Source organism: Canis lupus, chromosome 2, assembly GCF_048164855.1.
Source record: "Canis lupus baileyi chromosome 2, mCanLup2.hap1, whole genome shotgun sequence".
NCBI classification, from domain to species: domain Eukaryota; kingdom Metazoa; phylum Chordata; class Mammalia; order Carnivora; family Canidae; genus Canis; species Canis lupus.
The window spans coordinates 8189507-8261595 of NC_132839.1; positions in this window are offsets into that span (position 1 = coordinate 8189507).

Below are 72089 nucleotides of genomic sequence, written 5' to 3' on the forward strand. Positions count from 1 at the left end.
CCCTTGGTGATGTGGTTGGGTTCAAGTGTTAATAATAGCTCTACCAGTCAGCTATTTCTGTAATAATGTTGTATAATAAACAGCTCTAAATACTCAGTGGCTTTATGATCACGTGTGGTTACTGTTCTTGCTTTTGTGTTGTCTGGGGAAACCCAGCTTCACAGTCCAGCATCCAAGTCTTCTTATCATGCCTCTCATTCTGAGATGGGTGACTGTTTCTCAAGGTAGATGGTCAAAAGCGTTAGCTCTTGGGGAAGCAGTAATTAAAATATTCTCAGCAAGTGAAAATGTATTTCACAAAGGAGCAGTATTGATAACATTTACTCTGAATCATAAAGGTTAAATAAAATAACATTCTAGAAAGAGAGAAACAATATATTTAAAACTATGAGTTTATGAATGATTTCATATTATTTGGGTTTTAAACAGACATCCAATTTAAATTTTAAATCATTCATTAACTTATTAATTCAATCAAGGATGACTGATTGACAACTATGTGCCAAGCAATGTGCTAATGATATGAATAAAATGAAAAAAAAATAGAAATGAGCCTTATTCCCTCTAACAAGTGAGGGAGATATTCAAATAATAAAATCAATGAATACCATTACAGAGCCAGATGAAGGTTCTAAAAGAAATTATCATAGCTCTGTGCAAATATGGGATAGACAGAGAGATGTAGACTGGATACAGTAGGCACAACTTCTCCAAAGAGGTGATGCTTCAGGCAAGGATATCAATGAGTTAAATGAAGGGGAGGAAGAGTCTAAAGCAGATAGAAAATGTGTGCAAAGACCATGAGTCTGAGAAATGACTGAAAATGGCAATGATTATGCAAAAGTAAAGAAATCGTTTTATGCTATATCTTCTCCCAATTTTTCCCTCTTCTAAGTGGTATATACTTAGTCTCCCAAATGTGTCCATACAAAATGAAGAAATTAGACAAATTGTCTTTTGAACAAAGCATTTGTTACCTTCATTTTATGGTTTCCTAGAGTAATTTCATTAACTACTGATTCCGGAGGCGAGCAGAATATAAAATCCTGATTTATTCAGGGTTTTGACATTTGCAAATACTTATTATAGTTGTGTTTTACCTTCTACAAAAGCATCATTATGTGGATATGATTAATGTCTTAAAAGAACACTGGGCAGCCCCTGTGGCTCAGCGGTTTAGCGCCGCCTTCAGCCCAGGGTTTGACCCTGGAGACCTGGGATCAAGTCCCACATTGGGCTTCCTGCATGGAGCCTGCCTCTTCCTCTGCCTGTGTCTCTGCCTCTCTCTCTTTCTGTGTTTCTCATGAATAAATAAGTAAAATCTTTAAAAAAATTAAAAGGAGAACACTTAATTTTGGGGGTAAACAGATGATAGTACTTTTTGTTTCCTGCACATGTTCTTTATTACATTTCATGTAATAAAAAAATAAAAAGTACATATAATTTAATAAGTGAATAAAGACATACTACAGTAGACAACATTTAAACCAAAAAAAAATGACAAATGAAGAACTATCATATCATATCATATTACTTTTATAAATAATCTCTTTTACAATAAAATGAACTTTCTCAAAAATATCCACTTTATTTACTTAATATTCAGAATAGAAGATAACAAATTTCCCTGAGTGATATTATGAGTCTGTCTATGCTTCTCAGACATGTGTCTCTCTTAATATATGACAGCTGACATCCACAATAGTGAAAATTATATAGCTATAATAAAGACGATATCAGTGTTTTTTGTAGCAAATATTTTTCATGGGTAAGCAGTAATATGCAAACATACTGTTGATTCCAAATAGTGTTTTATGCCAATTGTTAAAAGCTATGATAAGATTGTACCATATTCCTCTAAATTCCCCTTTCAAGTGATTTTTCTAATGTCTAATTTTGACACATAGGCTCTAGATAGGCTTATCCAAAGTTAAGCAAACTCTCAGTGCAAGAGTTAAGAAAATAACTCTGAGTAACACAAGGTCAACATCCCCGATAGTCAAAGAATTATTGAAAATTTTATCAGAACTAATTGTGTGGGTTTTTAAAAAAGATTTGTTTATTGATTTTGGAGAAAGGCTGTGGGGAAAGGCAGAGGGAGAAAGAAAGAGAGAGAGAGAATCTCAGTTAGAGTCCCTGCTGAGCACAGAGCCTGACCCACGGCTCCATCTCAAGACCCTGAGATCACGACTTGAGCTGAAACCCAGAGTTGGACAACCAACTTACTGAGCCACCCAGATGCCCCTATCAGAACTAATTTGGACTATACCTCAAATCTCCTTAATAAATCTAAACCTAGAACAATATATACAGTCTCTTAAAACTCGATCCTCTCTGCTCTACTGGGCTCTGAGAATAAGAATAAACAAATGCAAAGCCACTGGAAAAGCAGGGTGCCGTAACAGCTTTGGAATCAGAAAAACCTGTATTCAAATTCCAGCCTCCTAATTATCAGCCTTGACCCTGTGCAAATGTCTTAACCTGTCTCAGGGTCAATTTCACAATTTTGGAATTGAGTATTGTATTGCCTGCACAGGAAGCTTTCATAAGGAATACAAAATCTGTTGTACCGAAATCATTGAATACAGCTTCTGACATCTGATGCATGTTCAGCAACAGTAGCTACATTATAGGAATCCTATAAAGGATATTCAGTGGTGCTTCAGCGTAGGACTAATTAATCCTCAAACTGAATTCTGAGAACTTTGATTTCTCATGGGTTCTTCTGGGTCTTGATGACCCAGGGGTTATGTAGAGTTTACTTGATGATACAGAGATGTTTTAAATGCAGATATTCTTGCCAAGTTTCATAAGGTATCTTTGCAGTCATGGCTTAACATCAATTGCTTGATGCTGGCAGCTGCAACTGTCAGCCTGGCAACTGGCATCCTTGCCTACAGCCTTGTGGGAGTCTTCTGGAGCTCCCACACTTCACAGTGCTTGCCTAGGCAAGGACACACTGTTGCCAGTGGAAATCCTGGGCATTCTGGCAAGGCAGATGCTCAACTACCACTCCAACAGAGCCCAAGGCTGTGGCTCCCAAAGCCCATAAAGTGGGAAAGTCTTTTGCCAAGAGCCCCAATGTTATGGCAGACAAGCGAGTCCTGATTATCAAGGGACATCTTTAAGGGGCTGTGTGCTGAAGCCTGGCAGGCAGCCACTTCAAGAGGTTTTTGAGACCCAATTGTTGTATTATTCCGGAATTAAAGAAATACCCACACACTCACAGTTTGAAACCAATTTTATTAGTCATGTTCCCTTTCAAAATATGCCTTGTCACACTGGTTTAATGACACCAATACCTGAAGCCTAAAAATAGTTTGGTTTTTATAAGAGAGAGGAAGAGAGGGAGAGAAGTAGCAGAGTTCTGAAATTCCGCTTTCTTTGAGAAAGAAAGAGGACTAAGAATAGAAGCAAAAATATAATCCCTATCTACAAAAATAGCAGAGAAATACTGACACATTATTGTGGACTGAATCAGGGTTATACACCAGATATTTGGCTTCATGTGCCTTTTAAAATAGCATTCCTGTCCATTCTTATTAAGTTTGGATTGCTCCCAAGAGTTCCTTTGTGGCTAATTTAACATCTGTGAAGTCATGGTGATACTAAGTATAAATTCATTGCCTACTGCATGGATAATTTTATTTTACTCTGAAGTTATTGCAATAATTAGTGAAATTTCATAAAAGTTCATATTGGCTTAAATCATCATTCATTTTTTCCATCAATTAATTAGAGAATAATTTTATGACTTTAAAAAAAAACCTCTTTGATTCTATATATTAAAAAGCTGGTTTGGAAACAGAACTATTTAACCATATAAAAAGTACCTAACATAATGTCTTGAAAACAACTGAGTTCAAAATAAAACATAATAAGTCAAGTTAAAATCAAATGCTTTCTTTTTAATCTTGCTTTTCACCTTTCATCTTACCAAATGTATTTTTACCTAATCAGATGTAACTATGTAAAACACTTTTGGAATGGATGCTGCAAAAATTACCCTATCAGTTGGACACATGACTGTACAGCAACATACACTGAGTTACAGAGACCAGTTTTTGCTTTTTGGTTTTGTTCTTGTGCATTATATATTGGACTCAGAGTAGAAATAAGCAAGAAAGTACCTGTTTATAGCCTATTAGATCAAAATAAAGCTGGGAAAAGCTAAACATAATAGATGTTGAAATGTAAAAGTTATTCTAGTTTATGGAATTTTAAGTACATTCAAAGGATTTAAAAATCTGTTATTAGAAGCAGACTGGAGTTAATAATACATCTTTACTGCATATTTAATATGTTACAGTCTTTCATTGGGGGGTTATATTCATATAATTTAGAAATGGTAGGCTAAAAATAAAATATGTCAAGCATCTAAGCATTGCGCATTATGGCTCAAGATATGTTTTTTAATTAAGGATGCATCTGGAATTCAAGTAGGATTATATTGTACTAGAGTTGTCCTTACTTTTAAGAAAAGCAAATAAAATCAAATGGATCTATTTGTAATTAATATTTATTTTGTACCTACTTTATGTCAGATTTTTTTTTCAGTTAGGCCAGATAAAGTATCATCTGAACTAAAAGTATTAGATTATATCAATAATGACATTGAGTGAAACAGGACTGATAAAAAACAGTAGGAACAAGTCAGGTCTTGTGAATGAGAGTATGGATCCATCTGAAAGAGTTCAACCTTACAAAGAAAATGATAGATACTTTGTGGATTAAGACCAACATATTTCAAGGCCAACATTGGTTTAAAAGACAGGAAAGAACTTCTCTTTAGCATTCCAGAAGGAAATTACACAGTTATTAATTCCTCATTAGGAAATTAAAATATAATCATTCATCAAAAAGCATTTGCAAGATGGAGTGAAATTTAAAGTAAAATGAGGCAAATAGGTTCAATCATTCTACATATTTATTCAAAATACCTTTGAATGATTTTGGCGGGCTAGCCATCATGCTGGACATAGAAAAGATGGATTTGGTCCTTAATATTTCAAAACTAATACTCAACACACATAGATGCAAAAAGCCACTGGTTAAGGAGGGAATAGCATAGCATGGTTAAGGAGGGAAGTGATTCCAAATGACTCTCCAATGTATCCATGGATCCACCATATACATGCACCAGTGGCTTCTACCCGGGGAAGTAATCCAGGACAGGTTTGCAAATATGTTTAGGATATTTAGTTATTGCAATGGAGGGATGTTTCTGGCATTTAGCAAGTTGGGGTCAGGGAAGCTAGTATGACGTGCTGCTAAATTACACACAATGGTGAATTTCCCCCAAAAAAATACCAGCAGTATCCTGTATGAGGGCACTGTTCCCGACCTTGTCTCTAATAGGATCATCATATCCAAACTCTTTATTACAATTATCCCATTCCTTGACTACAGCTTCTTATTTTTAAATCATTTCAGGCCCTGGTTGTATCCAATCTCTAGCCACATCAGCGTGTAATGATCCCATATTTTTTTTTCTTTTTTCCAGCACCTCCTTCAAGTTCTCGTTTGTTTCTAACCTAGATCACCTTCCATTTCCATCCTTCTTTTACATATACACTTCACTCTTTTACTTCTCTATTCCTTATTTATACTGTACTTGCAAAGATAATTCTGGTTTAGCCAGATTTTTCGGCATACACCGTATAGGAGAACATGAAAATAAAATGAGTTTTCACTTTATTTTAATCTCTCCAATCTCATATTAGCCCTCAGTGCTAGCTGGCAATACTAATAGAATTACCTAGGAAATGTTCTGTTTAACCAAAACATTTTTAGTATATTTTCGTCTGTCATTATGCTTTCAAAATCCCAGTCTAGTTGTATGTCTCAATAATGAGAACTTTGTTTCCTAATTATCTTACCAAACGAAGGTGATAAGATCATATCTTATTTTTCCTAACAACAGTGTCCATCTATGTCTCTCCTTATTTTTTTTTTATTTTTTCTCTAGTTAAAATAGTCCTGTTTCTCTCTAAATTTAAACTTATTACTTGTGTCCTGGGTCTCACTTCAATTAGTCTGAACAGAAGGTTCTTTGTTCTCCTAATGTTCACCTTCTTTAATCTATCAATATCCCCACTCTGGTGGATTATTTTTACTAACACATATAGATAATGCAAGTGTTCTCCCCAGCTGCTACCTCACTTTTTGGCAGCTCTTGCTAAAGGGATATACAATATTTCATACTTTCCTCCAGTCTTACTTCACATTTTCTCTTGATCATCTTCCAGATAGGTTTGTGTGTTTTGTTCTGTTTTTCCAAGAGTCTTTTAAAAGCATTCTGCAAGGTCACCAATACCCATTTTGTCAAATGCATAATTTCTTGTCCTCATTTTAAATTTCTGGCAACTTGTCATACTTTTATCTCCTTCCTTCTTAAAACATGTCTCTTATTTATCTTCTAGCACACCGCAATCTTGGCGTTTCTCCTATCTCTCCACGCAATACTTGCAAGACTACTTTTCCATCTTTTTCTCTCTTCCACATTCTAAATATTTGAGTGACCCAGGACTGTCTTGTTATCTTCTCTTCTTATATAACACTCTGCCTGTTTACCGTTATCAAGTCTCATTTCATTTTTTTAAGTCTCATTTCTTTAAATAGTTTCTATATGATGATAACTCTTAAATTAATAACTTCAGAGCAGAAGTCTTCCCTGAGCTCCAGACACAGATATCTAACTTCCTACTCAAGGTCTCCTCTTGTATGACAGTTTAGTATCTCAAACTTAATGTCATATAACTTGTGGTTCCTCCCTTCAATCTCACCTCCCAAACTTGTTCCACTTTAAGTCTACTAATTTCAAATAATAACTGTACCATTCACCTAACTGCTCAATCCCAAACCCAAGAATTAGCCTCAAGTTCTCTCTTGCATTCCATATTCAACTCATCAGAGAGCTTTGCTACTTCTCCTTTTATTACCTGTTTACTAAGCTTTGATTTTCATCTCTCACATTCCTCATTCAGATCATTTTAAGGGTCGTATACACATATTATTGAAATATTTGCTCAGATTTAAAATGTCTATTCAGGGGCACAAGGGTGGCTCAGTCTGTAAGCTCAGGTCATGACCTCAGGGTCCTGGGATCTAGCCCTGCATCAGGCTCCCTGCTCATTGGAGAGCCTGCTTCTCCTTCTCCCTCTCCCTCTGTCTCTTCCTCCACTTGTGCTTTTTCTCTCTCACTCACTCTATCTCAAATAAATAAATATCTTTAAAGTAAAATAAAATATAATATGATTCACTGTCCTCTCTATCTGATGTATCCCTTGCCACAAGCACTCCCTATTTAATTGTCTTCTAATATTCAACATTATTTAAAATTATCTTAATCACTGGGGTTTTTTACTTGTTTACCCTTACCTCCTCTAGCTTAAAGATCCATTAAAAATAGCAAAAGTCTAATCTTCTGTGTCAATAATACATTCAAAATGTTAATAACAGCACTAGCAATGAATGAGAAAAGGGCTGTAAATTAAAATAATGGATTGGTTTGTAAGATCATTCTTATATGAATCAGAGATAATTCAGAATGAGTCTAGGTTTTGATTACTATAAGCAATGTTTAAACAAGAACACCTTGTGATGAAAATTTCATGGATATAAATTCTCCTCTCTATAAATATTTGGCCATTTGCCTGGGGATCTAGTAATCATGTCAACAAGAAGATTAGATTGGTCTGTCTGCCTTCTTTCAGTCAGCAATGTACCTTGGATGATCACAGGAGAAGTGGATCACACTCCAGATGCTTTACCTTCCTCCTCAGTAGGCATAATTCCGTCATAGTGGATGAAGGTTTGATTAGAGGGTCAAGAGGGGTAAATAATTACCAGGTCATGAAGCTCCTTGTGTAGCAGTCTAAGGAGCTTAAATTTTATCCACTGGAAGTTTTGAACAAGGAAATGATTTCATCAGATTAAGATTTGGGGGAAGATCACCTGTAGAGCCATCTAATTTGTTTTTCAATCTCATCCCTCTCTTTAATGTCACCAAGGTCTCAATTGCATGTTCAATAGGACTGGAGTCTCTGGACATTCTGGTCTCAATCTCAATGGCAGGGGAAAGATTATACAGTAGTATGTTTGCTGCAAATTCAATGTAGTTACTCTATCACACTTAGAACACTGTCTTTTAATTCTGAATTTCTAGGAGCTTGTTTTATCATAAATGGGTATTAAATATTATGAATTTTCTGTATCTAATAGGATGATCACATAAATTTTCACCTTAATTTTATAAATGTGAAGATGTAAATTGATTTTTCAAGTGGTAAATTAATATGGTGTTTTAGTAATAAATCCAGTATCATTTGAGGTGTTCTCATTTTCAAGACTTTTTGCATTTATTTGTTTACAAAAATTGACCTATAAGTTTATGTTCTTATATATTATTTTCATGATGTGGAATCAAGATTATGTTGGTCTTATAAAATACATTATAAAGCATTTATTTTTAATTACTAAATTAGCATTATTTCTTCCTTGTATGAATCTACTGCAAAAGTCATCCAAGTTTAGGCTTATATATTAGAAAAACTCCACTGAAATGTCACCTTTATTTGTGTGAATGCATTACATTATGTATTGCACAGTTTTAATATTAATACGTAACTATATTTCTATTCCTGATTGTGTCCATTTTTGGAAGTTGTGTCTAGGTTTTCCATATCATCTAAATTCTAGTTAATTAGTATGATTTTTTTCATAATATCTATTCTTCTATGGGCTCTAGAGTGACTTCCCCTTTATCATTCTAGTGGTTTATCAGTTTTATTAATCTAGAACATAGTTTTAGACTTTGTTGACTTTCTACATTGTTCATTTGTTTTCTGTTTCATTCACACTTATTTTTAATGTTTCCTTCTATTTGTGGAGAATGGGGCAAGGTGATTTATCATCTTTTTAAAAAAATTATTAAGGAATAAATTTAGATAATTTATTTTCAGTATTTTGTCTCTAATAAATCCACTTAGCAATACAAATCCCTGTAGAGTAAGGTGTTAATTTATTTCACTAATTTTGCTGTGCTATAATAATATGAACATTAGGTTAAACATATACATATGTATGAACATTATTATTTACATATATAATACATTTATATATACACTTGTGTTTAAGTTCATGGTAATTTCTATTTTAACTCAGGTTACTTGGAAATGTATGGCTTAATAGCTAAATATTTGTGGATTTTTTACACATCTATATTTTCTTAAGCCCTAGTATTCAGTGAATTTTTAAATTTAAGTAGTATACTATTTTTAGAGGGTTAGTATTATTTTTCTTTTTATTAACACATTTATTACACTTATATTTGCTGTAATTTATCAGTATTTTTGCTATCAGTATATGATTTGCTTTTTGTTTTTGCCAGTTTTCTTTTTTCTGTTCTCCTCTATCTTGACTTCCTTTGGATTCCTTCCTAATCTTTCTTTTTCACCTTTCTCATCTATAAGATCTGATGCTTTATTATTCTTTCAGTGCCTAACCAAGAGATTACAACCTACCTCCTTGGCATACTAGCATCTATTCTAAACTAGAACTTTTCCATTTCTAAAGTAATGTGAAAACCTTAGACCCTTTTTTTTTTTTTTTTTTAAGATTCATTTATTTGAGACAGAGCATACGTGTGCACATGGGGGTGGGGAAGGGCAGAAGGAGAGAGAATCCTAAGCCGGCTCCATGTCCAGAATAGAGCCTGGAGGAGGCAGGGGCAGGGCTTGATCTCACAACCATGAGATCATGACCCCAGCTGAAATCAAGAGTCAGTAGCTTAACCAACTAAGCCACCCTGGTGCCCTTCCATTTAAATCAGACTTGATTTAAGTTGTCAAATCACTATGTTGCACTCCTGAAACTAATATAACATTGTGTTTTCAATCAAAAAAGAAAAAGAAGTACTTATTATTTTTCAAAGAGGTTTTTTTTTTTTTGAGCCCTCTACCTGGAAAAGGTCTTCTCATGAATAACACTTTTTCATCATAGCACTTACTACTGTAATTTAATAAATATTTCCATAATGATTTGTCTCTTCTGTGAGACCCCCAAGCATCTTTTTGGCATGCATGATTCATTCCCTCCTTAAAGGAGAATTCTACATCTTAAATTAATTTTATATGGAAAAATCCATTTGCATGTAGGATATTTAATTACACTAGCATGTAGAACATAGATATCCAACTACCGGTCTGCATGTTAACACCAATTAAGTCTTTTCCAAGGAATGGATATTACTTTGAAGAGAGAAAAGATGGACAGACATTGGCAGTAAAAATTATTCTGAATAGAAATTTCTCTAGTGAGCATAAGGCCAAGGATATAAAAGAGTATTTAAATGCATGTTGTCTTCACAAAGCTGAAATGTGGGCAGACAGCTTATTGCTGTTTTAATGGCACCTTGCAGAGATGAAATTAACATTTGATTTACATGAGTGTCCTTGGGCAGAGGCAATTGTGACTACTTATATCCACTGATAGGAGTTGAATTAGTTTTAACCTCTCAAAGAAATAATCTAGAAGTCATAATGAAAAGCTAAATGCAGATGTCCACTTAATACACAGTGGTACTTCAAGCAGTAAGAAAGAGATTGCAACATAATAGTATTTTATACCTATTAAATAGCTGTCCTTTAAGAAGTCAAATAAATTTATAACATTTTTGAATATTATAAACTAGTTACAGTATGTAACTTTATAAATTTGAAAATAATCTATAACTTAGTAATCGTGAGACTACACGGTTAGAAACTCTGGGGTCACAATTCAGATGCCTTGAGAGGTCACTAAGGTTCTAAATATGAAGGTTCTAAATATGAAGCAGCCAGCATGACTTTTAAAAAAGGATAATGACTGTGATTAACCGGAGAGTACAAATCTTACATAAAGAAAATCAAATTCATTGTTTTACATTATTCTTCTGGCCAAATAAAATGTGTACAATGATTAACTGACCCATAGGCTACTGCTTTTGCATCTATGATTCTAGTTCTACCTCTTTACTTTAGGTATGAACCATACAATTTTTAGGGAGGAAGTTGATTCCCCCAAGATTACTTAACAGATTACTAGCACATATGACAATTGTTCTTATTCTAATGACATTATTAAGTTATTAAACTTTCTTAGTCCAACATGTTATAAATTCCTGTTTTGCATGGTCTCATCAAGAAGTAGAATGTATATGGAAATTATTATCTTCCATATATATAAATAGAAACTGTAATGCTCTAATAAAATTCAGTTAATTATACTAGTATATCCCAGGATAAAGAATAATATATGTAACTAACTGGGCCCCAAGTTCCATGTGTATTATACCATCAATAGTTACAAAACTCTCACACAGAAAACTTGAGTATTATGAGTGTTCCCCACAAATCTATGTCCAGTCAGAAACTAAGAATGTAAATCTTATTTTAAAAATAAGAAATACTACTACAACAGCCCTTTCAGAAGAAAAATCCTCAACAAAGTAGGCTTAGAGGGAACATATCTCAACAGAATAAAGGTCATATATGAAAAACCCACAGCGAACATCATTCTTTTTTTTAAAATATTTTATTTATTTATTCATGAAAGACACAGAGAGAGAGAGAATGACAGAGGCAGAAACACAGGCAGAGGGAGAAGCAGTCTCCATGCAGGGAGCCTGAGTTGGGACTATATATATAATGGAAGCCCTAGCCTCTGCAATCAAACAACAAGAAAAAAAAAAAAAAAAAGAATCCAAATCAGCAAAGAAGTAAAACTTTCACTATTTGCAGAGGGCATGATACTGTATATAGAAAACCCTGAAGACTCCACTAAAAACAAACAAACAAACAAAAAAAAAAAAAAAAAAAACAAAAAACAAAAAACAAAAGGCAAAAACAAAACAAAACAAAAACTAATACACAAATTCAGTAAAGTCACAGAACACAAAATCAACATGCAGGAATCTCTTCCATTTCTAAACCAATACTGAAGCAGCAGAAAGAGAAATCAAGGAATCAATCCCATTTACAACTGCACCAAAAACCATTAAGATACCTAAGAATAAAGCTACCCAACGAGGTAAAAGATCCGTACTCTGAAAACTATAGAACACTGATGAAAGAAATTAAAGACAACACAAAGAAATGGAAACACATTCCATGCTCATGAGTTGGAAGAACAAATACTACTAAAATGTCTATACTACCCAAAGTAATCTATATATTTAACACAATTCCTGTCAAAATGCCACCAGCATTTTTCACAGAGCCAAAACAAGCAATCCTAAAAATGTGTATCGAACCATAGAAGACCCCCAAACAGCCAAAATAACCTTGAAAAATAAAGAAAAGCTGGAGGCATCACAGTTCTGGGCTTCAAAGGTATATTGCAAAGCTGTAGTGATCAAAACAGGATGGTACTAGCACAAAAATAGAAACAAAGATCAATGGATCAGAAGAGAAAAACACCGAAATGAACCCACAACTATATGCTCAATTTTCAGCAAAGCAGTAAAGAGTACCCAAAGGGAAAAATAATGTCTTCTTAACAAATGCTGTTGGGAAAACTGGTCAGGTCAGTAACATGCAAAAGAATGAAACTGGGTTATTGGTGCTAAGACTTGAAATATTGAAATCAGCATTTACTCTCCTCCCTTATAAAATGCTTCTGCACAGTGAAGGAAATGATCAACAAGACTAAAATGTGACCTACAGAATGCGAGAAGGTATTTGGGAATGACATATCTGATAAAGGGTTGGTATCCAAAATATAAGAACCGATAAAACTCAACACTCAAAAAAACAAATAATCCATTTAAGAAATGCACAGCAGAAGACATGAATAGACATTTTTCCAAAGAAGCCACATAGATGGCCAATAGACACATGAAAACTTGCCCAACATCATCAGGGAAATTCAAATCAAAACTAAAATGACAAATCACCTCACACCTATCAGAATGACTAGAATCCATAACTCAAGAAATAAGTGCTGGCAAAGAGGTGGAGAAAATGGAACTCGCTGCACCATCGGTTGCAATGCACACTGGTGCAGCCACTCTGGAAAACAGTATGGAGCTTCCTCAAAAAGTTAAAAAGAGGATTACCCTACAACCCAGTAATTACACTACTAGATATTTAGCCAAAGAATACAAAAATACTAACTACTTGCATTGTTTATAGCAGCATTGTGTATAAGAGCCAAACAATGGAAACACAAGAGTCCATTGACTGATGAATGGCTAAGAAGATATATTCCATATATAAAATTATATAATATACAGTGTTCCTTATGTATAATGGAATATTACTCAGTCACAAAAAGAATGGAATTTTGCCATTTGCAATGATATGGATGGAGCTAGAGAGTATAACACTAAGTGAAATAAGTAATTCAGAGAAAGACAAATACCATACGATTCCACTCACATGTGGCATTGAAGAAACAAATGAGTAAAGGGGAAAAATAAGAGAAAGAAAGAGAGGGACAAACCAAGAAACAGACTCTTAAGTACAGAAAAGAAATAGTTACCAGAAGGGAGGTGGGTGAGAGGATAGAATTTTTGATTCAGTGTAAAAAGTTCAGCTACTTGATTAGTAGAAATATTATAAAAATAGTCAATGAGCTATCTTAGCTGAAAGCACTATTTCCCCCCAAAAAATATCAATGACTAATTTATATATATATAATTATTTATATATACATACATATATAAAATAATCATAAAAGGTACTAGCCAAGTCTTAGAAGCTGTAAAATGTGATATTCTAGAAGAGAGTACATCTCATTAGTAAAATCCACATCTATTTAACTTCACTTCTATTTTAAATTTGAGATTGCCAGCTTTTAAAAAAATGCAACCTACTTCTAGGAAGTAGTTACCCAGTTACCCAGTTACAGTATACCCAGGCTGTGGTGGAGACCACCTGATGTCACAGCTCTTGCCAATGACTACTATAATAATCGCCCCACTAGAGACCTCCCTTAAAACTTCTTGCTTTATTTTTTCTTTCTTTTCATTCTGCTATGACTTTATTCCACAATCATGTATTATCAGATGCCTGTGGAGGAGGAAGATGAATGCAAAAGATATTTAGAATAAAGAGATAGTTGACTTAATAGCAGTTTGTTCAGGATAATAGATGAGCAAAGGGTAACTCATAAGGATGTGTCCTTGCACAAGTTCCATTATCTAAGATCATTTCACCCATTTTTAAGTGGGAAGTACAGATTCATTTATATTTTATCATTCATTTATAGATTAATTTGAGAGATAACCGGATGATCCATGTAAAGTACATCAGCGCTATACCTATGATGTATTGCTAGGTACTGTATTACTCCATGAACGTTTCTATAAGGGAGGAGAGTAAATGCTGATTTCAAAATTTTAAGTCTTTGCACCAGTAACCCAGATGTGGAAGCATAAGAAGATGCCTTTACCATTGTTTGTTCTAGTGAATGTTAACAGCGGAGCATCTGAGTAGAATCTACGGGGATACAATTGAGGATTGAAAAATTCAAGCCTAGCTGAAAATACAGTATCAGAGATGTGGTGACATATTAAACATTTGTAGAATGGAAGAACAAGCACAAGACTAGAAATGAGACATACTTCTGGTTTGTTGGACATTTCTCATTCGTGAACCACTTTTTTTTAACTGTAAGACAAAATTTATAGACTATACATCATCGAGACATTTTCCATCTTTACAACTCGATGACAATGTAGATCTCTATGGCTATGTATCAATGATATTCTATGTTTTATAGGAATCTTTAAGCTCTTTAACTTAAATTATTCTGCTTGGACTAATCATATAAAATTAACTTTAATATAATAATAGCATAGGTGTGGTTCATTGCAATTATATCTGTGAAATTATTGCTTGAGGGAGCAAATATTTAAAAATTAATCTCTTTGCCAAGAGGGTTCCAGAAGTCAGTTCAAATTATTGTTGAGCCAAAGTCTGTAGAGGTATCATCAAAATTAACTTAATTAAGGAAAAGAAAGGAGATGGCTGGAACAAGTTTTGGGAAATAAATTACATTTGAATATCACTATTTTAAATGGAGAGTTGATATATTAAATTTTGGGAAAAACTTCCCTCACATTACTCTACTTCAAGTAGTTATGAGAACAAGATAAAAGTAACCCAAATTTTACATGTTTAAAATTAAAAATCCATATATTTGTACCTCAACTAATTAATTAAGAAGATTTTTTTCTTTTTTCTATTATCACTTTTTCTAATTAAAAATAAAATTATATTCCTGATAGCTATGAAAGCTCAAAAATGGAAATGGAGAGCAAATCACTTGAGTCTATGATAACATTTAATATGCTATAAGAATATAAAGAAAAAGAATTACATGATCCAAACAGAATGCAGATTTAGAGACATTTCATTTGACAGTAGATTTTAAAATTCACTTGGTCATTTATTTTCAAAATTATTAATTCAATTAATATTAGTGTACACAAACTTTACACAGTATTTATACTGAGGCTTGATACAAGGGTGGGAAATCACTGTAAATAATTAAGTGCAAATATTTAATAAAATTAAACATTTAAAGGTTGTTAAAATACTAGATAATACTTAAGCAAGAGGGTCAGAAATAATTTTCATTGCATCCTATTACTGCTTCATAATTGTATAAGTCCTCTCATCCCTATACATTTATTCACTGACATTTTTGTGGATATAATTTCAAATTCCAGCAAGAAAATTTATAATTGAAGTATAAGCCTTACTGTATAAAAGGCCAATACATTTCAAATATATTACTGGAAGCTTTTCCTAAATAATTAGAATACACATCAAATTGTTTGACCTTTTTAATGCTCCCGTGCTTTGTTTTTTTTTAATTTTTGTTTTGCCAGTTCACCACACATAAAACTGTTAGGAACAAGCGGTCACAGCATCGTTACCAAGAAAAAAAAAAAAAAAAACCTCAAAAATCTTCCATTCCATTTATAATACAAAATAAATATGGCTTTTACTGTTGATAGTTTCAAACTACTTTCATATGTTCCTAAACAAAATACACATCAATAAATCACCCAAAAAAAGTCAGAGCCTAATTTCTTGAAAGAATCAATTTTAGTGAGAAGAGAGGGACTCATATACTCAAATTTACACACATATATCTTTGTTTAAATATACATTAACATATTTATTTATTCAATTCATTCTGTAAGTATTGAATGAGTGCCCAGGCACTGGGATTGGGATTGGGTATACGCAATGTTGAATTAGAGATGAAAACTGAGGGGATCCCTGGGTGGCGCAGCGGTTTGGAGCCTGCCTTTGGCCCAGGGCACGATCCTGGAGACCCGGGATCGAATCCCACGTCGGGCTCCCGGTGCATGGAGCCTGCTTCTCCCTCTGCCTGTGTCTCTGCCTCTCTCTCTCTCTCTGTAACTATCATAAATAAATAAAAATTAAAAAAAAAAATTAAAAAAAAAAAGAGATGAAAACTGGCCAGTGTATGCTCATACTCCAGCAAGGAAGATAGACAAATGAATTAGAGATTATTGACCATTGTTATAAATTATATGATAAAATCAGACATTTAATTAATTCAAAGAAGACTTCTGAGATAATATTTTAAACTGCCACAATTTATTCTGCATTTTCAATTTGGTTTAAAAATCTTTACAATTACTCTCTAAGGGTCATATATAAAAGCTATAATTAAACTCTTGTTCATTTCCTTACTGTAAGTTTTATTTTTATTTTTTTGAGAAAACTACTTCTAGGGAATTTCTTAAAAGATTGTTATTAGAATATACTCGACATTGTTAAGTCCCCAAATGCTCATGCTGCTATAATTCTCATGCTTCTGTAGGCCACCTATTTCATCTCAAGAAAGTCACAAAAATCCTTTTAGTAACAACTCAATCCCTTATCTGAGGATTATAAAGAAATAGTGGTGGAGGCTATGAAATCTACACAGAAAAATACAAGAATAACAACGTGTACATCGATTTTATGTGATCTTATCCATTGTCATTTTGGACAGTGATGTGACAACGTGATCTCAAGAACTTATTGCATATTCTTGCTGAAGCTAAGTAGATTTGTATTATTTTTCCTGTATGACAAATATCCTTATTTTATATATATTTTATATATTTTTAAAAGAAGATGAATTATGTGTGGCATTAATGCTGATTTAACATATTACCTTAAACAAAGAGCATGACCATCTTATTACTACATCAGATAAGAAGACTTCCCCATTATACTTAACTGCATTGATTTAGAATTTATGGCAATTTAGGTAAAATCTGACTTACAGTTTTATTCTTTAACAACACTTAAAGAAATGGTAAGTTTGTATTATCTTAGTACATGTTAAACAGTTATTTTAAGCAAAACTTTTGTTTTGAGTCTTTTTGCTTTCAAAACTTTGGTCAATATAAATTAAGAACCTTGAAAGGAAGTCCACTTTACAAATAATTTCATAATATCTGATATGATGTAACAAATCCATTTAGAAGTGCTGTAGAAAGTCTTTACTGAACAATTTGCTAACATAATTTGAACCATGTGAAAGCATTGTTTATAGGTTAAAATTGATAAAAAATATTAACACTTTCCCTAATATATTGACAAAACTATGTATTTTCTGTAACTGGATGCAAATAAATATATATCCCTTTCTATCTATCTAATGAAGATATAAGCTGTTTTGATTTTTTGGTATATTCTTTATATAATTAAAAAATTAATATCTGAATATTCTATTGACATCTAATAAAAAAGAGGGAGTTCAATATTTAGAGTTTGTGGTTATTAAAAATAATTCCTGGATGCTTATTTATGAACTACTAAATGTGTGAAATAATATCTCTCTGGACATCTTGGAACCAGGTCTACCAAAACGAGTTTTGATTACATTATGAATTACCACATCAAAGCTAGGCATCTATTGCTAACAGTTCAAAAACCTGTAAAATCTACAATTATCCACTTAGCTTCTCACTAATCTCCCACAGCAAAGACAGCATGTTATATTTTATATAATAAAACTTATTCAGAGGTCAGACCACTGCGAACCATAGGAACCTGAAGCTGTGCAATATTTGTAGTCTTGTCAAAAGGACAATCATTGCTAACTGCTAACCTGGAGTGATTGTGCCTGATGCACAGGCACTGTTTAATTCCTGTTTAAAGGAGGGGGTACATTATTTCCATTGATAGTGGTGACTTACAGACCTGTTAACACCAAAGGAAGAGAGTTTTTTATTATTTTATTTTATTTTATTTTATTTTATTTATTTATTATTATTTTTTCTTGAAGAGAGTTATTTAGAGGAAGCAGAAGCCATACCAACTGATTCTCTGTACTGGGAAAGAAAGGGTTCTTAGGCCTTTAAAGGTTTTAGGGACTCACTAGCAGGATCACGATTAAGGTACCGAGAAGCAGCTCCCAGGTCTAAGGACAAAGTATTCTAGTAGCATCCTTCTGTATAACAGAGATATGGTAAGCTTGATGGGTGCTCCATCATCAAGACACATGCATCTGCCATCAAGCTACAATGAAAAGTACTTGTTCTTTAGGCATATCTCTGGTTTGTGGCTGTTTGATGCTATCAAATTTTGATGGGAAGAAAAATAGCATTTACATAGGATACCTAACGTATTGTACATTCAATGTTTTGTGTCAATCTCCAACAGAGAAGAGGCACTCAGGATAGGAAGAAAATCTTAGAATTTCTATTTTTTACATTTCATCCTGCTTAATTTTTATACATGGTTTATAATATAAAAATATTTAATGGCTATACATACATACAAAGTTCTCAAGTTTAATGTACTTAATATTTGAGTTGAGAGCCCAACTCTAGGTTATCATCACATTCTTACTGAAAGAGAGATTATATCAAAAGGCTTGAAATCATCTGATTGAGTACTCTGAAATCATGGTTTAAATTAAACCATTGGGGTACCTGAGCATTTGGCCACCAATTACACTTTTCATAGACTTTGCTTTTGGATAATACTGCTTACTACATGGTGAAGGACACTATGCATAAGCAATAGGATCCCATCCCCTAGTGTGCTACTTGTGCCTACATTTTCTCTCAGAGAGTTTACACTATCATGATAAAACAAGAATTGGTGGGTGGGGCTGTCCTTCAAGTTTTCGTGACTTTTCCTGGTTAAAGTGTGGACACATGACCAATATTAATCAGATTACCTCTCCCTTATGTATATAAATCTTTTTCAATTTTTTTAATTTTAATTTTTTAAAAATTTTATTTATTTGACAGAGTATGCACAAGCAGGAGGAGTAGAAGAGGGAGAGGGAGAAGCAGGGTCCCCACTGAGCAGCCCCCCACCCCCAATGCGGACCTCAATTCTAAGACCCTGGGACCATGACCTGAGCTAAAGGCAGACACTTAACTGATTGAGCAACGCTGGCACCCCATAAATCTTTTTTTAAAGATTTATTTACTTGAGAGAGAGTACGTAAGCAAACAGGAGCAGAGGAGGCGGATAGGGACAAGGAGAGAGAATCTCAAGCAGATCCCCCAGCTGAGTGCAGAGCCCCACGTGGGGCTTGATCTCAGGACTCTGAGATTATGACCAGAACTGAAACCAAGAGTTGGAAGTCTAACTTACTGCACCCCCCAGGTGCCTGCATGCCAGGGTATTTTATACCAACAGTGTGATTTACTGTGGGAACCACGCATGGATCATGCAGTATCAGTGCCACATTTAGAGGGGTCACAGATTAAGTAAAATCAGCCAGGTGGGCAGTCAATCCTGTCAACTGCACAATGCCCAGTGAAAACCCTAGACACTAAGGTTCTCTGTTGACAGGAAGCTCAACCTCAATACTTGGTATGTATTGTCACCCAGTCACTGAAAGAATTAAGCCCCACGTGTAAGACTCCCACTCCCAGAGAAGGCAACTGGAAGCCTGCATCTGTTCTCTCCTGGACTCTGCCCTACATGTGCCTTTTACCTTTGCTAATCTTAAACTGTACTCTTACTGAAATAAACCATATCCATCAGTTTAATAGCTTTCATGAGTTCTCTAAGTCCTTCTAGCAAATCATTCAACTTGAGAGTGGTCTTGAGGACTGCCAAATTCAACATGACATCTTTTACTACTTTTAAAAAATGACATTGAAACATGGAAAGAAAAATAAGAACCTTTAAAGGAGATTAGGAAACTGATAAAAACTTATTCACAAATGGGGAATTCTCTGAATCCTCTAGATAATTAAATCAAATATTGTTTAACATAATATTTATCTCCCTTACTCTGATAATATAAACTAGGTAGTCATGTGCTTTTGGCTGAGAATTTAGAAAATAACAAAAAAGTATGGTAAAACAATCACCCATAATATGGCAATCAGGGAAAAGTGCCACTTAAATACGATGTATATATTCCTTCCTTCTACCTTCCTCCTTTATGTACTTTATTTTAGCTGTGAACTAATTTTCTGCTGAAGATACCACCTATCATATCTGGTAATGTGCAATGAAGGAATGACAAAGAATATTAGGATATATAACCATGTGTCCTAGGATGGAGAATCCCATAGAGACAAAAACAACTGTTGTTCTTTGTCTTTTGGGAAGTCTCTACCAGGCAATCACGTGGAGCAGAATTTCATGGTCTTTCCATATTTCAAAAAATACCCTATTGGAGAAGGTACCCTGCCTAAGTCGTAATCCACCAACCCTAAGGTTTTGGAAGGGCTGAGGTGGAGGAAAGAGGGCCACGGTAGTAGAACAGTCACCTAGGTATTATTGCGATGGGTAACTATGCTGTGCCAATGTCCTTGTAAAAGAGGAGGTGACTTGTCACCAGGAAAAATCAAACCAAAAAATCAGACCTTAAAATCATTCAACTAAATTCCACTCCATGCTTCGGGTACTATTCACTTTCCACACACACACACACACACACACACACACACACACACTATAGCTCAAGACAGCATTCAGTGGCACCTGGGTAGCTTAGTCAGTTGGGTGGCTGACTTGATTTTGGCTCAGGTCATGATCTCAGGGTTCTGGGATTGAGGCCCCTGTTGAACTCTGTGCTCAGTGGGGAGTCAACCTAAGGATTCTCTCTCCCTTTCTCTCTGCCCCTCTCCCTGCTCATGCTGCTCATTCTCTCTCTCTCTAAAATAAATAAGAAAATCTTGAACAAACAAACAAACAAAAAAAGATGGCATTCAGATTTGCCATAGCAACCCTGCAGCATGGTTTGCCTTAGTACTTCAGGTCATTGTTTCCTACTATATTTTCTCTAATGATGATTTTAAGGAAGACAGAAGTTAAAACTAGCATTAGTTCTCATATTATCAGGACCCAGAAATATCCATATAAGTATATTCTAAGTGATTATTTTTATACTTTCCTTTTCCCTCAATAATATGTGAAAATCTGTCTATATATTTCCATATTTTCTATAAAAAATTTTCAGTGACTATAATATTATATGTATGAATATAGTGGACAATTCTCTATTTTGGGAACATTTTTATACACCCCCTTTTTAATAATTATAAAAGTGCTCCAGTGAGCATTTTTATAAGTAATGGCACAGTTCTTCGATTAAATATTTGGAGTAAATTTCTATAATTAGAATTATGATCCAGTAAATAAGAATTTTTTTGTTTGTTCTTTCATAAAGCACTTTAAGAAAGTTTCAGTAGATTCAAAACAATACATTCTGTACGTTACTTAACTTTGATAAAGAACACTTACAGAACAGTATTTTACAAATTCCTTTTGAGTGTGCTCATATAATTTAATGTAAAAAACTTAATAAATGCTTAAATTTTAAAAGGCATAAAATATTTTAAGGTATTTGCTATATTTGCTTAAACTACCCACCATAAATGTTGAATTTGCAACTTCACCAACAAAAATTCAATTTATTCTTGAAGTCTAATTGACATAACTTGGGGAATTTACACATTTAAATGGATAAGGCAGTGATATTATTTAGTACATATTGAGCACCTACTTTTTTATTTCCTGTCACATTTGACCCCCACAATAATCACCAGAGATAGGTATTGTATTATTCCATTTTAGAGAGGCGAAAATTATGGGCTAGCGGTATCATTTAATTTTTTCAAGGTCTGACAATGAGAGAAGGATCATAAACCATCTGACTCTGTTTCGTTTGGAGTCCTCTAAACAACTCAGAGGACAATAAGACCATATTTAACAACTTAATATTAACAACAACATTAAAAATAAGTTCAAGTCTAATAGTATCTAGAGTTGTGTTTGTGTGTGTGTGTGTGCACCTACCAGGTCTCCCTTGGAACTCACTAAATTAATAACAAAAAGTATAAAGTGTATTTTGAAAGCAATATTTATATAGTAAGTCAAGCTAAGAAGGTTATAAAATAATTATAAATAAATACAAATTCTTATCCAGTAAAGAAATACAGATTTGTTTTTTTTAAATAATTTCTAATACTAGGAGTCTTAGTCTCACAATTTTTATTAGTCTTGTATTTTGAAAATTTATACCTTTCATGATTCCACTTTCATACTTTTTAAGAATCTGTATTTCGATGTTGACTCGGTATATTTTTCTATTATAAACTATTTTTTGTCTTTTGATTGATACAAGCACGCTGTGACATAAAGCAGGCTGACCAAATGTAAAATGCTTCCAGATGAAGCATTGCTAGTGGATTCTAGCATGATGAAGTACATTTGTATGCAAAGATGCATGCTATCACAAGAGTACAATAAGAAATTGCCTCAAATATCACATAATAACATTTATTTTATTCTTGTGACACCACATTGTCTTTCTGCTCATACAGAAAAGTCCATAATTTGCACATTTTTTTGAAATAAAATACTTTTGAGTTTTACTATGAAAAGGGTGAAAAACTGGTTTAGAAAACTAATTCTAGGTTTCTTTCTGCTCTTTATTACCTGTGTCATATTAGACAAACAAATTAGCCTCTTTGGTTCTTGTTCTCCCCTATATAAGATAAAGTGATGGCTGTATTACATTATCTAATTCTATATGGTCTTTCTAGGTTCAAAATATCTATGAATAAATTATTCTGCAAGTGATTTGTTTCTTACAATTTTCACTGGATTTTTCTCACTGAGAGTTGTGACAAGTTGTGACAAGAATCAGCTACTTCCTACTGTAACTTAGTTGAAACACAGTCAGGGATTTGGGGGAATTTGTTGTCTTTGGAGTTGGTAGCCTGGAAACCAGTACAAAGGGTTTTGAACCCTCTGTAATTTGCAATCCTACTCAGTAGTATAGGTTGCTCATCCTATCACCTCTTTGTGTCTCCAAAATGAGCTAACTTAAGACACGTTTAAAGCATGATTACCACAGGTTAAAAGGTGAGAGATCAAATCTTTGTTTCAGAAAGCAATCAAAGAAATACCTATTTTAGAAAACAGTTTTAGAGGTTATCCAACATTATAATCCTGTTGATCCTGGATGCATTAAAATAATCTTTTTCTTAGTTCCTCTTTCCTCTTTTACTTTTAGAGCAGATTTACTTATCATCATGATAGCTATTTACTAAATGCAAATATGAAACAGGCACTGGGCTAAATTCTCTCCATGCTTGCTTTTATATCAGCCCTACAAGGGATACAATTTTGTTTTCATCCCTGTTTCACAGAAAGGATAATAGAGATTTAGAAATTCAAAATGACTTCCCCAAGGTCAAAAAACAGGTACAGCACAGCTATCCAAACCCAAGTTATTCTGCCTCTAAAGCCCATGCTCTGAAATACTACATTTTATTTTCTTTAAAGGAGAAAAAGAAAGCATGTACCTTAAAAGGCACAGGCTAACTAAATCAGTTTTCTATTGTTTTTAACCCACATCATGATGCCCAGATTCACAATCATAATCCCTTATAGACAATAAAAACTAAAGTTGAGAACAAAAAGATACAAGGTAGAGGTTTTTATCAATATAAGGCATTGAACTTGAATTATATCCAAGTTATCTCAGATGAAATTCTTGGGGCAAATGTGTCAGAATTCAGACTCACAGCAATTTTAGAAATATGAAATTATTCTGAATAATAATTATATATTATCATAGAATTAGTATATTTAGAAATATAATAAGATACACACACACACACACACACACACACACTATGTGTTACATAACACCTTAATGTTTCATCAGCAAAACTTACAAACATTTACATTAAGTGAGATAAACAAAAACTCTAAATAGACTTGTATTGGTTCAGGTCAGGATTTACAACAAAATAAATTAGTAAGGAGCTTTCCTTCATAAAGCTCTGTAAATCTTGGGGATGTGAATAAGAAGTCATACATCTGCATTTCTTTTCTTTCTCTAAATTAAAAGAAAACCAATATGATCCTCAGTTACTACTCTTTATTCTATTTTCATTTTATTTTTTATTTAGTTTTGCTCTATTTTGCATACAGCACACTATTTTGGCTCTTCTTTTGAACACATTCTTTGTACACAGAAAAAAAAAAGAGAACTAAAAGTCCAAGATTTAAAGTGAAAAATTGTACCGATAAGCTCCTTACTTGATATATTCTGAGGTTTTCTAAAAATTCTGACTTGGTATTATTCAGAGTCTAAGTTGTGTCAATCCTTCTACACTATAGATCTTTCTTCCTTATGGATTCCCAAAGGGCTTATGTCAATTTATGTTTGTTCAGATTTCACATTTTCTTTTAAGGCCTCCTAAAAATTATAGATGAGCTAAGAAAAGGAATTATATCCATTATTTTGTTTCATCTAAAAGGCCTCTAAGAATGTTGGGTATATTGTGAACCCTTTGCAAAATAACTCATTGGCAATTTAAAAGTCTTTACCTTTTTTGATTGCTTCAGATATATATTTTTAAATTTTTATTTATGTGAGAAAGAGTGAGGGACATAGAGCACAAGTGAGGTGAGGGTCAGAGGGAGAAGCAGATCCCCGTTGAGCAGGCAGGGCTCAATCTTGGGACTCCAGGATCATGACGTGAGCAGAAGAAGGCAGATGCTTAAGCGACTGAGCAACCCAAGCACCCCAACTTCAGATAACTTTTAAATAATATACTCAACCATCTTTGTTTGGAAGAATCAATGGACAATGTTAGCAAAATATCAGTTCTGTGAATTTACATTGCTCCACTAATTTGAGTAGCTCAGATAATCAAACAGCAAAATCAAATTTTAAGATGTACAAATGTCTTCTCTTGAAATTACCTGAATCATATCTCAGTTCTTTCAACTGTTGTCAAAGAATCCAAAAGATCTATTTCTTCTAAATTCCTAACTAGGAATAAAAACTTTGAAATTATAATTTGTCTTAAAATCTTGGGTTGCCACTAATTTGCTTTTAGGAAACAAGGACATTTTACTTAGCTGATAGAAGAAGGATTTTCATAAAATCCTCAAGTTTCTGGTTAGTCACCAAACTCTCCAACATAAATCATATCCACATGCTACCAAATAATACAAAGACAAATTCTGCTCTAAGCAGGAAATAGAACAAGAGAAAGGGGAAATATACCATTTCAGTGGGCTAAACCACATAATGTTGGTATTTTATGTCACTGGATCATGCCAGTTCCTTATTATGACGTATCATACTTCAACATTATAAGCTAGAAGGAGAGAGTAACAGTAGCAGAGTCATCTGACGGTATTTCAGGCTACTGAATAGTTCTTTTTTTTCCTCAAGATATATTCTCATTCCCTCTCCTCAGTTTCATTTATTTCAACAGATTTGCAATTCAAAATAGCCAATGACATCTCAAAGAGGCATCAACATTTCTATAAGCATCAAAGCCTTAAGGTGAAACCTAAAAAATCACCTCTCTTTAATATCCAAGATAAGTAATTAAAATAGTATTGTTTCAGATTGGCAAGGGGGGAAAATCTTCAAACATCCATGTATTTTAAGGATCTAAAATGTGACATCACATATTGAAGATGTCACATGAATATCATTTTAAGATCTATAAATTCTGCCCTAAAATAGGAACTATTTAAATAGGCAAAAAGAAAAAAACGTCTTAAGGGGACAAAGAGTGTTTTACGTGGTTCTATTTGTTATTTGAAGATAATTGTCTATATAAATAGGAATGGTCATCTCAAACATTTACCATAGACAATAGGAACTACAATTGTGGTTTCCTCAAAGAATAAACCATGTATTCCAGAAGGATCAGTTTAAGTATTTTTAAATGGTTTACTGTCAGAGCTTAGTTTAATTAATATAAAAAATATATTTACATATCATCTAAATGTCTTTAAAAGATCTGTGGGATGGTTTTCATAATTGGTATTAAATTTCTTATAAATAAGAAAGCAATGGTATGAGAATTACAAAAAGAGTCATCAAGTTACATGTTCATAAATAATGCTGTTCCACTTGAGAAATAAGCTTCCCACAGCATTGATTCTATCTCAGCACAAATAACTCATCGCAAAATACTATACACTTTCCAGACCTGTTTTCACAGCCTTTAGAAATAGAGTGCTTAATAACTAGACTCATTAATGCTAATGGTAAATCAGTGAGATTAAATATTTCTATAAATCATTTCATTAATAAAACAGAGGGGCCATTAAAGAACTATTGAACTGTTAAGTTGCAATATTTCAGAATCAGCATTTTATAAACATTTCAATTAGCACAGGTTGACGAGATCCATAAAAGGCACAGCACACCAATGCCACAGGATAGAAAAGCGTGCATAGGCCAAACAAATCATAAAGAATGCTATTAAAGAATGCAATCTTCTTTTTTTTTTTTAAGAATGCAATCTTCTTTAGAATTTTTTAATGTAGAACAGAAGTTGATATAAATAAATATATATTTTATGTCATATACACATAAATATATGTATTATATGTATATATCCATTACCACATTCTGTCTCATGGAGCTTTTCCAGAATCCCCTGAAGGATGGTACAGCTATTCACCAGCACACTACCATTTTGCTATTACCCTTAGATGGATCATGGGCAACATGCATGATACTTGAGTATTTAAGACTAAAGAAGTGAATATTTAAATACAAAAAGAATAATGATATCTGACGCTATCAGTAAGAACATTCAACATATGTTAAGAGATGGAAAATGAGAGCAGAGTATGCATTTCAAATAGTGCTGCAAATGCACAACTCGGGAATGACCATAGATTAAGGGGTACATAAAAGTACAGAGTGGGGTCTCTCATACATGAAAACTTTACTCTATCTGGCTTTTATTTCTCTTTTAACTGACAGCCAGGTTTACACACACACACACACACACACACACATACACCCACATTTTTAAGCCTCCAACTGCATATTTTGATGAACAGGGGAAACTATTCAGTTGGTAGAGTTAATTTTACCCTCAAGTCACAATCTCTGCTCCAGTCCAGAATGCCTTTAATTTGCCAGGAAGTGCATATTAGCTTAGGGGAGGTGGGGATCCAAAGTGTAAGAAAAACAGCAGAACTCCTGGCAGAGGAATGAGGCAAAAATGAGCCCAGGATTCAGAGAAGCTGGGTAAATATCTAAATTCAAATCCCTTGTTTACTATAATGTTTTCTGTGTTGGGAAAACAAGTCCATGCAGCTTAGGTTCTGTGTATCAAAGAGAGGAATTCAGGTGACTTTTTGCCAGGCTAGTGTTTGTACTGGCATTTGGGGATTGAGCTCTTTGAAGCTTTCTCATTAGAAAGTGTATGGCGAGCCATATGTTAACCAATGCAGCACTGGTTGGAAAAAGAGAAAGCAAAACTAAAACTAAACTGACTAAAACAGTGTTTCTAAAGTGTCTTTTACCAATTACACATCTCACATTAAAAAGCTCCACAAATCCTTTAACCCTATCCCCACAAAGAATTGAGGTGGGGGGCTTTTGTCCCCAGTTTCTTGAATCTGTACTGGATTGAGACTGCTATAACCAAGACAGAGGCACAAGTGGCACAATGCCATACCCTGTTTTAGGAGTTCAGAGGCCTAGCAGATTTCAGGTTGGTGGCCAACGGCCTTGAGCCACCTTGTAAGAAATCCCAATATCCTCAGGTTGTTAGGCTTAGGAAGCCTAACCTACAGGAGGAGCCATAAAGGATGGCTATCTTGATATCTTATGAGAATGAGAGAAAAAGACCAAAGACTTTAGAAGAGCCAGACTTGGAAGTACATTCTCTAGGACCAGACTCCTCAAATGAGCTACAACTGTCAAGGACTGAGTAAGCACCCAGCCAAATCCTTCCCAGATTTCTGATCCATAAAGTTATCAGAAAATGAAATGGTTGGTTAAGCCATGTGGTTTCAGGGTTTGTTTGTTACAAAGCAATAGATAAAACCAAAACATGAGAATCCTCAGTTTCTAAAAATGTGAACTTATAAAAAAGCCCAACAATGTATCAAAGGTATTTTTTTTCTTTTCTTTATCCCTCCAGACTGATGCATCCTTTTGTTTTTTTTAATAAGGATCGCTAATTGTAGCAAGGCATTCCAAAATCACCCAGAGAGTTCAGCTTCCAGTAAATAAACCATGCAATACTGGATTTACGCTAGTAATATATTCTAGCATATGATGATTTTTACTAGCTAGGAACATTACTTTGTATATACTTTATCATGCTTTAAAAGAAAAATCCTAAAAAAAAGTGTCCATATTTCAGGAGAAGCTAATAAAATTTTCCTCTTCCTTATTTATTCTTATTCTTTTATACTGAATTACATTTTAATACAATAGGCTATGTCTAATAACACACATCTTGTGAAGAATTATATGTATGGGTATCATTTTCCTCAAGGATGTTGTGGGCACAGGTGATCACATTAGCTTTATTAATTTAGAATATTTGCACTCAATGAAATATTTATTTCAAAGAATTACCCAATGATCAATTTTCAGTTTGCCATCACACTATTAGACACATATTATATTTATAAATGGATGAAAACATTAGGGAGAAAGAAATAAAATTGCAGAAGAGATCAACAAGTGTTTTTGTTTTAAAGATTTGCCATCTGAAAATATACTAGAGCTTTTTCAATTATTGAATGGAAAATGAGATAAAATGTTTTAGATGGGTAGAGGGATAACATTTGTCAGATAGCCAAGTAAAATGCAGATGCTAGATGGCATAAGAAGGTAAAAATCTATATATGTGATCTTTATGTTAAGATCAGCATACCTAAATCCATTCAATTGCCATAACTGAAGTTGCCCTAAGTTGCAGCATTTTTTCAACTATCCTTCATGATTAATTTTATAAATGTATCATAAAGTTTCAGAGATAACCAGCAAATGTTATCTAAATATTTTATGCAAAAGCATATGTATGAATGAAACTACATCCTTATCAACAACTAATTATCTGGATTATATTTCACTAAAAAGTGAACCTATTGTTTTGAGGAATCTCCATGGTGTCTTCTATAGTAGCTGTAACTATTTACATTCCCACCAATGGTGCATACGGGTTCCCTTTTTTCCCCATCTTTGCCAACACTTGTTTCTTGTCTTTTTTTCCTCAAAAAGATAGAAATACCATATGATCCAATAATTCCACTACTGGGTATTTACCCAAAGGAAATGAACACACTATTTGAAAAGACATATGCACCCTTAGGTTTATTGCAGTATTATTTACAGTAGCCATGATATAGAAGCAATTTAAGGATCCATGGATAGATGAATGGATAAAGAAGATGTGGGGCACACACACGCACACACACACACACACACACACACTAGAATATTATGCAGCCATAAATATACAAGATCTTGCCATTTGCAACAGCATAGATACACCTAGAGAGTATTATGCTAAGTGAAATAAGTCAGATTGAGAAAGACAAATACCATATGATTTCACTTATATGTAGAATCTAAAACATAAAACAAATGACTAAATAAAACAGACAAAAAGCAGAATCAGAGCCATAAATACAGAGAACAGACTAGTGGTTGCCAGAAGGAAGAGGGGTGAAGGGATAGGCAAAATAGGTAAAAGGTAGTGGGAGATAAAGGCTTCCATTAGAATGAATAAGTCATGGGAAAAAGGGGACCTCATAGGGAGTGCAGTCAATGATATTGTAACAGCCCTGCATGGGGACAGATACTATTGACACTTGTGGGGAGTATAGAACAACGTATGAAGACGCTGAATCACAATGTTGAACACCTGTAACTAATTTAACACTGTACATCAACTATACCCAAATAAAAAACAAGTGGACGTATTAATATAAACATGTCATTATTTTAATATTTAGTAAGAAATAATAATATATTGGCTAAAAAGAAAGTTTTGGAGCCAGATTTCCTGGGTTCAAAGACTGATTCCATTGCTTCTTAGCTGTCAGATTGTGTGGAAATTTCTTACCTCTGTCTCACTTTCTTCCAGTACAAAATAATTTTAATAGTACTTCTTTATAGGGTTATTGTAGGTATTAAGTGAGTGCCTTCAAAGCACTTAAGAGAGTGCCTGGAAAAGTGTAAAACTTCCGTAAATATACATCATTATCATCTTTATCATTATTAGTATCATAGTCGTTATTAATAATATTATTACTAGCATGTATAAGTCACAGCCCTGGTCACCCTCACCTATGAGCGGAGTTGCCATTTGTCTCAGAAGTATTGTCTTGAAGTATTCCCACAATCTCTTCCGTCCTAATTTACATTCTTGCCTGAAATTGCTTCAAAAATAATAATAATATTTTTGAAAGGACATTTTCTGATCCTCAGAATTTTTGCTATATCCCCCAAAGATAAAAACACCAGGTGCTAAGTATATCCCCTCGTTTTAAAGAGGAAGGGAAGAAAGACATCCCCTGGAGGGTTTGGTAAGATATGATTCAGCTCACTGTACCAACATCAACACACTCACCCACTGGTCTCTATGAGCAGAGACTTGGGAGACATGAAGAAATATGAAGACATTCATAGACAGTGTGTTTAAGGGTTTTCCCTTCCTTTTTTTAAAGATCTGTGGAAAATATGAGCTAATGCAGAAGATTCTTCTAAAGTTGTAAAGCTAAAATAAATAAATAAATAAATAAATAAATAAATAAATAAATAAATAAATAAGTAAGTAAGTAAGTAAGTAAGTAAGTAAGTAAGTAAGTAAGTTGTAGAGCTAAGAACCAGACAGGAGAAAAACCCAGGAGGAAAAACCCATGGGTTGTAAAAATTGGGGCTACCTGCTGGAAGGGAACACTGGCATCATTCATCTCACTGTATAGTTGGATATTCCTGTTATATTCTGTTTTCATTTGAGCAGGGGGAAACTGAATAAAGGAGAACTAATAGAAGTCTGTAGTTTGGCTCTGTAAGGCTATGTGATTTCCCATAGGCATGTCTCATCCCAACCTTATCACAGCTGTGTTAGGCCCTGTTACTGTTCTCAGTTGACACACACACACACACATATGAGAAAACTAAAGCACAGACAGGTCAAGTAACCTGTCTTAAGCCAAATGGCTCATGAGTGGTGGAGCCCAGAGCAGAGCAAAGGCGTTGTGACTCCAGGGTTCATGCTTTTAGCTCTTTCTCATGTATGGCATGTTCAGGAGCTTATCACATAAAAAGGACCAGTACCTGGTACCTGGTCTTGCCAGAAGCTTGCCAAGAGAGCTACTGATAATCAAGAAGATTCCAAAGGAAGAGGATCTGGGACTCTAGCAGAGCATGTCTGAAGAATTCTAAACTACTCAAATGGGTGCCATACAGTAAAGGCGACTTCGGCATGCTTAAAACTCAAGGAATTTCCTTGAGGGGAAGCAAAGCAGCAGTAATGAAAAAGGAGTCAAAAGTTTATTGTTTGTTCCCCCATCAAGTCCAGGCTGTGAAAATATATCAGCTGAATTTTTATTTTTTTTTTATAAATTTACTGTATATGAAGCACTTTTACAAAGAGTTTCATAAAATCTTCCAAATAATCTAGAAAATTTATACTCAATCTAGAGAAAAGAAAGGAAAGGCTCTACATTTCTTTGAGTAAAATTACAAATGTGTCTCATTCATCTTTAAGCAATGTTCAGCCACTGATATCTACTTGTTAGCTAGCAATGTAGCCATGGGGAACTTAGCTTAAAAAAAGTACTGACAAGAACTCTAATATGGTCATTGGGACAGAGGACATTTTCTGAGGAATGAGAAATCAAGAGGCAAAAAAGAGCAATGAGCTCCTGAAACATTTATGTAAAAGGCCAATAAAAAAGTATGTGATTGTACAACAAATATACAATTAATTTTCCTCCATTTTAATTTGCTTGGGCTCTGGTGTGGTCCTTATATGTTCCAATACATGAGGCACCTTATTTTCCAATCTCAACTGTCCAAATGCTAGAATTAAATATGGTTAAGGTAACAGTAGTAATTAATAGAAAATCCAAGGGATCATCCATATCACAAGGAAGCTTCTAGTCCATAGTGCTTATGTAACAATGCAGAAGTGACTGTATAGTGCGATTTCATGATAATTACAAAAAAATACTTGATCAAGGAATTGTGGTCTTATTTGAGTTCTCTTTGGAATGATGAGCAACTAAATGCTTTAAGGTTTTAGTTATTATTTGCACAATGTAAACTAATTGTGTAAAAATAATCTAATATTTCTATTCTATCTACTATCCTTTTGATGTTAATCTTTAAAGAAAAAAATAGAAAGTTAATACCAGAAATGTAGCCAGGGGAAAATACACGGTCAAATAACAAAATGACATCAGAATTAATATTCTTTGCTGAAAAAGGCCAATCTAAAGCAGGAAAAAAAATCACAAGAAAACAAAATACTTCCCTTTTATCTATGTTTAATCACACATTATTTATGAGAGAGAGCCATGAAAGATAAAAAAGTGACATAAAATTCTTAAGGATCAGAAATGACATCACAGTAGGCTATCAAACACAGGATCCAGAAAAAGGAAAATATCAAAACTAATATAAAACCCAGCTGTTGAAATCATAGAGATGGAACTTGCCAATATGGAGGCAAAGAAAACTATTCCTTTGAATTTTAATATATATATATTCATGTGAACAGATGAAAACAAGTAGTTTCCAATAAGGCTGCTTTCTCCAGGGAATTATGTGAAAGGAAGCTCTGGGCTTCTGGCATCCAAATGACAAATGAAATTGAGAAGATGGCAGTTTCAACTTATAAAATGTGCCATTAAACATTCAGCATGAAACCATTAAAATGCATGATGTTATTTAAGAGGAAGAGACTAGTCAACTGCAACTGAGTTCTGCTATCACATTCCAAATGCCACATCAGCTGCCACCTGGCTTTGCTTCCATACCAGATCTGGATAGCTGTGTATGAGACAGTTTCTGTCCTGCAGATCCAGTTCTTCTGCTGACCCACATTTTCTATTCTATCCTTGGGCTCACTGTCCTCATTCTTCCTTTCTAGTGACTTCAAAATCCATTAAAATTCTCTTTCTGATGCCAACAATACATACATGCCAACACAGAGAATGCAGGTGAACAACTCTGTGTGGTTAAATATTCATTAACCGAAATGCTCAGGAAGTGGGGTTACCATGATTTATTGAAAAGGTGTTATTATTATTCTATAAAAAATATTTAAATAGTGCTTACCATGTATGAGACATGACTGTAAGGGCTTTACATTTATTAACTCATTTGATCCTCCCAACAACCCTATGGGTTAAGGACAATTCTCTCTATTTTGTAGATGAGAGAACTTGAGAAACAGAGAGGTTAATAACCTATCTAAGGTCATTGCCAGAAAAAGGTACAGGCAGGATGTAAAGGCAGACAATCTCATCACAGAAATCGAGTTCCCAAACACATGAATCGTACTGCCTCTCAGTCTCACTAAACATCTTTCTCAAGTATTTGTTTATTTACTGCTATAGTGAGTCAATGGACTGTTTAATTCTATTTAACTACCTTGATAATCATGCAGTATTTGGAAATCATTATGCTGACAATGAATTCTTATTATATAATTGAATAATGCTGGAAAGAAAATATGGAATATTGAACACACTTTTATTCGTGATAAACTTTCTGTTGTATTATGTAGGATGATAGGATATGAAATAATTGAAATGTAGGACTACACTTTAAAAGTACACATCTTGTGAAGACAAAAATGAATATATCTCTACAAAATTATGACACAAGAGTGGTAGAGGTTGAACAAAATATGAAAGAATCAAGAATAAAGCAAAAAAGTATCTGGGGGTTGGTGAGGGAAGTCTCCACAGAGAAGGCACTTGACTGACTATAAAATGATGAATATTCTCCAAAGTCTGCAGAACATACTGGATAATTTAAAATGAGACCTCCATAAGATGATTAACAAATATCTGTTGAAGAGTCTGCTACCTCAACAAAAGTCAAGGATACTAATAAAGAATATAAGTAATTGTCCTAAGTCTAAAGCAGGATTTCTTATATTACAAATAAATTGCTGAATCAAGAAAAAAAAATGAAAAGCTAAGTAATACTGTTGGTGTTACACCCATATTCCTTTCTTCTAAAATACTGAAATAGGGGCGCCTAGGTGGTTTAGTTGGCTGAGCATCTGACTCTTGATTTCAGCTCAGGTCATGACCTCAGGGTTGTGGGAAGGAGCTAGGGCTCTGTGCTCAGTGGGGAGTTGGCTTCAGGATTCTTTCTCTCCCTTTCCTTCTGCCCCTCCCCTGACTCTTTTTTTTTTTTTAAGATTTTATTTATTTATTCATGAAAGACAGAGAGAGAGAGAGAGAGAGAGAGAGAGAGAGGCAGAGGGAGAAGCAGGCTCCATGCAGGGAGCCTTACATGGGACTCAATCCCTGAACCCCAGGATCATGCCCTGGGCCAAAGGCAGGCGCTAAACTGCTGAGCCACCCAGAGATCCCCCCCTCCCCTGACTCTTATATGTGCTCTCTCTCTCTCAAATAAATACATTTTTAAAATAAAATACTAAGTGTAATTGAACAAATATATAATAAATAACTATTCTGACTGCAAATATTATTGGTAAGTCATAAAGGAGACACAAAGCCTGCTCTATAAGAGCTCAAAACTTCTGAAGACAACAGATAAATCACACAGCCCCTGAGAAAAGACAGGTTCTGATAAGTCCCTTAAGAGAGCATTGGTAAAGTCTTATGTGAGAACAGATAAGGATGAAATTATCTCTAAGTGGAGGTATGCATGGTTAGGTAGCTGGGGAAAGATAATTTTAAGCATATTTTTCAAGTGTTCAGGTTCTAAGGACTTATTTAATATTCTTAGCAATGCTAGATGTAGAAACTATTAAAGTCTGTATTTTACAGATGAGGACACTTACAACATAGATATGTTTCAGTAACATCCAAACTCCACATGGTATGAGGGGACCCAGGAAGACTTCTTACATGGCTTCAATCCTAACTACTAGTTTTACTAACTCACTAGGGCACTGAAGACAAGATTAAGAAAATGAGGAACATGTTTGTCTTCAGCAGAAACAAAATGACTATAATGTATTTGGTAATAATGACTAGAAAACCTATAATAATAGTGAAAGTATTATAGTACGTTAATAAGTGATGGGTATATGAAATATATTTCCTCAGAAAGTTGGTTACTCTTTGTTAATGTGGATCTGCATGCCGTTCAACATGTTGGTAGAAACAGAGTATGCCAAATCCTACCACTGCACACCATTCAGGAAAATATTTGGAGGTCCAAGAAGGAACAAGAGTCAAAGGTTGCTGACAACTCTTATTCTTGTGATTAGAAGAGCAAGGTGAGCTAAGATCTCAGTTGGCATCCAAGGGCTTCATGTCCCTGTTAATAAAAGGTACATGAGAATGAAGTAACCACTAATTACAAATAGACTAGAGCTATATTCATTTCAGCTAACTCTATTGGAGCAGAGGTTTTGAGGTGAAATTTCTGGGGGATTAAATGGAGGACTTCAATGAAACTGTGTGAAAATGTCTGTGTATTGAATAAAAGAATGAAAACCTGCACTCTTGAGACATCCTGAGTATCATGATTATCTTCTATTTCCTTCAGATATGGCTTATTTATTTTTATTTTTTAATTTATTTTTGTTATTATTATTATTATTTTTTTTACAGATATGGTTTAAAAGAGTTTTCATAAACCACTTGGTCCTATCTATCCTACCAGGGAACAATGATATTTGGAAGAAACCCTGGACAAAAAAAATAATAATAAGTTGTTATGAATGTTTCTCTTCCAGAAAGATTGTTAACTTGCTGCCTAAATATTTGGCCTGAACTTTGATGCTGTGCAGGAAAACCTCCTCCACCTGAAAGAGTGAGGATGTATAGACATGGAGTCAATAAAACACAGGAAAGACAGCAGAGTGTGGAAAAGTTGTGTGTTTCTCACCCTGAAGTTCCTGCTCCCTTTCATTAGTCATTGGCTGATGAACTCATGGAGCAAAGACTCAGTTTCTTTCTTTTTTTTTTTTTAATTATTTATTTATTTATTTATGATAGTCACACAGAGAGAGAGAGAGAGAGAGAGGCAGAGACACAGGCAGAGGGAGAAGCAGGCTCCATGCACCAGGAGCCCGACGTGGGACTCGACCCCGGGTCTCCAGGATCGCGCCCTGGGCCAAAGGCAGGCGCCAAACCGCTGCGCCACCCAGGGATCCCAAAGACTCAGTTTCTAAAGTTCTCTTTCAATAAAGGTACATTCTCAGGCCTGAGACATCATTAAAGGAACCGAAGTGAAATGTTGAGTGTCAAAAGGTTCTCTTCTTTATCTTTTTTCCTCCTTCCCCTACATTCTGCTTAGAGCACAGATATCAAACTTGAGCTTCATTTGCATTATGAGAATGGAGATCACCACACTATGAGGATGGGAAAGCCTAAACCTGGAAAGAGCTCAGGTTCTGGAAGACTATATAGTAAAGCTGCTATGTCACCACCTGCTTTCTTGCCTCAAGAACTGTACATAAAAGAGAAACAAAATTCTGTCTCCTTTTAGTTATTATTTCGGGCATCTTATTAAAAACAAAAACACAGAAACAGAAACCCTAGCCCTAACTGACGCAGTTCATGTATCATAGAAATGTTGGAAAGGTTAAGCACAATCCTATCAGAAACAGTTTTGTTTTGTTTGTTTTGCTCCAGAGAAGGGGAGGAGGAGGAGCAAAGGGAACTGGGAGAGAATCTTAAGCAGGCTTCACGTCCAATGCAGAGCTCACTGAGGGGATGGAGGACGGGGCTCATCTCAAAAACCTGAGGTTGTGACCTGAATAAAAATAAAAAATCAGATGCTTAACTGGCTGAGTCACCCAGGTGCCCCAGAAAGAGTTGCGATTACTAAACTTATGTTTCCAGTATCTATGTCCTGGAGAATCATTATTACAAAGAAAATCAAGGAATGATTTAGAGTTAATGGGAGGATCCAACACTTCAATCAAGCAGCTAGCCGAGAGGCTACTGTAATTATAAGAAGCATTTAAACTATGGAAATTAGGGGCATCTGGGCGGCTCAGTCAGTTGAGTGTCCAAGTTGGTTTCAGCTCAAGTCATGATCTCAGGGTCTTGGGATCAAGTCCTGCATGGGGCTCCATGCTCAGTAGAGTCTGCTTGAGAGTCTCTCACCCCTTCCCTCTGCCCCTCCTCTTCTCTCTCTCTCTCAAATAAGCAAGTAAATCTTTAAACAATTGAAATAAAATAATAAAAATGACATTTAGAAGTACCTCTATTCTATATCCTATATTCATCTCTATTCTCTATTCACCTCTGTCCTCGAGCCTTGATTTTGGTAAGTGATAAGTGATTTTTTTAATCAGTCCAAATATATCAAAGTGCTCTCTTTAGAGTAAAAAAAGACTATTTTCTTTTTTGAAGTAGTAAATTTTTCTCCAGCTTTCTCTCAGACCTTGAACCTCTCTCCTCTTTATTCTGAAAACAACCCTGTTTAACTTGCCCAGGATGCTGGACTGAAGGAGAGTGGCAAAGATAATTGTATATTTGTGTATAGGATTAGCAAATCTTGGGCAAGCTTAAGGGCTTTATGCCCTATTTAAAATTCAAGGTTGGTTTGTGTGAAAATAGCCCACAAAGTATAAACAACTAGGGGATGGTTTTTATTATAAAAACATTTTCCCACAGAACTGTATTCTTATTAGCTTATATTATTTTTAGAAACTTCTATAAGAGATGGCATTAGTTAAGAAACCCTTTTCCCTATTTTCCTCCTTTAAATACAATTTCCATATAACTGTAACATTATTTTGATTTCTCAGTCATAAATAAATTGTAGATTTTTTATTCAAATAACTATATAAAATGTATACCAAAAAATTTAAGTGTGAACAAAACTTTTTTTCCAGCTCAATAAGCACATATATTCAGGGATATTATATCTGTTTCAACCTAAAGATTTTTACACTAAAATTATTCTCTCATTGTTTTAGGTAAGGAAATGCCTTTTTTGAATCCCAAACTTCATAGATGAATAATTGACTTATTTGTTGCTTCAATAAAATGTGTAAGTCCCTGTGTTTCTCTCTGAGGCTCACTAATGCAGAGGTAAATCCCATAAAGAAGGAAGGAATACTACATGGTGACAAGTCTTAAGGAAGAAAGGAGGATCCTAAGAAAAATTCATAGTCATTTGCTAGTGCCTGAAGCAGAACTTGTTTCTAGAGCAGGAATAAAGAAATCAGGGTCAGCATGGCAAGATTTTTGTTCCAGAGTTTTGTCTTGAGAAAGAAAAAGAAAGAGACAGAGACAGAACTAGCTGCAGTGTGAAGAATGACCTGATCGGGAAAGACCTAAAAAGGAAAAAGTCAAGAGGCTATTCCAATTGTCCGGGTGAAAAATGATGACTCCCTGAGCAAAAAGAGGAGAGGAGTACACGCAGGGGATGAAACAGAAGACAGAGATATAAAGAAAGTGGCATCAACAGAACTTAAGCTCAATTGAATATGCTTTACACATTGAGAATTGGAGAAATAAAACATAATAACACTATCAAGATTTCTACTTGTGATAATGGAATAGATGTCATTACCAGAAATGTAAAATTAAGGAAAAGAAGCGAGTTTTAAGATTAGGGGTAGGATGAAAATTTAAAGATTTTTTTTGACACATTAAGTTTGATGTACATGCAAAATATTCACAAGGAGATATCTGGTAGGCTGGTGGATACATGTAGCCAAAAGTGGACAATAGCTATCCTGGGAATATACGCACAATTGTGGCTTACAGGAAATACTGTATTTCTCCTTCCTAACTTTCCATGAGACAGGGCTCACTAAATTTCATTCTGTAACTCTGGCTTCTTATCAGGCGTACAAGTTTTTATTCCATTATTCTTCAAATATTAATTTGACTTAATATTCTCTCTTAAGCTGGGGTTATGGTCCTATCCATAGGTTCTCGCCCCAAAAATTGAAATGCATTTATCACTTTAAAATTATTATTATTAGGATAATATTATTATTTTTTTATTTATTTATTTATTTATTTATTTATTTATTTATTTATTTATTTATTTTATTGGTGTTCAATTTACTAACATACAGAATAACCCCCAGTGCCCGTCACCCAATCACTCCCACCCCCCGCCCTCCTCCCCTTCTACCACCCCTAGTTCGTTTCCCAGAGTTAGCAGTCTTTACGTTCTGTCTCCCTTTCTGATATTTCCCACACATTTCTTCTCCCTTCCCTTATATTCCCTTTCACTATTATTTATATTCCCCAAATGAATGAGACCATATAATGTTTGTCCTTCTCCGACTGACTTACTTCACTCAGCATCATACCCTCCAGTTCCATCCACATTGAAGCAAATGGTGGGTATTTGTCATTTCTAATGGCTGAAGAATATTCCATTGTATACCTACACCACATCTTCTTTATCCATTCATCTTTCGTTGGACACCGAGGCTCCTTCCACAGTTTGGCTATTGTGGCCATTGCTGCTATAAACATCGGGGTGCAGGTGTCCTGGCGTTTCATTGCATCTGTATCTTTGGGGTAAATCCCCAACAGTGCAATTGCTGGGTCGTAGGGCAGGTCTATTTTTAACTCTGAGGAACCTCCACACAGTTTTCCAGAGTGGCTGCACCAGGTCACATTCCCACCAACAGTGTAAGAGGGTTCCCTTTTCTCCACATCCTCTCCAACATTTGTGGTTTCCTGCCTTGTTAATTTTCCCCATTCTCACTGGTGTGAGGTGGTATCTCATTGTGGTTTTGATTTGTATTTCCCTGATGGCAAGTGATGCGGAGCATTTTCTCATGTGCGTGTTGGCCATGTCTATGTCTTCCTCTGTGAGATTTCTCTTCATGTCTTTTGCCCATTTCATGATTGGATTGTTTGTTTCTTTGGTGTTCAGTTTAATAAGTTCTTTATAGATCTTGGAAACTAGCCCTTTATCTGATATGTCATTGGCAAATATCTTCTCCCATTCTGTAGGTTGTCTTTGAGTTTTGTTGACTGTATCCTTTGCTGTGCAAAAGCTTCTTATCTTGATGAAGTCCCAATAGTTCATTTTTGCTTTTGTTTCTTTTGCCTTCGTGGATGTATCTTGCAAGAAGTTACTATGGCCGAGTTCAAAAAGGGTGTTGCCTGTGTTCTTCTCTAGGATTTTGATGGAATCTTGTCTCACATTTAGATCTTTCATCCATTTTGAGTTTATCTTTGTGTCTGGTGCAAGAGAGTGGTCTAGTTTCATTCTTCTGCATGTGGATGTCCAATTTTCCCAGCACCATTTGTTGAAGAGACTGTCTTTCTTCCAATGGATAGTCTTTCCTCCTTTATCGAATATTAGTTGCCCATAAAGTTCAGGGTCCACTTCTGGGTTCTCTATTCTGTTCCACTGATCTATGTGTCTGTTTTTGTGCCAGTACCACACTGTCTTGATGACCACAGCTTTGTAGTACAACCTGAAATCTGGCATTGTGATGCCCCCAGATATGGTTTTCTTTTTTAAAATTCCCCTGGCTATTCGGGGTCTTTTCTGATTCCACACAAATATTAAAATAATTTGTTCTAACTCTCTGAAGAAAGTCCATGGTATTTTGATAGGGATTGCATTGAACGTGTATACTGCCCTGGGTAACATTGACATTTTCACAATATTAATTCTGCCAATCCATGAGCATGGAATATTTTTCCATCTCTTTGTGTCTTCCTCAATTTCTTTCAGAAGTGTTCTATAGTTTTGAGGGTATAGATCCTTTACATCTTTAGTTAGGTATATTCCTAGGTATCTTATGCTTTTGGGTGCAATTGTAAATGGGATTGACTCCTTAATTTCTCTTTCTTCAGTCTCATTGTTAGTGTATAGAAATGCCACTGACTTCTGGGCATTGATTTTGTATCCTGCCACGCTACCAAATTGCTCTCTGAGTTCTAGCAATCTTGGGGTGGAGGCTTTTGGGTTTTCTATGTAGAGTATCATGTCATCGGCGAAGAGGGAGAGTTTGACTTCTTCTTTGCCAATTTGAATGCCTTTAATGTCTTTTTGTTGTCTGATTGCTGAGGCTTGGACTTCCAGTACTAGTTGAATAGCAGTGGTGAGAGTGGACATCCCTGTCTTGTTCCTGATCTTAGGGGAAAGGCTCCCAGTGCTTCCCCATTGAGAATGAGATTTGCTGTGGGCTTTTTGTAGATGGCTTTTAAGATGTTGAGGAATGTTCCCTTTATCCCTACACTCTGAAGAGTTTTGATCAGAAATGGATGCTGTATTTTGTCGAATGCTTTCTCTGAATCCAATGAGAGGATCATATGGTTCTTGGTTTTTCTCTTGCTGATATGATGAATGACATTGATTGTTTTACAGGTGTTGATCCAGCCTTGTGTCCCGGGGATAAATCCTACTTGGTCATGGTGAATAATTTTCTTAATGTACTGTTGGATCCTATTGGCCAGTATCTTGTTGAGAATTTTTGCATCCATGTTCATCAGGGATATTGGTCTGTAATTCTCCTTTTTGGTGGGGTCTTTGTCTGGTTTTGGAATTAAGGTGATGCTGGCCTCATAGAACAAATTTGGAAGTACTCCATCTCTTTCTATCTTTCCAAACAGCTTTAGGAGAATAGGTATGGTTTCTTCTTTAAACGTTTGATAAAATTCCCCAGGGAAGCCATCTCACCCTGGACTCTTGTGTCTTGGGAGGTTTTTGATGACTGCTTCAATTTCCTCCCTGGTTATTGGCCTGTTCAGGTTTTCTATTTCTTCCTGTTCCAGTTTTGGTAGTTTGTGGCTTTCCAGGAATGCGTCCATTTCTTCTAGATTGCCTAATTTATTGGCGTATAGCTGTTCATAATATGTTTTTAAAATCGTTTGTATTTCCTTGGTGTTGGTAGTGATCTGTTCCACAGTTCTGGTCTCGATTTCGTTGAGTTCTGCTCGAATTTTAATTAACTATCTTCTTCTGCTGGGCGTGGGGTCAATCTGCTCTTTATTCTCTAGCTCCTTTATGTGTAAGGTTAGCTTTTGTATTTGAGTTCTTTCCAGTTTTTGAATGGATGCTTGTATTGCGATGTATTTCCCCCTTAGGACTGCTTTTGCTGCATCCCAAAGATTTTGAACGGTTTTATCTTCATTCTCATTAGTTTCCATGAATCTTTTTAATTCTTCCTTAATTTCCTGGTTGACCCTTTCATCTTTTAGCAGGATGGTCCTTAACCTCCATGTGTTTGAGGTCCTTCCAAACTTCTTGTTGTGATTTAGTTCTAATTTCAAGGCATTATGGTCTGAGAATATGCAGGGGACGATCCCAATCTTTTGGTATCAGTTCAGACCCGATTTGTGACCCAGTATGTGGTCTATTTTGGAGAAAGTTCCATGTGCACTTGAGAAGAATGTGTATTCAGTTGAGTTTGATGTAAAGTTCTGTAGATATCTGTGAAATCCATCTGGTCCAGTGTATCATTTAAAGCTCTCGTTTCTTTGGAGATGTTGTGCTTAGAAGACCTATCGAGGGTAGAAAGAGCTAGATTGAAGTCACCACATATAAGTGTATTATTATCTAAGTATTTCTTCACTTTGGTTATTAATTGGTTTAAATATTTGGCAGCTCCCACATTCGGGGCATATATATTGAGGATTGTTAAGTCCTCTTGTTGGATAGATCCTTTAAGTATGATATAGTGTCCCTCTTCATTTCTCACTACAGTCTTCGGGGTAAATTTTAGTTTATCTGATATAAGGATGGCTACCCCTGCTTTCTTTTGAGGACCATTCGAATGGTAAATGGTTCTCCAACCTTTTATTTTCAGGCTGTAGGTGTCCTTCTGTCTAAACTGAGTCTCTTGTAGACAGCAAATAGATGGGTCCTGCTTTTTTATCCAGTCTGAAACCTTGCGCCTTTTGATGGGGTCATTAAGCCCGTTCACGTGCAGAGTTACTATTGAGAGATATGAGTTTAGTGTCATCATGATATCTATTCAGTCCTTGTTTTTGTGGATTGTTCCACTGAATTTCTTCTTAAAGGGGAATTTTAAGAGTCCCCCTTAAAATTTCTTGCAGAGCTGGTTTGGAGGTCACATATTCTTTCAGTTGCTGCCTGTCTTGGAAGCTCTTTATCTCTCCTTCCATTTTGAATGAGAGCCTTGCTGGATAAAGGATTCTTGGTTGCATGTTCTTCTCATTTAGGACCCTGAATATATCCTGCCAGCCCTTTCTGGCCTGCCAGGTCTCTGTGGAGAGGTCTGCTGTTACCCTAATACTCCTCCCCATAAAAGTCAGGGATTTCTTGTCTCTTGCTGCTTTAAGGATCTTCTCTTTACCTTTGGAATTTGCAAGCTTCACTATTAAATGTCGAGGTGTTGAACGGTTTTTATTGATTTTAGGGGGGGATCTCTCTACTTCCTGGATCTGAATGCCTGTTTCCCTTCCCAGATTAGGAAAGTTTTCAGCTAGAATTTGTTCAAATACATATTCTGGCCCTCTGGCCCTTTCGGCGTCCTCGGGAACACCAATTAAACGTAAGTTTTTCTTCCTCAGGCTGTCGTTTATTTCCCTTAATCTATCTTCATGGTCAATTGTTTGTCTCTTTTTTCCTCAGTTTCCCTCTTTGCTATCAACTTGTCTTCTATGTCACTCACTCGTTCTTCCACCTCGTTAACCCTCGTCGTTAGGACTTCTAGTTTGGATTGCATCTCATTCAATTGATTTTTAATTTCTGCCTGATTGGATCTAAATTCTGCAGTCATGAAGTCTCTTGAGTCCTTTATGCTTTTTTCTAGAGCCACCAGTAGCTGTATAATAGTGCTTCTGAATTGGCTTTCTGACACTGAATTGTAATCCAGATTTTGTAACTCTGTGGGAGAGAGGACTGTTTCCGGTTCTTTCTTTTGAGGTGAGGTTTTCCTTCTAGTCATTTTGCTCAGTGCAGAGTGGCTAAAAAGCAAGTTGTATTGGGAAAAGGAGAAAAAGAGAAAGAAGGAAAGAAAAGAGAAGAAAAAAGAAAAAAGGAAGAAAAAAAGAAAAAAGAGAAGAAAAAGAGAAAGAAAAAGAATGAAAGGGAAAAAGGGTGGGGGAAGCAAACAGAAAGCAAAAAGAAAAAAAAAAGAAAAAAAAAAACACGGGGGAGTATCTTCTGATTCTGTGTACTTTAAGTCCCTTGGCTTCTCCTGGAAGTTGTCAGTCTAGCTGGTGTTCTGGGGGAGGGGCCTGCTGTGCTGATTTTCAGGTGTGAGCAGTTGGGGGAGCTGCTGTGCCCCTGCCTGGTGCAGGGCTCAGGGGGGGGTTGTTTACCCCGTGAGGCCCCAGGAGGAACAGCCCCAGTGGCGGGGCCAGCTCTGCAGCCCTGGAGTCAGCCCCCACAGGAACTCCGGAGCTCTCCATCTGCAGGGCCTGGAGGCTCCGGGCGGGGCCGCTGATCTGCTCAGCTCGGGGCAGGAGCGTCCTCCCTGTCCTGGGCCCTCCCGGCCTCTGCCTGTCCCGGGGGAGGCCGGATCCTGGGCTGTGTCCCGGTGCCCTGTGCTCGGGGCCTGCGCTGGTGGATTCGCGCTCCCGCCCCGCAGCCCCCTCCGCGGAGCCGCCCCCGAGCCCCCCCGAGCTGCTCCCGCCCCGCAGCCCCCTCCGCGGAGCCGCCCCCGAGCCCCCCCCGAGCTGCTCCGGGTCCCCCGTGCGCGCTGCAGCCTTTAGGGAGCTCGGCGCACTCTCCTGGGTGCGCAGTTGCTGTTACTGTCCCGGGGAGCCCGAGGGCATCCCCGCCCTCCTGGGTCCTGCTCCACCTCCCTGGAGCCCCTTTCCCCCGGGAAGGTCGGTGCAGCTCCTGCTCCTCCGGGACGGGGCTCTCCTGTCCTGGGGACTCTCGCCCCGGCCTCAGCCCGGATCCTCGCGGGCCCCTCCCCCTGGAGGCCTTTGTTTCTTTATTTCTTTTTCCCCGTCTTCCTACCTGGATAGAAGCGCGAACTCTTCTCACTGTAGCATTCCCTGGTCTCTCTTTAATTCTCAGGCCGAATTCGTAGATTTTCAGGATGAGTTGAAGGTTTTCTAGGTAATTTGGTGGGGACAGGTGATTTGGGGACCCTACTCTTCCGCCGTCTTGCCCCTCCTCCCTAGGATAATATTAGGTTGAACTTGCCAGTATTTGACTATTTTGACCTACAAAAATGGCAATTACATATGGTTACTTCTAATACATATATATTATAGTATTAAATCAATTTCAGAATACATAAATTATATACCACAATTATTCATCATCCAACAGATTCAAGATTACAGTATTAAATGATGGTGATGTTTTCAGATTTTTTCTATTAATACACATATTTACAAAAGTGGTATCACACTATACATATTATATGGACTTGGTTTTTTTCATGCATTATATCATAGCAATCTTCTCTTATCAATATCCACTTATAATGCTTGCAAATAATTTCATTATTGTCTTCATTCATCACTATAATGAAGTTCTTTACCCAATTTTTATTTTGTGTATGTGTGCAATTACTACTCAGGATAAATTCCATTCTGTTAATAAGCTCCAGGCAAATGCACCTGCCCTCAGAGTTTCAACATGCTAAAAACTGGCAGACAGGAACATATATTCTAAGAACATTTATTACCTGAACTATGCTTCTCCTCCCCCCTTTTTTAAATCTACTCCACCTTGGTGTCTGAAAGTTTCTTCAATGCAATGTGCCCTAAACAAATATTCCTCTCTTCTCTTCCTCACACCTCTTTCTATTTCTCAATTTTGTTGAAGAGCACTGTCTTCTTTCCAAAATCATCATAATCCAAAGCAAAAATCAACCAACCAGCCAACCAACAAAACCCTGGAAATCATCCAGGGAATACTCCTTCCTTTACCCTACATTTAAATCGAGCCTTTCGTGAGCAGTTTTTACACATTTTACACCTTTGGATTGTCATTAAACTGTGCCTCTTATCCACAACTGTGCTGTCTTATAAGTCTCTTATCAGATCCTTCCTGCCTTCTTACTCCCTCTACACACACACACACACACGCACACACTCAATCACCTTTATAAATATGATTTTTTTTACTTCTCCACAATAAGGAAGAAAATACATCTAATTTGAAATCCATTTCTCTTAAAACCTAAATAGAGATCCTGACTGAATTCTTTCTAGAGGATGGATGGATGGATGGATGGATGGATGGATGGATCGATGGATGGATGGAGATATGAAGGAAAAAAAATGTCATGAGAAGTGACCTGGTGATGAAACAGAAGAAAACCTAAGGGTTCATAAAAAGACAAAACGGGAGGGAAATTAATGAACTATTTGTCAGAATAAAAGGGGAAAAAAGCATACAGAATGGTGTATCACAAATGAAGGGGAGGTTTTTCGAGAAGAAAATGGTCAGCTTAGGTTGCTAAACAGAAGTCTGTTAGGATGACAAGAGATTTTTCTAGCAGTGAGACTAATGTTAGTGAGTTAGACACTTGGAGTCAATGTGTATTCCATTATGAGTCTTCATGAATATTTTAATCAATTGGTAAGATTAAAAGATTGTCATAGGCATTGTCTCACTTTGGGGAAAAGGTAACAAAACTTTGACTAATACTAAACATTTTGCAATAGTTGCTTTAAACATATATTACCACATAGCCACACATTTCTAGTGTCTATTCTTTAGAAGATAATTACTTAATTTCAACTACAAACAATCCCAAATTACAATATGTCTTCTGTAAAAAAAAAAATAAAATAAAATTTTCTCTTTGGAGAAAGGAAAAAGTCTCCCTTTGGAGAACTGCATATACTATGCATCTTTAAGCATGACAATTTGCTATTTTAAGAACATACATGACTCTTAGATGCCCACCTAGATGGATTAACATAGATACAGAGACAGACTTATCTATCCATTTGTCAATTTCTTTTTCTATCCAGTATCTATTTAATTTGCCTTTATTTTATCTATCTGTACGTTGAAAAATATTATTTTTCCAAGCATGTTACATTGTTTGTTTTTTTCCAGTTTTTTGGAAATTCCACTGCTACCTCAGCACCATGTTGCATTTAATATTGTACTAATGCTCAAACTGTTCAAATGACTATATGCTCTAGGCATATTTGGCTTTTACATAACAGAAGTTCAAGTAGATATTAAATCTCTGTTGACTCACAACTCTACACCAGAAAAGATTAAATTATTCCACACGAACATATTTAAATGATTTAATGTGGAAGTCTGTCAATTTATTTAAGTATTTCACAAGGGAGTTTAAAACCAAATTAAAATGGAAACACTATATTAAGAATGAAATTCTTCAGATAATTAAAATATATATACATATGTTATAGTATGCATATAATTATATATAAATACTTATGTAATTATGTATATATAATTTTTGAGCACTAAATGAAAATACACAGGATAGTATCCACAATGCTTTACAGAGAATAAATTCTCTGAAAAATCTGGTGCACTCCTTTACTTCAGAAATAAACAGACATTTGAAAATTCATGTTCTGCATTTCATTTTAAACATATATGTACATATACGTGGCACTGGTATCCACACTTTGCAATGGAAAGATAAATTGACGAAGGTTGCAAAACAACTATTGTTTTCTCCCAAGGTCACTGATTTATATTTACATTTTTACATTGTACTGAACTTAAGGACAATAAATATATCTTCTTTCCTTCAGCAACTCTAGTCATTGAGAAAGAACACCAAAATACACTTTGGAAGAAAAGACAATAGACACAGTTTTCATTATTTTGCTTTTTAAAATTATTTTCTCTGGCAATAGGTAAAAGTTTTCACTTTGAAAATCCTTAATGGCTTCAATTTGGCAATTATGGTCACGCCGAGGAGATAAAGTAATTTTTTCCCTACAATGCTCTCATTTGTTTACTCCTTGACTTAGACATCATTGTCATTCTCATTACAACATCACAGAAAATTTACCTTTGCTGCCTCTGAGTTTCCATTTACCCTCCTCCCTCTCTTTCTTGACATAAAGACATGAATACTGAAAAACTATAAGGCTAGTAGCAAGAAAAAGATTGATGTGGGGAAGGAATAAATCATATTCTGATATGTTTTTGCTACTTTTTACAAATATGTATACACACACACACACACTTTTCAAGCTTCAATGTCCACATCTACAAATTCAGATGTAAAGCACTTGGCCATAACAGATACACAAAATTTTCCTACGTGGCTTTTTAAAAAATTCAGTCTATAGCACTCTCTCATAGGCTTTCTAATAATTGTAGGTTCTTCCCTTGTTTAAAATTTGTGAGAAAGAGAGAGAGGCAGAAGGAGAAGCAGACTCCCTGCTGGGCTGGGCCCCAGCTGTGGAGCTTGATTCCAGGACCCTGGGATCGTGACCTGAGTGGAAGAAAGACACTTAACGGACTGAGCCACTCAGGTGCCCTTACAGGCTCTTGTTTTTATTGAAATCTTGACCCGGAAACCCTTTTCAGCATACTAAATAATATTCAAACCTCCAGAGACATATTGTCAGTAGAGATTATCAGGAAGCACTTTAGTTTCATTTTTTATTCTCTCAGTATCAAACTCCCTTAATCTTCTGCTACTATATTTTGATTTTGAAAACAGAATGTTTCAAAGTACAAGGTTCAAAAAATTCAATTTTTTAGCAAATTATTTTGTAATAAGCTAGTAAGTAAATCAGATCTAAAATCCTCCCAGAGAGTGCCTGTGTGGCTCAGGCAGTTAGGCATGGACCCTTGACTTTGGCTCAGGGTCATGATCTCAGGGTCCTGAGAATGAGCTCTCCTGTAGGGCCTAGTACTGGGCCGGCTTAAGATTCTCCTCTCTCACCCTCCCTCTCCTTCTGCCTTTCTGGGCCTGCTATCTTTTTTGTGGGGGGTGCGGGGGGCTGTTTCTATGTGGACACGTGCTCTCAATCTCTCTCTCTCTTCTCCCTCAATAAAATATATAAAATAGGGATCCCTGGGTGGCGCAGCGGTTTAGCGCCTGCCTTTGGCCCTGGGCGCGATCCTGGGGCCCCGGGATCGAATCTCACGTGGGGCTCCCGGTGCATGGAGCCTGCTTCTCCCTCTGCCAGTGTCTCTGCCTCTCTCTCTCTCTCTCTCTCTCTCTCTCTCTCTGTGTGTGTGTGACTATCATAAATAAATAAAAAAAATAAAAAAACAAAAATATATAAAATAAATAAATAATATATAAAAATATATGTAATAATAATAATTTATTTAATTATTTATTTTTGAGAAATAAAAGCCTGCTGGGACTTCTCAGACCCATTGAAAACCACAACGAACTTGATCCAAAGGCTTGAGAGGCCACTCATTCACAGGGGGATTGACTGCTTATGGCTACCCTCTGCTTGTATGTATTCATTTCAACATAAAGACCTACTGGAGACTTTCCTTTCCATTATAAAATCTTTCCAGGAGTGCTTTACATGATGATCTAGGTAACATGGATGTAGTAATGAGTTGATAGGCCACCAAAATGGTGGGGTAAATGGAAGAAAGGAGGAATGGAGTAGAAAAGGAAGAGAGAAAATTGATTTCCACTGTGCCTCTATTTTACATCTGGTAATAAATGTGAGGCAAATAGCCTTTATATTTATAGATAAGGAGATTAAAGCTCCTAAAATCTCAGAATGGCAGTCTGTTATCCCATCAAAATTCACATGGCAGGAGACCAGGAACAATCAAATTTCAAGACTGCATGATTATGAACTAGATCTTTTAAGTAAAACAACGAACTCTTTTTTGTAAGATATTGCAGATTTTTCTACAATAAATGCTACACCTGCAAACCCTACGTGTGCCACCCGGCATAACGCTCACACTGACACTGATTGCTAGTCTCCAAAAGAGAGCAATGACTAAAATCAGCATGAAACAACAGCATTAAAACCCTTTTTCCTGAAACGTATTGATCACGACCCCACCCGCCAGTGTCTCTCCTCACACTTTTAACCTAATGATTTAAACTGAAAAACGCCAAGTCCTCACCTTCAGGTTTTTGAACAATATGCTAAAAAGTACAGTATGCTTCACAAGATTTATCCTCAAGTGAAAATTTCCATTATGTTGCTCTTTTGAGTAAATAAGTCAATTAGTTGCTTAAAAATAAGTCATCTCAGTTATGACAAAAGCTGTGGTAGTTTTTCTTAATTTCTTCTATAAACATTGTTGATTATGATTGTTTGCATGTGACATCATCGTGCCCAATCATACTGCAACAGAGAGAATCAGGGAGTCCGTCAAGTACTCTCGTCTTTTTGTTTTGTTATATGGAGAATAAATCTTTAAACAAGGCTCTTTCACAGCAGCCAAGTGAAAAATGCCCTTTGCCTACCATACTCTGGGGTAATAATAGAAATTTTCTACTGAACCCAATTAAACCATGTGCTAAATATGCTACTCATATTCAGAAAGGGGCTACATATCCCCTTTAATTTGTCTGATTTTTCATTTCAATATATAAATAGTTTAGGGAAAATTATTTTATAAATAGCCATTTAAAAATTGTGTGGCAATTTATTTTAGCATTTAGCTTTCACACGTCAGGCTTAATTTGAAAACTTTAGGTGTAAAATAATGCCATCGTTAATTTTGTTTTTACTTCTATATTCTCAACTATTAGGAAAATTAAGATATTATTCCACTGTTTTTCTCAGTATTTAGATGTCAGTAACACTCTGACGAAAGAGGTAAATATAAACAAATAGGAACCCATCCTGAGAAGAGGTATATGTTTCCAAGAGCGACATAATATACTCTGTGGATATATACATTACTGTTTATACAGAAAAAATTCTTTATGAAACCCATGGGCAGAGACATAGAAAAAAATTAACACTATATTCAAAATGCATTAAACTATGACATTTAGCCTATGTTTTATCACACATACAAGAAATTACAAAAGTATGCATAGACTATTTGCAGTTACGAAAGATGTTAGGGTCTTAGCATCACTAGGAATTTGATTTAGCATGAATATTGTGATATATCTGCTTCTGTTGCTTATTTCTATGCCCAGGTATTTGTTAAGAATATACACAAATTGCTTTAGGTTATATACATTAAGTTTCTATTTGCATTATCCTAAATTATTCTTCAAAATCACCATCTTAATGACTGCAGAAGATCCCGTCATATAGATATGTCATAGTGTATTTACCCATTCTCTTTCTTTTCAGCGATTTGTGCTTTTTATAAGTAAGGCATTATCATAACTTACCCAAGAAACATATACGTAGGTGCAACTTTGCCTGTGTTTCTCCCTTGTTCAGCTACAGAGTGATTATTTATGTTTTCATTGTAGAAATTAGCAAATTGTTCCTGGGATCTGCAAGGTTATCAGGCATTATTCCTAGTTTTCAGTGGCACCGCAGTTTGAAAATATCTCTTACATAATTTCATGAATATTTCAATAGGAACATGAGAGAGTGCAAATCGGGGGCAGCTGGCCAATATCTTCATTTGAAATCAATCTTTGTAATATGAAATCTGTGCTTGACTTTGTTCTACTCACAATACTTTAATCACCTTATTCTTAAAATATATATCAGAAATCCCTACACAGAGAAAGATATATATAACTTGCAAGACCACTCTCCTACAGTGTCTAACAGTTGGCTGTCTTTTGATTACAGTAACTCTGACAAATGCTACATTGACAATATTAATACATTAATGTCATCCATATCAATCATATCCAGCTTGAAGGGTCGTTTTCAAAGTTAACAGCTTATGGCAAAGTCACCAAGTGTTAATGCTCCTAAGTTCAGAAAACTGCAGACTTGTGCCACTTTTAATAATATTGCAAATAGCTTTCAATTAGTTTTGAAAACCAGTAAGATTATTCCAAAGTACTTCCAACGCGCATAAATATATTTGCATATGCACTTTATTACTATTAAATATATTTATTCTAATTATGAATGGTAACTTGATATTCTATCTTTAAATAATTTATTATCACACCAAATCTTTAAAAAACACCAACTTTATATATAACGTACATCAATTTCTAAATAATTTTCCATTTTTAAATAGTAAGTACTTAGTATTTGAAACAATTTGATATAACATGTAACCTGACTGCACAACGAAAAACTTATATGAATGATTCATTTTTTTCAAGAGACTTTTTTAAAACTTTATTCACAAATTGAGAGAGAGGCAGACAGATGGGCAGAGGGAAAGCAAGGAGGAGAGAAGCAGACTCCTCACTGAGCACGGAGCCTGACATGGGGTTCCATCTCAGGACCCATGAGATCATGACCTGAGCCAAAATCAAGAGTCAGATGCTTAACCAACTGAGCCACCCAAGTACCCCTGAAAGATGCATATTATCTATTTATTTTTGAAAGATGCATTTTATTTTATTTTTTAGAAATATTTTATTTATTTATGAAAGACACACAGAGAGAGGCGGAGACACAGGCAGAGGGAGAAGCAGGCTCCCTGCAGGGAGCCCGATGTGGGGACTCAATCCCAGGACCCTGGGATCACAACCTGAGCCAAAGGCAGACACTCAACCACCGAGCCACCCAGGTGCCCTGTATTTTGAAAGAAGAATACAAGATACCAAAATAAAGTGCTTTGCAGATACCATCTACCATTACAATTTATATTTTATGGAAATAAACTAGTTTTAAGTATTATTGATAGAATTTTATAAACCAGATTTAACTAAAACATTTGGAGGAGAATATAAAAGTTCAAAATGTGAATAGCAGTTTTAAAAAGCAGGAAAATGTGGAAACCAAATTAAACCTTAGAAAAATTTTGAAATCCAAGTAATTTGGATCCCCAAAATAACCAGTGGCTCATACTCCGTTCCAAATGAGAAGGCCTCCTCTCAGCCAATTGCTGCTGTAATATTCAATGAGCTCAGTGTCAGATCATTACTGTGTATTTTTGCCACAGCTGAAATAGGTTTAGCTTTCAAGCACAGAGTGAGAGAAAAATTATATAGAAAAATATACTTATGAACAATTTCAAAGCATTACAACTCTTATTTTATAGCATAATGATAAAAACTGCCTGGAGTGAAATCCTGCACTGCTACTTACTAGCTCTGGGACCTTGTGAAAATTACTAAAATCCTCTGTGCCTCAGGTTTTTCATATGTAAAATGGTGATAATAATAATCATTCAGGGTTGTTAGGCTAATTAAATGTCATAACTATACAGGAAGCATTTGGAACAGTTTGTGGCACAGAGTGCTATATTAGCATTAGATATGATTATTATTGTGAGGCTGGATTTCCATTATGCTCCACCTACAATCACCTGCCATGAACCTATGATATCCAAAGAGACAGGAGAGGAAATATGGGTACCTGAAGCTTATATATATATATGCTTATATATATGATATAAAATATCATATATACTTTTAGGTAAATCATTTATACACACACACACACACACATATATGATTTACAGTGTCTATGACTGATGTAAATGGGGAATAAAGCAGGTATGAAAAACTCATCAAGCTCCCTAACATGGAGAAGTTTAAACTTTTTATTCATAATCCCTACTTTATTCACCTTCCTATGCCACTCTTAATCCTCTGCTCCACATTAACCAGATCATTCCTCATGGTGGTGGTTTCAGAAACTTATGTACCATGATGCTCCACTTCTTTTTACTATTTACTTTACTTTTCATTTGCTCTCTTTATACTTTCATAAGGTGGAGGTTTACATCACTGGTTTGAGACCTTTTTTATCTTCAAGATATGCATTTAATGCCGCCGATTTGACTCTCAGCCCTCCTCTAGCTGTCTTTCACAAATTCTGAAATGATTTCTTCATTTTTATTCAGGTCAAAATATTTTTAAAATTCCCTGGAAACTTTTTATTTGAGCTATGGGTTATTAGCCATCAAGTTGTTTAATTTCCAAATACTTAGGACTTTTCTAGATATCACTATTATTAATGTGTACTTTAATTCTGTTATCATTTGTGAACATACTTTGAATGATTTCTATTCATTTAACACTGAAGTTTGTTTTGTGGCCTGCAATATATCTATATGCATGAATATAAATGGAGATTAATGTTTTATATGTATTTTTAAATAATAGGTATTTGGCTGTTCTTGAATGGAATGTTCTATAAAAATAAATTTGTGCACTAATGTTGGCCAATTCTATGAGATTATTGATTTACTATCCACTTTCTGAGAGAGTAATATTCAAGTCTCCTACTATCATTTTAGTATCTCTGTTTTTCCTTTCATTTATATCAGATTATTCCTCATGCATTTTGAAGCTCTGTCGTTAGGTATATATACATTTAGTACTATGACTTCTTGGTGAATTGACCTCTTTATCATTATGAAATGATCCTTTCTATCATTAGTATTATTTTATATTTTGAAATGCAGCTTGTCTGATATTAATATAGACACTCCAGCTATGAATTTTGTAGGTGATCCAGTTTCTCATTGTTAGTTTTGGAGTACGCTATTGTGACTTTTTACAACCTGTGTGGAAACAGAACCTCTGACATTAAGTATTTTTATTACAGCACGGTACCTGAAGTTCCATTTTCTGGAAGTCCTCCCAGATTCTGAGAATTATTTGTCTATCAAGCGTAATTATGTTCAATGCTATGAATAGCTTTTTTATTTATTTATTTATTTATTTATTTATTTATTTATTTATTTATTTTTTTACTGGATACTTTCAGATCCCTTAGCAGATAATGAGAGTTTGATTTAGGAGCTAATCTATTTTATACCGTTTATACAGTTTTAGCTTAATTCTTTTTAGAATCTGGTTTTGATTACATGTCTTTATTGTATAAAACATACTGCCATTCCACATAAGGAATAAATGTGAGCCACACACACACACACACACACACACACACACACAAAATGAACACAGTAGAGTGACCTTTCACACTCGGTTGCAAATTAGTACAGCCTTAAAAAAAACAAAGTTTATCAAATACATCTGGATTTAGATGCTTTTCTTTTAAGAGTCCAGTTAAGTTGCAGCATAGTATAAAGGAAAAAGCATAGAGCTGGAAATGAGAAGAGTTATGTCCTTTCAGGAAGCCTGGGTAACTCAGTGGTTGAGCATCTGCTTTTGGCTCAGGTCGTGATCCTGGGGTCCTGGGATCAAGCCCAACATCGGGCTCTGAATGGAGCCTGCCTCTACCTCTGCCTGTGTCTCTGCCTCTCTCTCTGTGTCTCTCATGAATAAATAAAATCTTAAAAAAAAAAAAAAGAAAGAAACTTCCTTTCATACCTTATTGATAACTTTAGGGAAGACAGCAGCAAAAAGCCTCAGCTTCTTAGCAATTAATAAATGGATAAATGGAAGCAATCTAAGTGTCCACTGACAAATGGATAAAGATGATGTGATATATGTAGAATGGACTATTACTTGGCCATAAAGAAGAATAACATCTTTCCATTGGTGACAACATGGACAGACCTAGAAGATGTTATGCTAAATGAAATTAGTCAAAGGCAAATACTGCATGATTTCACTTATATGTGGAATCTAAAAAACAACAAAAACAACAATAAATGAACAAACAAAACAAAGCAGAAACAGATCATAGATAAAGGAAACAAACCATTAGTTACCAGAGGAGGAAAGGGTTACAGGGAAGGAAGATGGGTGAAATAGAAAGGGGATATAAGCTCTAAAACTTAATTACAGGGACCTAATCACTGCAATGTGAATACACACAAAATATTGTAATGACTTTGTACAGTGACAGAAGGTAAGGACACTTGAAGGATCCTGGGAATCATTTTATAATGTATAAAAATATCGAGCCACTATGATACATACCTGAAACTATTAAGATGCTGCATCAATTATACATGTAAAAAAGAAGAAAGAAACGGATACAATAAGAGGACCTGACTTAAGGACCAAGAGATGAAGACTTATTTTAAGGCACAATTATTTTAAGACACAAATTAGATACCTAGAACAAGAGCACTATAAAGTATTGTTATTTGTTTTTATTATTTGGTTGATTTTGTTTTATTTATTTTTTTTATTTTTTATTTTTTTATTTTTTTGATTTTGTTTTAGGTTCTTTAACAACCCCCCAGGTTAGACACTAGAGTTCTGAATCTGCAATCACGTGTCGAGGTACATGCTAATACCTAAGTCATAATAATGAGAAGCACTGGCAACCTTACTTCTACAACCCATGAATTTAGAAAGGCGTTGCTTATTTTCTTTCCTTTATCGGGATAGTATCAAGATCAAGTGTTAATAGAGATTTTCCCCCAATATCTTCATTTTAATTTTTTGTAATCCCCTTGTCTCCGTCCCTTAGGTTTGTTATAAACTTGTAATTTGACATTGACGAGTAGTGCTAGGATCAGGAAATAGCATGGTTAGTTTTCTGGCAGTTTCATGCTGTCAATCCCATCAGTTAATCTCTTTTCTCACATGCCAGTTTAACATTGCACAGTCATTTGAAAGCTCTATGTAAGAGTCTCCCACCTTCTTCTCTTGTTATAAGGAAGTTCCCTGAGTTTCTCTGTCATTATACGTTCTTTAATCTCTTTGAAAGTAACAAGACCCACTGTATGGTTTCCCCTTTATTAATGCAAATGTTCCAGACAGTATCCCTTAAATGTCTAGAATTAAATATTTTCTGTCAAATTCAGCAGATGGAGTTCTGTTCAGATAATGAGAATGCTACTACAAACCTTGCTTTAATTGCTGTATTATAATCTCCAGCCCTATAAAGCCCTGGAGACCCTGATACATAAAATGCCTTTCAGCTATGCAGGTGTGGAATTCATTACAAGTGTGTTTTAAGTTAGGAATATATCTTGAACTCATTGAAAGACTATCAACGCCCTTGGGGTATTTGATAACTCGAGCTATTATTTAAAGTGTAACAATGCTGACATATCAAAAGAGAGCAAAATGTAAGACAGCATGTAATTATGAGGACACACATACATGCACACGCCTTTAAGAGAAATAAGTATTATTATTAGATTTATTTTGTAAAAACTAGGGGGAAAAACTGAAATGTCTCTAAGATAAAAATAATTATCAGTAAAATCACACTATTTTACTTGATTAATAATAAGGGTAAAACTGAAAGTTTCTACTTATGCATAGCATCAGTGGTCCACTTTATTATACATGTTTTAAATAAAATTTTCCCAAAAATGTAAACTTTAAATGTTGTTTAATAGGCCTGTAATTTAAATGAAATGTATATATACATTGAATCTTAAGAAAATCTTCTCTTCAAAATACCCTTATCATGAACATAAAAACATAACCTTTGTCTTGTGGTCTCTCTGCGTTATATTCATAACTAAATCATTGGCAAATGCACATCCTGCATCAATCAACAAATTACAGATTCAAGCTTATACATTTCAACAATAACAACAACACAACATGTGGTATGGTTTTCTCATTCCATTGAATAATGCTGAAAATAAATTCTGAGGCCAATGCAAGGGCATTCTTATATTAGTGGATTTCTCTCTCTCGTTTGCTTTTTTTTTTCTTTAGTCACATATTTAATACTTGTCCTCCAAATTAACTGCATGGGTCAGGATAAAAGAAAGAAGAGAGAGCACAAGCCATGTCAGTGAGTATATTAATTGCCTCTGTGTATTATTTTTTCTTTGATGACTTAATTTAAAACCGTTTTTGCTGAGAATTCTTTTGAAAGGGAACATGCAATTTTCAAAGAAAAGTTGTGAGACAAGTTGATCAAAGTGTCCATCAGTTGGAATAACATTTAACTGTGGGTGACCTGAAAATCCTCATAATGGGGCTTAATCACATAAAACGGGAAAACAAAATGAACAGTAAGCATGAACATGGTGAGATAGGCCTACTTTGCCAATCAAACGAACGGTATCTCGAGGCTTCAGAGAAAAGGCACCAATCAGTCTGCTCATGTGAAATCCAACTTAGGACTCCTGTTGACCTCCTTATCTCCTGCTGAGAAGAGGTTTGAGAACAAAGCAGGGACACCAAAATAAAATAACAATAGATAAAATATCACCAAGATTCCCTCAATGCTTACATTTATGCTGACATATAAAAGGGCACAAAAAATAAAAAATCGTATGTTGAACATGATTTACAAGTAGAAAGTGATAAAAGCACACACCACCACTAGGAATTTACAAAAATGGTATCGATCAAAAATGTTTATTTTTATGTTAGAGTATGTCTAAGAGTCATATTCATGGTTTTAAGATTTTTTATTATGTAATTTCTATAGGAATTTCCAAAATTAGTCTTTTTTTTTTTAAGATTTATTTAGAGAGACAGCCAGCATACAAGTAGAGGGATGGGCAGAGGGAGACAGAAAATCTCAAGCAGACTCTGCTGGGCACAAATTCTGATGTGAGGCTTGATCTCAGGACCCTAAGATCATGACCTGAGCTGAAATCAAGAGTCGGCCTCCTAAACGACTGAGTCACCCAGGCACCCCTAAAGTTATTCTTTATAGAAAATTATGTTGTTTTCTCCTAAATAATACACTCTAGTGGAAATTCCCATTATAACCATGGGGGAAAAAAAAACCCATCCACCAAATGAAGCCCCTAAACTCAGCAAGAGAAGTTTCCAAATATGTCTCCCTTTGTAAGGTCGTACCCGTAGTTAGAAGGCATTACGTGGCTTCTTAAAGAAAATTCTATTAGTAGTTTGGCTCCCAGGCACAGAATATTGATGGAACACACATAGACATCATACATCTGACTAATCCAAACTGCTTACATAATGGATTATGCAGAAACTGCATGGAAGCTGCCCATATGTCCTCACTTCTTTACTCAATCAGAACATCTCAAGTTTTTTTCATAAATTACATGTATCTGATTATACTGTTTGATTTCTATGCAAAGAATATTATGTGGCCAAGTTGGTTTCTAAAAGATTTTCCTTGTTTTCTTTTTTCCTTTTTTTTTTTTTTTTTTTTCATAAAGAGAAGGTTGTAACATTTTCCATAGACTTGGATCATGGGAATCAAATGATCTGCTCAGAGTCTCCCAAGCAGGTACAGGTTTCCTGCCAGTTCATTGCTATGTGCTAGTCAGAAGGCCTGTTCCCACACTGACCCACTCTGCATAGTCTAAGAGAGAATCAGTATAATCAGAGGCATGAAGATTTTCTGGGGATAGATTGACTAAATTTTTGTACTGTATAACAGAACTGTAACAAAATAAAGTTAGAAAAGAAAATTACTATTTTTAGTAGTTCCATTACTATGAGTGATTGAGAGGTCTCAAGTTAAATTGGACTTAGGTTAACTGAGTTGGTAATATAGACAAAATAATCCCCCTTAGTATTTATTAATAAATTATATTTCGAAAAATATTGTGGGACAGGGCTTGTTTTAAATAAAGTTTAAGTAAGAATATCAGAACTCCATGCATTTGCAAAATGGATTAAGTTTTTAACATAATCCAAGAAAATAGGATCAATGGGGGTAGTGTTCAAATGCCCACTCATCACAAGGAAATTTTAGTCCTATTCTTTAAGGTAAAAAGAATAAAATGATAAAAACAAGCAATGATTTGAGATATCCTCTGGGAGAAAAAAAAAAAAAAGTGACCTTCTTGTATGGGGTTGTGGGATAGGAAAGGTGAAGTTTCCAAGCCACAGCAACTTTTTTTTTTTTTTAACTGGTTTCCTCCTTTATGAAAAGAGCCTGTTTCATGTTTTATGCTCACAGACTAGAGAAAGTACGCTTGTGGTAAAGCCATAGCAATGGGAAGTAGTTTATGTTCTGTGCTTATGTGGGAATAACAAATCAAAACCAGACATATTTTGGTTTCAAAAGTATGGTTTTGTTATAGAAGATTTACTTAATGTTTGAAATATTGAAGTGCTATTAGCCTGGGGTTTGGATAGGAACAGAGAAAAGTTAACAGGTTATATTTTTGCCAAAGTATTGATTTACTGTCCACTGAAAGCCACTTGCTTGTTTTATATTTTTTTCTATATTCATGGAAACAGAAATCTGTGCTAAGTATAAATATCAAGTTATAATACAAATGATTAATATAAGGTATCAAGAATCTGAATTTCCAAGAAAACTTGCACTTACTTCAGGTCTGAGGCCAAGACACTTCTAAAATATGCCACATAGGGCCATTCCAGGCATAATTAAAATTAGCAATGTCTAGCTTAAAAGTTCACTCATACCCTTTAGACCAAAATCTATTTTACTAGTTGCAGATTAAAGCTAACTTCCAGAATAACATCAATTACTTTCTTTTGTAAATAGCAAATAAGGCAAATCCAGAGAAAACTTTTTATTTTGTCCTCCTGATATAAATACTTGAATCACAGATTAGAATTAGTTAAGTTGCCTCCCCTCTTTGTTTGCTTATTTAACTTTTACAAAGTGATTTCCTAAATATTTAGTATAGCAGTATTTTTAAAGTTGTTGAGGAAAAAAAATCAGTATTTTGTTTTCTTTTTGGTATAAATCTTGCACTGTATCTTTTATTTTCCATGTATGAAAAACATATGAGAATTACTTCTGTCTATGCCAGTCACTGGATTGTGCAAGGTGAAATGAGGTGAGTATAATATTGTGCTATTTGATTCAATGAGAAATGTCATAATCACATTTTTCCCCTTGTGTGGACCATTTCCTGATACGGCACCAGCTTGGTCTCATATGGCTGAATTGAAAAATATAATTTGGAAATGGATCTTGTTGATCTCCCATTTACTGTGCTTTTCCAAAGCACTCATCCATCAGTCTGAGTCTTTGTGGTATAACTATTTCCTTCTATATGAATTTATATGTGGGAGATATTAGATCTGTTCCTTAAATGTTTTATTTTCCAGACTTGGAATACTGATATGACTCAAAATCACATAATTTACAACTCATCTTTTATTGTCATTAAGGCACTGCTAGTAAGTCTGACCTAAAAATAATTTTGAAACTTAACTGCACTTTCATTCAAAAAATTTTAAAATAAGCAACAATTAAGTTGTTTTCATACGTTATTGAGAAAATTACGTAGATATGAAAATTGTGCACACAAAATATGAGAAACTGAAAACATCAATAAGATTTAAAATATTTGGAAATAAAAAGTCCTTCTTATTCACTAAGTATAGCGTAGTAGAATAAAGGTAATTCTTACAGGCTTTTCCATAGAAAAACCTACGGATTCAATCATATCAGGTAAGAGAAAAATTATGTGGGTTTGTTGCACCAATTCAAAAGAATGCTGCTAATTTCTGATAGCTTTTAAATAAGTCATTGGCAAGCAAAATGGATTGACAATTCATTAATTCCAAATTGACTAGTCTCAATTCAAACATTTTATTAAAAAAATGTTTTCACAGATTTAAATTATACCTGTTAATTTAAATCCTAAATTATCCTAAAATAATCTATTATTGGGATATAAAGTAAAGAATCTTTTATAATATTTCTAAACTTTCATTCTTCACCTTTTCTGACTACTTTATGGTGGGATTTATAACCTGGGTGAACTACTGTTGAACTGAAAAAATGAAATAAAACTATTTGCTGCCAAACTAAAACTTCAGTAGAAATTTGAAAATGGTAGAGTTCCATTTACTTTTTATAAATATTTTGATGTGTTGCTTGATTGTTGCTCCTAGCTTTCTTTAGAATTCCTATGAAAAGTATATAAAACATGATTTGAGTACACTGTCATCTTTGAACATATAATTTAGTTTTAAAAAATGAGTGGTATGGTCTGAATGTTTATGTTATCCCTAAAATGGATAGGATCAAAACCTAATGCTCAATATGATGTTATTAAGAGGTCGGTACATGTGGGTAGAGCCCTTATGAAAGGGATTAGTGCCCTTATAAAAGAGGCACAAGAGAGCTCTCTTGCCCTTATAATAACACAAAGTCCGCAGTCTGCAACCCTAAAGAGTTCTTTCACCAGAACCCCACCATGCTGGCACTCTGATTTTGGATTCTAGCTTCCAGAATGTAAGAAATAAATTTCTGTTGTTTATAAGCTCCCCAGTCTTTGTTGTTTTACTATAACAGCCCAAATGGGTAAAATGATGGACGGGACAGGGGCACCTGGGTGGCTCAGTTGGTTAGGCATCCAACTCTTGATTCCAACCCAGGTCATGATCTCAGGGTTGTGAGATCAAACCCCACGTCAGACTCCATGCTGGGCATGGAGCCTGCTTAAGATGTTCTCCCTCTTTCTCTTTCCCTCCCCCCTCCACTCACATGCATGTAGCTTCTCTCTCTTTAAAAATTAATTAATTAGGGATCCCTGGGTGGCGCAGCGGTTTGGCGCCTGCCTTTGGCCCAGGGCACGATCCTGGAGACCCGGGGTCGAATCCCACGTCGGGCTCCCGGTGCATGGGGCCTGCTTCTCCCTCTGCTTGTGTCTCTGTCTCTGTCTCTCTCTCTCTCTCTCTCTCTGTGACTATCATAAATAAATAAAAATTTTTAAAAAATTAATTAATTAAAAAGTTTCACGTAATTGAAGACTGACAAGTTGACTTAACAAAATAAATTTTAATTTCATTAAAGATTTAAATGTTTTATATTATGCACATCTAAAATATTTACTAAGTTGTTTTGAATGGTTTAAACACGACGATGTATGTCTCAAAATACTTTATTACTCATATACTTAACAAAATATATTATTTTGAAATTCATATATTTGTAGAGTTGACCTGCTTAGAGACCGTCTGTTGAATATTCTGGTTTCCCAGAGATCCTCGGTTGTTTCTTTAACCAGTTAGTTTACGACTGTCAGGTCACCTAGTTTTCCAAGAAGCTGTGGATTTACAGTATGGTTTTTCAGATTTCATCGTGGAGTCCATATATGATTGCAGGAAGAAGTAGAGCTACTATCTTAAAAATGCTTAATTTTCCATTGCATACTTTTTATTTTCATGAGTAGTTTTTAAAAATCTTGTTGCTTTTCACATGTATTCATGTATTTCACTGCATTTCTTTGTATTTTTTAATGAGTAAATGGCAGCTTGAAGTTTTGCCTTTTTGGTGTTGTTTTACAAGGAAGAATACAAAGGTAAAGATAGTGTAGCTTATGTTAGGGTACAAAATTAAGATGCAAAATTTGTATGTAAAAGCTCAAGACATTTTAGGTATTATAGTGGTTGAAACTGTACATATAATCAAGTTTACCTCTGGGAAGGGAGGAAATATCATTCATATTTTAATGTTTCATTTTGTTTTTGCTAAATAAAGTATGAATGCTAATCAGTACCAGAAAATAAAAATATAAATATGCAATAAATGATATCATTTTAATATATTTTAAGAAGAAAAAATTAAGGGTAAAAATGTTTGAGAAATTATCAGCAGAGGAGAAAGTTTACTCAGCTATAACCCAAGTTTTAATTAAAGCCATGATTGATGACAAATGCCACCTTGCAATGCGACCTCTAGCAAGATCTACAGCTGTTAAATCAATTGAGAAGATGGTCTGTAGTGTTTTCAAAGTAAAGCACAAAGAAGATAAATCATATTTAGAATTATTAATCACGTGAGCTTTGCATTAATGATTGGAAAATCTGAGAAGAGGCAAAAATGTAGTTCTAAAAAATGAAGTAAAGAAGCTTTGGGGATGCCTTATTTGGGAAGCCATAATTTCCAGATTATTAACCTAATCACTTAAAAATACTTTTCACTGCATTAATTCCACTTAATTTAAGAAGGAAACATTGAATAGATCTGAAGCCCTATTAGCTGCACAATGTGAATCAGATACTATAGACAGAGCTTGAGATTAAAAACAACAACAAAAACAACAGTAAGCAGAATTTCAAAAGACATCATCAACCAATATATCATTAACCTAGCTACGAAGGTCTTTGCCCTGGAGAACTTCCTTACTCACCAAGGATGGTTATACCCATTCTCAACATTTGATTAAGTCTATAAAAGTAAACAAGTTATCAGATGAAAATCATAAGGAAAAAAAGCACACAAGAAGATGTTCACAGTGTCTTGACATTGTTGATGAAGACCACAGGGAAGGTGTGGATTTTTTTTTTTTTTTTTTTGGAGAGATTTAAATAAGGGTCTCCTAGGGAAGTCAGCAAAATCATGGTCAAACCCCTTCCTGAACTTCCTGCTCTGAATCCATTAACATAAATAAGTAATAAATAAATAAATAAATAAATAATAGATAGATAGATGATAGATAGATAGATAATTTTTTTAAAAAAGGAAAAGACCTCCAAAAATGCCAAATATAAAATAAAACTTAAAGACATTGCATAATTAGTGTTTTTAATAAAAGTCAAAAGGACATGCATTATATTCATTGAAGAAGAGACCAGCTTTAGTACCCATCTTCAAGTATAGGAAATACTGTTATTTAGACATCACTGTGTATACTCAAGAAGCAGAGCAAAAGGCGACAAGCTTAAACAGCATTGAGTGGGATTTATGTTAAAAAAAAAAAAAAAAAAAGATGAGATTTCCTGCACTAGAAGTTGTTAAACCCAGAAATAAGGGACAGAAGGAAGCTGTACTTTCTTTTGAAGGGGTGGGGAATTAAGGTAGCTCTTCATCTGTCAGGAAAGTTTAAGGCAGGGTGAATGGATTAGGTGACCTTTCAAAATTACTTCCATCCCAGGATTTATGATGTCAATATAAACCAGCAGCCCTGAATAGAAACCTGGGCAGGAACCACTGACTCTTGCACTTGTTTCTGCTGTTCCTTGAACACAGGCACCGTCAAGTAAAAGTCATAGTCAACGGTACAAGCTAGGGGGTCAGACATTTGGGTTCCAAGACTCTTGAGTTTCAGCATCTTCAGCCATAAAAGGTGGGTAACAGTTTACTTGTATCAACTTAGATTTTTGAGATTAAGTGAGATGATATATGTAAAGCAGATATTAATGAAGTAGGAATACAATAAAAGTCTTCTCATTAAACTCTATTCTTCCACATCATCAACCATGATGATACGTATTAAATGGCACCACTCTAGTGGTAGCTCCATCATTCTTCTTGTCCACTTTCCCTTCTATTTTCTGTTCTTCCAATTTCTACTCCCAGTAGAAGGTCCTACATCTATCTGAAAAACCCCAACAAACTTTTAACTATGAAATTTCATTACTAGATAAAGATAACACAGACTCTGTTGATATACAAGGGGTAGGTGAAGCACCCAACTAGCAAAATCACTGGAACATTGGAAAATGTGTCAAATATTAGTAAATTAAGGCTCCTTTTGAATGAAATTGTATGTATTTGGTAAGATGCTGTAAAAACATTTAATGACACGGGAAACTGCTATAATGTAAACAGATAAAATTTGGTAAAAAAAAAAAATGTAAGATAAAAACACATACATCCAAACACAATAGATTTTACAAAGTGAAGTACTCCAAAATATTATAGTATATAATTTTACATGCCTCTTTTTATATGGCAGCAATTTGAATTTTCTCCTAAAGTTTATTTTTCCTACACTGCAGAGTTTATTAATAAAAATAGCTTTTCACTTTGCTTTATGACTTTTTAATCCCTTTTTTGTTTTTATGGTTCTCTCAATTATCAGATATTTTTCTTTGAATCATTTTTTTAAGAAGAAACTGGCCCTTGCACTTCATTTTTTGACATGTCATTAATATATGTCTTATAAGTATACAGATTTAATTTATTTTTAATGTTGACAGAGGTATCTATTGTACATATACAAGTATCATCTGCAGATCCTATGACAAGATGTTAGTGGTGATATGATCATAAATATGATATTGATTCTCCTTTATCAGATCTTTAATACAGTTCAGTTTAAAAACCAAATCTTCATTTTCTTCATTTTTGTTATGCATAAAATACAGAATTCATTCAGAGTTCTACTAATTGGTGGTATTTTACCAAAAAGATCAATAACTACATAGATATAGATACAAAATCATATATTAAAATTCTACAAATAATGTTATTTTAAAAGTACATTAATATTTTTGGCCACTACTCTGAATAAACTCATTCATTTCTTATTTACATGTTCATTTCTGCTCAAAGCAACTTTTCCTTTTTTTTTCTCGTATATCATATTATTAAGAACATTTTCTTCTCTGTGTCCCCTGGCTATTTTAAAAGTGAGTCATGGAAGTTTCTCTACCCTCATTTTCTACTAATAATGTCTCATTCCCACATATTTCAGAAAATGCTCTAATAATCATATTGATAAAATACAAGCAATGATAAAAAAGGAAAGTAGCTAGCAATAACAAGTGAGTCTTTTTCTTTTCTTTCACCCCAAGTACAATATTTAAAAAGTCTATTCACTGCTTCCCCATTTCAGGCATCAGGATGATGAAACAAGGCTAAATATAACATTTGTATCTCCACAGCACACTGCATTTTCTGTTTTTAGTATTTCAATATTTTACTATAGGTAATTATATTTCTTCCAGCTAGACTCTAAGGTACTAGAGGGCAAAGGCTCTATCTTTTTATTTCCAGTGCCTGACAACCTTCAGCTGTTATGAGTAACTGAGTCAATGAATGGACAGTGAACTAACTAGAGGACTCAGTCTTCTAAGAAAATTGTTCTCTCTTCTCATAATAGACATGAAAAGCCTTAGACAAGAATGTTGAATTTCCTATTCCCCGCAGGAGTACTAGACCTCATTTCCTTTTAGTCCCTGCCTCTAACCTTAAAATTTTAGATAAACATAAATGAGACAAGTATAGCTACTAATTAATTTTAATGTATAAGCTAATTTATCTTTTTGGTATTAAGCAATTTAGGAGTCATCACATCATTTAAGTTGTCCTCAAATTAGTTTGCTCCGTCTGGGGTTTTGTTTGTTGTTAGTTTTTTGTTTTTGTTTTTTAACTAAACTCCAAGTAAAACTGGCCAACCATGTACCTACATCTCTATTGGTTGTTAATTTGTAAGGACATGTCCTTTAAGCAAGACAGAGACAATTCACCAAGTAATTCTTGCATTGTCCCTCTTCTTGTTAATAAGTTCCCCAGATAATCATATCATTATTGCTCTCTTCACAGTGAGACCTGACATAGCGGAGGAAGCTGCATAAATACAACTCACTGATAAAAAAAAAAAAAAAAAAAAAAAAAACTGATGAAAAAAACAAAAACAAAACAATTCTGTCAGTCACCTTAGGAAATGTCACCCCCAGAAAAATAAAACTGAGCATGTAGCACGTACTGCATATATCTGCTTACATCCCTTGGGCCAAAAAAAAAAGTCTTATTTATGTCTTTCACGGCTCTGGCTTACTGATCTTCTCTGGACCTCTTGACTGTCAATATTTTTGTTTGGGGGGAATACTTTTTCTCTTTCCAAGCTGAAAGAAAAATACAAGCTTGTTTTCTCCTTCCCTCCAGGATATAAAAGAGAAAAACTGCAGTTAAAAAGAAACTCTTTTAAAAAGCAACTGCCATAAAAATAGGAAGCAGAGCCATGGCATGAGAAGAATTCAAATGTTTGCTTATTTCATGAAAAAGTTAATGCCTCGGAATGTTGACTGCCTTCACCAAAGTACTCTTTCTGTATTTATCAAAAAGACGAGTCCTCCCTGGTTAAAAAGGTCAAGAAAACCCCAAGATCCTAATAGGCTGTATTAAATAGAATCACCTCATATATTCATAAGGACTTGAGTCTGATTTTCAGAAAGAGACAAGTCACATTGATGAGGACTGCCCTAAGGATGCCTGTTGATTGACTAGGTATTATCTTTCTCCTCTCCTCTCCAACTCAAACCAGTAAGGCCATGGAGGTGCCACTATGACATCTTCAGCAACCATGAATGCATCGCTGGATCGTGAATTCACAGATTGCACATACCAATTTACTCCTAGTTCACACACACACATACACACGTTATTTTAAAATCTCTATCCATTCTGCATTAACATCTTATTTGCCTACTGATCATATATTTTTTTCATATATATGATGTATAACAGATCCTATATAATCAATTGTGCCTCTTTATTTTGCTGCCTGGAGTCAAACTAAGCACTTCATACAAATATAATTTCTGATCATGTTTTTATTTGATTCCAGAGACCTGAAAGTTAGGGGGAAAAAACCCAAATAAATGCAAATAAATCTGCCATACAAAATAATAAGTGAATCCACACTTTCATTGCTTAGAACTGGCATGTTCTAATCATTAACTAGAATTTCTTATGTTAAGCATTCATATAAAATATACTTTAGACACCACCAGATTCAAAATGCCTTTTTCTCCCTGCTAGTCTCAAAATGCCATAAATCTAGAGAGAAGTTCTGTGATTTGAAACAGAAAACCTTTTTTTTGTGTGGCCCTTCTCTTTGGATCCCATCATGTAGACGCTTACACATTTCTCATAATTACGTAAAATGTACACAAAGCTGGCATATTTGAGTACATTTTCATCTTATGTGTAGTACTCAGAATTAAAAACAAATTCCATATTCTAAATTTAAAGACCTGCTACACCAGGAAAGAATTCTAAAATCTCCATTTTTTTTTAATCCCATGACATACTTGCTAACAAAGGAGTCAAAATACTCATAATAGAGAATATGTGTGAATAAGAACACAAAGAGAGTACAGTAGCAGTTTTGCTCAATATGAAGCAAACACAAATATCCTAGCTCTCTACATCTATTCAAATATTGATTTAGAAATTTTAAGAATAAGTTCAAATCACAGAGGAACAATTATAGCTGAATAAAGTGAGGTGGAGTTGGAGCTCTGTACCTGTTGAAATTATTGTTAGGGTTTAATGGCCTGGCAAGATGAATAGTTTTCTTGGTAAAAACCGAACATTTTGGTCAGGAGTTTAACGACCTCAATGAGATTGTTTATGTGCCCAAAAGAGCACATAGAACATCTGGTGCTGGTTGTTACAATGATAATTCAAGGGTTGTTCTGAATGTTGTGTAAAAAGCCTGCAATCTAATAACACCTACTTAAACAGATAATTATAGGAGGTATTAGAGGTGTGAAGAAAAATTTGTCCCCAACTTAGAATCCAGATAATACTCATACTTCCATTTTTTGAAAAACTCACATAGGTTATTTTCCCCTAAATTCTCCAGTTCAAAAGCTCTCTTATGAAGACAAAAGGAAAAGGGAAAAAAAGTAGACAAAGCAATCTGACATTTCTTAGCCTCTAGTAGCTTACATTTTGAAACGGAGAGGTCACTGAAATAATTGTTTATTTTTAAAAATGGCTTTAGGCATGGAATTATGAAACATGCAAGAAAGGTGAATACGCCATTAGCAAAATCAGTAACCATTTGCTGAAAATTAGAAAACACATATTTAGCCCAATTTAAAATATATTTGGAGAAACAGTGTATATTTAGAATACTCAGCCAGAAAATTAAGCAAGATAAGGCAAAATGTTTTCTCTTGCCATCAGTGCTACCATCTTTGCTTCTCTGAGTTGGCTGTGGGGTTTACATCTCATTAACCGACCCACGCAGAATCATTAGGGCTGGAGGCCTAATAGATGCTTCTCTGTCTCACAATGCCTATTAAAGCAGTAGACACATCTTTAATGTGGTGTAACTTGCAATTAATTTTTAAGGTCAGCCTGTCGCACTGAAGTCAACAGTGGTATTATCAAGGCTACTGGCTTGTGAGTGTATGTCCAGCAGACCTGTGCTCTGTCACTATTAAGCTTGGGAATGCTCTAGGAAGGCCATGCTATTATTGCCCTCAGTCTTTCAGAAAAATTATTTGAAAATATTTTACAATATATCATATACAGTACTAATATAAATCTATCTATCTATCATCTATCTATCTATCATCTATCTATCTATCTATCTATCTATATCAATGTAATGAATTTTACTATCAAGTGCCTCAATTTTTATAGCCTAGAAGACTTAAAAGCAATTCAGTAATACTGATTTTGTGCAGTAAATTATTTCTTTAATTTAAAAATAGGTAGAAGAAAAATGATGATGGTGATAGAAAAAAAAACTTTCTTCATGGAATTTTTCATGTTTTATAGTTAATAAGATGTATTGGTGTGTCTTTCTATGAAAGCATGTGATTAAAGAAGGCAAACTGATGAAGCTGATATTTCATATGTCCATTTGACTATTCAAGTTGAGTAACTTAAAAGATACCTTTACTTGCCAATTTTTGCAAATAAAGGGTCAAAATAACTGTCTAATTTCTTTAGAAATAATTACTGCAAAAGGATAGTTAGAAATCAATCACGAAGAATGTATCACGTAAATTATAAAATAATGAATGAGATGGCTTCAAAAAGTTTGTGATTGTGACTACCTACACAAAAAGTATTATCAAACCGAAATGTATAATGAAATTCTAAAACAGAATTCATAACTTTATGGTGATTATTTACATTATATTTTTTTACTGCAAAATACTAAAATCTTCTCATTGAAACATGACTTCTGCTAAATGACATCATATCTGTGATAATTAACCACAGCCAGGGCATTACTCTATCGATCTATATTTTTCCCCTGTAGCAACAGTCAAATTGATTAACAAAATTACTTTTACACATTTGTGTTCATCACACATATACTAAATTCATCCTGTAAAAGTTAGGATTCTGCTTATGGAACTTTTACTTTTCATTTCTTTGGGGATCTTGTTGCATTGTTTGTAAAATCTCAGCTAATTCAAACTGTTTTTCATAGATAATGTCAAAAATTAAAGTGCTCACAATTCTATGGAAAACTTGGAAGATTTAATTTTGTCCTAAGTTTGCAAAAGGTGAAAGTGGTACACAGTAGTAATATTACTTCTACGTTCTTTGCTCATACACATTTGTAAACCTCAGGAGTATGTCATGAGGATTTAAATAGATTATTTTAACACATCCCTAAATCATTTATCAAACCTTACAACTAAATAATATTTATGTCGAAAGGGCAATATAGTCTACACAGCCTGGATGAATGGCAAAGTTAAGGGGGAGTTATTATGATAAATAGGAAACTAAATATTCCAGATAGACATAACTACTTAATGTAAACAAATCCACTTTGTATTTCACAAGTAGAGAATAACCAATTCTTCTACTCAATGTGTGAAAATAACTCTGAGTTTAAAGGGGCCCCCTCTTTGGTCAAAATTATAACTTATCTGCAAACTATATTAAATATATATATTAAAATAGTTTGAATCATACAGCTTTCTCAGCTTTGAGTAAATTATGACTTAAAATATCTCCTTAAATAAATAATTAAATAAAAATGATGACTTAAAATATCTGCTTGAATAAATAATAATAAAAACAAATATCTGCTTTAACTTAAATACTGAGAACGCTTTATAATGAGGATAAGTTACAGGCATCCCTCAAACTAAGTAAAAAAACTAACTATATTTATAACAATTCCACGGTTTATCTGCAAAACGGGAAGTATTCTCAGTGAACTAGAAACCATGAAGAATTCCTGAAAGAGCAAGAGTAGACAGATTTGGATTATAGAAGGAAAACTCATTTCAAACGTAAGCAGGACACATCTGAAATAAGGCAGAGATGGCAAAGGGGGCTCTCTTCTCTGTTGATTCAATTAACCAAAACCTACCACGTTTACGATTAATATACGTGTTTTAATTCTATCTCATCAAACATCCTTCATGGATGGGAATAAGCAGAGAAAAAGAATAGAATGGAAGTGAAACGATGCTTATAAGGGCAACTCAAGATCTTAATTGACACTAGCCAGTGGCTGAA